This window comes from Pteropus medius, unplaced genomic scaffold (assembly GCF_902729225.1).
Source record: "Pteropus medius unplaced genomic scaffold, Ma_sr-lr_union100, whole genome shotgun sequence".
In the NCBI taxonomy this organism is placed as follows: domain Eukaryota; kingdom Metazoa; phylum Chordata; class Mammalia; order Chiroptera; family Pteropodidae; genus Pteropus; species Pteropus medius.
The window spans coordinates 20,801,453-20,873,541 of NW_024351073.1; the positions used below are offsets into that span (position 1 = coordinate 20,801,453).

At 46.2% G+C, this 72,089-nt stretch overlaps 1 long non-coding RNA gene across 1 annotated transcript; it reads left to right on the forward strand.

The window, feature by feature from the left end:
* Positions 1 to 32,348: 32,348 nt before the first annotated feature.
* Positions 32,349 to 52,602, forward strand: LOC120586282 (uncharacterized). Its single transcript, XR_005648677.1, has 8 exons — positions 32,349 to 32,432; positions 33,612 to 33,770; positions 40,661 to 40,781; positions 40,974 to 41,139; positions 42,278 to 42,422; positions 48,091 to 48,233; positions 51,136 to 51,303; positions 51,722 to 52,602. It is a non-coding gene; the product is annotated as an uncharacterized LOC120586282 (long non-coding RNA).
* The last annotated feature ends 19,487 nt before the right edge of the window (positions 52,603 to 72,089 follow it).

Genomic DNA, 72,089 nt, shown 5'->3' on the forward strand with positions numbered 1-72,089 from the left:
CTTCCTTTATCCCATTGCCGCCCTGAAAGCAGCAAGGTATGGGGAGAAACGGAAAATATTTAGCAGCAGAAAGAGCAGTGCTGTCAAGGACTTATTTTATTTTGAACCGAAAGCAAGCATTTTAGTCCTCCTTTTGGTTCCTCCTTTTCATCAATCTATATAGGGTCCAAGTCACCTCAGAAATTCAGGGTGTTTACTATTTGAATCACGGATATGAAGAAAGATATGGTGATGACGGCTTATGAACTCACGGGAGGGCCCTTAGGCGCCCAGGCAGCTGCGCCCCCTGCTCTTTCTTGCCCGAGAGATGCCTCACTTCAAAGCCTGAGCTCGGGGTTGGCTTCAGACCCTTTCCCAGCACAGCACTGTGGGGAGTCTCCCTCAAAGGCAATTTGCAGTCGGGTGGGACCAACTTGCCTCCAGCTTCGAGTGTGCGAGGGGTCCCACATTTTAGTGGGCTTCAGAAGCACCTGGAGAGCTTCTTCCGACCCAGGAGCTGGGCCCTGGGGCCTGAGAATTCGCTGGGACCCACTGTGAGAGCCGCCATCTTGCATTTTAGGACAACCATCAACGGACGGTACTCAAATTTTTCACGGTAATGAGGATGAGCGCGTTTGGAGTTGCCTTACGTTTCCCTCATTTCCTTGTTCTCTGCATTTCTTCCTTTTGATTTCTTAATCACAGTGCTTTACGAACCTACGACCTGAACTCAAGAAAATGTCATAGTCCAAGATCGTTTGTTTCTTTTTTTGACATTCCAGTGACTATAGTATCTTAGCTGTTTTAGAATATGAAATCAGCAATTTCAGAATATAAGAAGAGCTTGGGGGTTGACAGACTACACCAAAGAAGAAGGTGCTGGAAATTTATGAAGTATACCAGTTTTCATACCAGGTCAAGGGTTGGTTATTATTTGCAGGAATGAGAAAGGGTGACTATTTGTTTCTGAGCTGCCGTAACAAAGTACCACAAATCAGGGGCTCTAACAACAGAAATGTGTCGTCTCACAGTTCTGGAGACCAGAAGGCTGAGATCCAGGTGTCGCCAGAGCCTGGATCTGAGGCTGTGAGGGAGACCCTGTTCCACGCTCCGCACCCCAACCCCCGCTTCCCCCCGCCCCGTCCAAACTTCTGGTGCTTTGCTTGAAATCTTTGGTGTCCTCAGCTTGTAGAACCCTCACCCCATCCTCCGCCTTAGTTTTTTATTTTTTAATTTTCAACTGTGTATTTTTTTTTTGCAGTTTTATTGGCGTATTAATTGGCAAAATTGTAAAATAATTAAAGTGTACAATGTGTTGATCTGATATACGTATACACTGCGAGAGAATTTCTCCCAGTGAGTTAATTGACACATCTGTCATCTCCATGTTTACCTTTTTTTTAAAATTTATTTTTTTATGAGGATGTTTAACTTCTTGGCAAATTTCAAGTATACAGTATTACCAAGTATGGCCACCGCGTTATACGTTAGATCCTCAGGTCTTATTGGTCTTATAACTGAAGGTGTGTGCCCTTTAACCAGCCTCTCCCTGGCTCCAGGCCCCACCCTCAGGCCCAGCCTCTAGAAACCACATTTCTATTCTCTGTTTCTATGAGTTTGACTTTTTTTTTGGATTCAACACATAAGTGATACCATGAAGTATTTGTCGTCCTCTGCCTGTCTGCCCTCCTCTTCACGTGGTGCTCTCCGTGTGCGCACATCTCTGTGTCCAAGTCCCCCTATTTTATACGGGTACCAGTCGTGTTGGATTAGGGCCCACTCTAAGGATCTCTTCTTGACTATTTACATCTGCAATAACACAAATAAGATCACATTCTGAGGCATTGGGACCTCAACTTATAAATTTTTGAGAAACTCAGTTCAACCCCTAAGAGCGACTCTGAGCTTAGTTGGTGCTCAGCCGTCCGCGAGACCCGGCCACCACAAGGAGCCTGCGGGGGCCTCAGGAGAGACACCCAGGGGATCCGGCACCCACCTCTCCTCTCATCAGCTCTGGTGACCAGCCAAAGATGCCACAGAGAGTGTCTGGGGACACGTCCACAACTCTAAGTAGCCCACTGCATGGGAAATCTACTTTGCTCTGTTCTAGCTCTGTATTTCGAACTATTGAACTGTGAGATTATACCATCCCAAACGAGAAGGTTGGTGACGGAGCCTGAAGAAGACATTGCTTTTGAAAAGGTGACCTCGCACTAACTGATAGTGCAATTAAGGGATCCTATTAACTCTCGACTCCAAGACGAAAGCTTGAATCTTCTGAGACGAGACGTCTGCCAAGTGTCTGCTAGGGACAATAAAAACAGTAAATATGTCAGTGCCGGCGAGGTGTCTGGAGGGGCCACGGGCACCCGAAGGGCCCGCCTGCCAAGGCCACTTACATGGCTCGTGTTTTGATCTGAGGGCTTTCTCGGCTTCGCATGATGAATCTTCGCTGTGTCTGTCAAGAGTATTACCTTGTTCATTAATGTGTCACTAAAATTTAAAATGCCACCTTTCTGCTTCTCAGGTAATGATTGCAGACAGGGTTGAGGCCTGTCGTGACAAGCAGGCTTCTTGGCAGAACCGGGTCCCACAGAATATTGGCAGGACGCGTGCCTGGCTTTCTTTTATAAAATTTTCCTTGTGTCGTTTGGAAGCGTGTTGGAAAAGTACTCTTGTTTCGATCGTAAGATCTACCGTGGAAATAGTGCTTTCCAAACTGACTCATAAAGCGTCCAGGTGCAGGATGTATTCGGACCCAAGGCGGTCTCCAGACAAAGTGACAGAAAAGAGCCTCGACACTAGACTCCTATGACTAGGTAGTCCAGCGGCACGTCACCTCACCTACACCTGCCTTGCTCTACTCTCTTGCTTATTTTTGTAAGAATTCTTTTTTAGAAATGTCCATAAGAGTGTGGAAATAGATGAAAACAATCCAAATGGAAACAAGCACAGGCTATTTTCTCTTTACTTGCGGTGGCCATTGTCATAGGAAAGCTTTCAAGTGAAAAAAGAGATGATTTCAGGGGTGCCTGACTAGCGGCTGTTGGCCTGGGGAAACTGGAAGGGTCAACTAGAAGTCGGGGGGCCTGGGTGACTGGTTAGGGGAGCCCATTTGGCTTTCTCAGGTTGGTCTTAAGTTGGAAGTGGGGGAAGAATCAGGGAAGCTGCCAGTTATTACTCAAGTCCTGTCCTTTTGGGGCCAGTTACAGAGGTTTTTGCTTAGCTTCCTGCACTGCCACTAGGGGCGGTGCTCTGCCTTCCCACACGTCCGACTTGCGGAGAGCAGGCCGGCTGACTGGGCTGGTCACGGAGAGAGTGGGTGAGGGTCCTGGGCTGGTGGCTGCAGGCTGTGGGTCAGAGTTCTGCCTTTCTATGTGGTCAGGACATTGTCTGTCTATATGTTCGGTCTCTCAAAAGCAACCGTTAGCACTAGTTATGTCAATTAACTATTCAAATACAGTCGAGCCTATTATCCGAGCTTTGATCATCACACCATTGTCGACACATCTTCAGCAAAATATGACACACACAAGTTCACACACAGTACATATGCTGGTTACTCTTTAACAGTAAAATTTGTCCTGTCCGTGGAATTCATAATGTTAAAGGAATATATATCAGTTTAAAGTGTAATTATCGTTCTTAGAAATGGATTCTCTTTAAGGGAAAGTAGCTTAGTTACTAATATACAGATAATTTTGGAATGACAGTTCAGTCTTAAATGAATTTCAACACCCCTTTTACTCTTAGGTATTAATTTAAATGCCGCTTAATTAGTGTTCTCGACATAAATGAATAAACAAAACAGAAACAGACTCACAGATACAGAAAACAAACTAAGGCTTGCCAGATGGGAAGGGGCTTGGGAGGGCTGGGTGAAGGAGGGATTAAGAAGTACAAATTGACAGTTGCAAAATAGTCACGGGAATGTAAAATACGACATAGAAAATGTAGTCAATGATATTGTAATAATTATGTAGAGTGTCAGATGGGTACTAGGCTAATCAGGAGGATTACTTCGTTAATTACATAAATGTCTAACCGCTACGCCATACACCTAAAACTAATATAAAATAATATTGAACGTTAACTGTAATTGAAAAATAAAAAAATAAAAATTAATATTCTCCTCAGGCCCTTTGGTTTTAGGAAGAGCAACCTACCCATGTCACTTTAAATATTTAGAGTTTTCTTGCAGGATGCGCACACACGGGTCTAGGAAAGGCAACCTGAACCCTGACAGTACGCATGCTCTTCCTCCTTCCCTCTCTCTTCTGCTCATTAGGCCCTTGTCACTCTCTCTGGGGGGTTATTCAGTATTCGACCTTCGAAATCTCTCCTGATAGCTCCCGTGCATCTTCACGGGCCCAGAAAATCTTGTCAAACATTACATTCTGTAGTGAGTATTATAAAAACAGCAGGTGTTACTTTTTGAGCCACACATTTCCAACTGTAAATTGCATCTTCCTATCCTTTTCCGAACCATACATGCTTCCCAAGTCCTCTGTCACTGACAAGTCCCCTGTCTCAGGTCACTTGCCAGCCTGCTGATTGGCTGTCTTTGAGCCAGGTGTTCGCCGGCCTGATGGATTTATTCACAGTGGAGAAGAGCGGGAGAGTACTTTCAAGGTAATTTCCTGCCTAACTTTTTTTCTCCAAAGGAGATAAATAGATCGAGAGACTTCTGCTAGAATCTGCAACTCACAAGGGGTGGGCACTGTGCCATCCCGAAGAACGCGTGCTCCAGGAAGAAGAGAAGTAAGGATGTGTTTCAGTTGCAGGATATAAGCAGTGAAGATTCAGGCTCTGTGCTTGACAAGAGCTGGAAGCTGGCGAAGGAAGGAAAGCTAATGTCCTTCTGTGCCATCGTTCCCATTCTCTGTAAGGTCATCAAAGGAAACGAGACAGGGAGAGAATTCTGGATTCTTACAAACAGGACAGAAGCGCACATGGGCATATGCATGAAATAGTAAAGAACTTTTAAAAGGGAGATTGCCAGCCTTTTATTGTAAATTAAGGGGCATTGGGAACAATTTTTTTTTTCCATTTACACAAAGCGTTTATTAGATAAATAAGTAGATGTTACCAAGGAGAACAAAAACTGTATGTGGATCTAGAAAACTGGATAAAATGAAGGGGTTTATATCATAAGTCAAACCTCAAATGAAACAGTTAATATTCAAAATGCCATTTTCTACCACCTTCTCCCTGCCCCTATTTTTTAAATTTATTTTTTAAAATAATTTCAATATTTTGATTATAGTCGAGATACAATATTATATTAGTTTTAGATATACAACATCGTGATTAGACATTTATGTAACTTACAAAGTGATTATTACCCCATCTAATACCCATCCGACACTAGACATAGTTATTATAATATTATTGACTCAATTCCTTAGGCTATACTGTACATCTCCACGACTGTTTTGTAACTATCAATTTGTACTTTTTAATCTCGTCCTCTTTTTTACCCAACCCTCTAACCGCCTTCCCATCTGGTGACCATCAAAATGTTCTCTATTTGTATGAGTTTGTTTCTGTTTTGTTCGTTCATTTATTTTGTTCTCTAGATTTCACATAAAAGTGAAATCATATAGTATTTGTCTTTCTCTGTCTGACTTACTCCATTTTATTTAGTTCTTTTTTTCTGGAACTTTATTAAGTTATTTCATTTGGAGCACATTTCTTTGTCTCATTTTGGCTGACTCTTTGTTTTTGTTTCTAAATATTAGGTTGAGCTGATATGTCTCTCAGTCTTGGTTGAGTAGCTTTATGTAGTAGGTGTCCTGTGGGGCCCAGTGGTGCTCCAGATGTGTCCCTTGTATGGGTTGTGTGTGCACTCCTGTTGTAGTTGAGCCTTGGTTGCTCTTGGCACATTAATGGTAGGGATTGACCCTCAGGACTGGCCATGACTATAGTGGAGGAGCTGTTGTGCGGGGGCTGACTCTATGGAGCAGGTTCACTTTGGTGGGGTTCTGGTACCTGCCCAGTCTGTCCTTTGGGTGTGTTATTTGTGGAGGTGGTTGGGTGGTACTCTGGTGTGTTCTGAGGCTGGTTACCAGGTGTGTTGGTCTGAGGCCTGTTGGCACTCGGTATGTTCTACAAAGTGATCTGCAGATGGTTGCCACTTGTGCTGGGTTTGGCGGTGCCCGGGAGAGGCTAAGCTGTGAACTGAGGCTGGCTGCTGCTAGTGCTGGGCTTTGGGCTGCTCGGCAAGAGGTATTGGGCACACCGAGGCCAAGTGCTGCTTGTTTGGGGTTTGCTAACCTTTGAGAGATTTTAGGAAAGTCTGCAGCATGAGCCGAGATAAGCCATTTGTATGGAAAAGCCACTGGAAATGGCTTGGGTGGGCCCACAAGTTGGGTGGGGTAGGGGCTCAGGTAATCACCAGGGCTGGGTGGAAGGTGTTAGCGAGGTTGATGGAGATTCAGATATAGGGCCCACCTGTGCATGCAGACTGGGTGAGGGGAAAGTTTAACAAAGAAACAATGGATTCTGCTAGCACTTCTGTCTGAGAGAAAGCTGTCCCTCCGGCCCTTGCCCTGAAGCCAGACCACTCAGTTTATCCCTGTTTATCCCTGGTGCCTCTCAAGTTGCTGTCTCAGCACTGGAATTCAGAACGAGTTAGTTGTATGCGGGCCTTTTAAGAGGAAGGGCAGGACTCTGGCCACTCTGTCTCACTCAGTCCCAATCTCTGCTGATTTTCAGAGCCAGAAGTTGTGGAACGTCTCTTCTTGGCACTAAAACACTGGCTGGGGAGCCTGGTGTGTGGCTGGGACCCCTCACTTCTAAGGGGCAACTACCCAGTGGAGATAAGCCTCCCGATTTTTAACTGCCACACATGGGTGTGGGACCATCCCGTTTTGTCTTTGCCCCTCCTACCAGTCTCCACATGGCTTCTTCTGTATGTCCTCAGTTATGGGACTTCTGTTCAGCTAGACATCGGGCAATTCTCAATGACGGTTGTTTTGTAGTTTGGTTGTAATTTTGATGTGGTCATGTAGCGTTTACCTCTTCTGCCATCTTGACTGGAAGCCAGGGCATTTGGAACTTTAAGGAATGGAAATTAGAGTTGAGTGGCATTTCTCCATTTTTATGGATGATGACAGACCTTAGACTTGGGTTTGCTGGGTTCTATATAGAAGCCTTGTTTATGGAGAATTATTTTTACATTCATATCTGGTTTGTTCTTTAAACCATTCCATCAGGGCAGAGCTTGTCCAGGTTTCAAAGGATATGATACCTTGTCATACTTCAGTTCTAGTTCATTTGTGGCACCCTGTCATGGTTGAGATACTGCAAAAGAATAGCGACACCTATGTTTTTCAGACAACTCATTTATATTTAAATCCCTTGGCATAAGCCTCTCTTTGGTCATCGTAATACACAATTTAAATTTAAATCCTAATGTTTTTAACTGTTCAGCCTCCTCTAACATCTGTAGGATAACTGGTTGCAGGCTATCTCCTCCTTACTTTTGGCAAATTAAGAGAATACCTTAGAACCAGCCGTAGGTGAGCACAGACATTCTCAGACAGAGTTAATAAGCTGTTCTCATCATGTGTGTTCTTCCTCCCCTATTTGAATTGTGCTGCTGGTGGCACCGGTGTTGGCAGAAAGAAATATGATGTTCAGCTAATGGCTTGAGAAGGGGAGGGAAGGACTCGGGGTCACCTGTGGCACATCTTATTTTGAGCTGAGCCAAAGGAGATTAATGCTGTCACTTGCTTGATTAGCATTGCCACTTGCCTGGCTCTCGACTTCGAAAGACTACAGCTAGCATTGGAGTTGTCTTGTCCACGTTTGCAACTCACCTTGTAAAATCTCATAGCAGCGGGTCGACTGGAAGAGGGGGCTGAGATGCTGCAAACCCTTGCTTGTTTTTTTGTTTGCTTTCCTGACAAGGGTTTTCAAAATAATGCTAAATTGCTTAAGCTTGAGATTGCAAAGTAATTGGTGTTTCGTGTCTCAAGTTAAAGCTCTTTTTAGAAAAGAGTTCTAGAGTGAGCATCCTCAAATCTATTCAGATGTCTACATGCATTTATTCATGTGAGTGTCAGGAAATTCTTGTTAAGATAACCTTCCTAAGTACATCATTGTGATGAGAATCAGTAATATGTTCCTACAGTTGGAAGTCATTTGTGCTTGGGTTTTTAAATGCTCAGTGTACTGCCTCACCTGGCTGGGAATTATCTGGGTTCAGGTGTTCTGCAGTAAAAGCATCATTTTCACTATTTACAGAGAAAAGATTTTTCATCTCGTTTGCCCATAGACTGAAAGTTCCACATCTGAAGTCTCTATTTCTAGTTCTGTGGACCCACTTTCTTTCTTGCGAGAGGTTGAGAACCTGATAGGTCTCTGATCTCCGGAGCTGAGAGACCCGAGTTCTAATCCCAGCTCTGGCACTTATCAGGAGCAATTATCTTTTATGTACAGAACGCTTGTGGAAGAATTGGAGTAAATTGTAAGTGCTGTCATTGAGTAATAAAATAGGAATTTTAAAAACCTTTGGATATATAATACCAACTTTAGAAAGTTTATGCCAATTTTACATTCCTACCATACTTGTTATGAAATTCATTGGATATTATCATTTAGATAATCTTACCCAGCATATGGGCAAATTGTTTTGTTATTATTCTAAAGTGTGTTTCTCTGATGACTTGTGAGGTTAAACATATTTTTTCATATGCTCATCGGTTTTTTACTCTTTCTTTTTTGAACTGCCTAATCATGTATATTGCAAGTTCTCTTGTTCACTCTGTCTTCCCCAATGTAATAAATAATAATATAAATGATAAAAAAAATCATACTTCCTTTGGAAGATATATCAATATCGCCATAACTTTTTTTTTCTTTAATGCTAGGTCCAAAATATATTGTACGAGCTTGATCTCTGTGAGCCCCACAGTAGTCAAACCTGTTCTTTTACACACAGGTTTTTGTTCTCTGATCTCATTATTTTTCTCTTTCTCTGTCACTGATGTTTTCATGGGTGATTCCCTTTTCCCCTTTCTTCTTATTTGGCTGCCTCGTCAAACTCTTCAGTGTTTCCCCTTAAAACCACTCTTTCTTGGCCTTTGAGTGGATTAGGATGGTCAAGGCAACAGCTCTCTTTCCTGTATTAAGATCTGGCACCACGCCTCTCAGGCGGTCCCCACCACCAGGGTCAGGCTCTGCGCTGGCATCGTGGCACTGATGGGGGTTTGTTCCTTTGGGTCTGAGCAGGAGGTCATGTGTGTTGAGACACGTTCACTCCTTCAACCGTTCGGTACATATTAATTGAGGGACTGCCATGCTCAGCCCCTGCAAAGTGCTGTGAATGTGGCAGTGAACAAAGCAGATAAAATTCTCCTTTCTTCTTAACTGTCAATACCCAGTGTGGGGAGTGACCCAGCAAACTCATTCTGATATTGAGGAGATTAATATCGAGGCCACACGTGGGAAGCTTGACCATAGGGCCCCAAATGTACAGCTGTTTCAAAGGCGTCTGAAATTCAGCATCCAAAGCCCATTTCCTCATCTTTCTGCCGAAATCTACTTTTCCCACTGATTTCCCATCTCAGTAAGTGGCGACTCCATTCTCCCAGCTTATCGACCTGGAAGTCAGACTGAACCTTGATTTATCTCATTTCCTCTCATCTTGTTATGGACTGAATTGTCTCTCTCCAAAAAACGTATGTTGAATTACTAACCCCACTCAGAATGTGATCTTACTTAGGGATTGGGTCACAGCAGATGTCATTGGTTCAATTCACACGAAGTCATGCTGGGGTGGGGTGGGCTCCAAATCTGATAAGACTGACATGCTTATACTTGGGAGAAACTTGGACACAGACGGGTGTGCAGGGAGAGGGCCAGGTGAAGATGAAGGCAGAGGCACCCACGATTGTCAGCACGTGAGACGCCAACAGAGAGGCATGGAACAATGCTGTCTCACAGCCCTCAGAAGGAACTAACCCCGCCAGCACTTGACTTTGCACTTTTAGCCTCCAGAACTGTGAGACAATACATTAAGATACCCAGTCTGTGGTACTTTACTGCGGCCACCCCAGCAAACCAATACACGTGCCTCATTCTATCCAACAGCAAACCCCCTGGGCACCACCAGGCAGAGTCTGACTGCTGCCCCCAAGGCATGGCTTTCCCTGGCTATCAGGTTGCATGGGCCTCCCATCTCCCCGCCACCCCCCTGGATTAGTCAGCAGCCTCCTAACTGGTCTCCCTGCTCCCACCATTCCATTCCTCTTCCCCCAAACCCACTCTCAGCAGAGCAGTCCAAGTCATCCCTTTAAAAAACAAGCAAAATCATGTCATCGTTTCTGCTCATCCTCCATTGATGTCCCATCTCACCCAAAGCAAAGGCCAAAGGCCATCCAATGGCCGGCAAGGCCTCCATGATCTGGCTCCCCGATATTGCGTAAAGCTCACAGGCTTTCACTCTCATCGCTCACTCCTTTGTCTTCCTTGGCTGTCCCCTGTCCCCTGTGTGCGCTCCACTCAGAGTTTTGGCACCTGTTGCTCCCTCTTCCTTGAACATTCTTTCCCCAGATACCTACATGGCTGCCTCCCTCATCTCCTTCAAGGCCCCTCTTCCCATGGGCCCTTCCCTGACCGTTCCATGCAAAGCCACACACTCCTCCCCACCCTGACACCGTTGCCCGGCCTTCTTCATGGCACAAGTCTTCTCCTACATCCACTCATTCTGAGTTTGAAGATATCAGTACTGAGGCCACAGTTCACCCCATAACAGGATGTGAGGACATAAGACGAATCGAGGTTCAGTCTAAGACTTCCAAGTCGATTAGCTGGGAGAACGGAGTAGCCACTTGCCGAGATGGGAAATCAGTGGGAAAAAGCAGGTTTCGGCAGGAAGATGAAGAAACGAGCTTTGGATGTCGAGTTTGAGACGCTTTTGAAACAGCTGTACGTTGGGGCCCCATGGTCAAGCTTCTCACTGTGTGGCCTGGACACTGATCTCCTCAGGACCGGGCTGGTCCAGGTGGCCAGCAGCCTCCCGCCGCGTGCCGAGAAAGAATAATTATCCTCGGTGTACTGCGTTGGAAAGCACTGCCTCAAGACTAACTCCTCCCCTGCTTTTGCTCATGAGCTAAGTAGCTCAGATAAGGCCAGAAGCAAACAGACTTTCCAGCCTTAATTATCCACCCAGTAACTTGCAGTCTAGTTCTAGCAACGAGCCGCACGGGTACAGCTGCACTCGAAATCACTTCGAAATTCACTGTCCCTTTCCATTCCCTTTGCCGTCACCTCATCGCCCCTTCTCTGATGCTCATCTTCCTTTTCTTCAATGTTCTCCCATAAAGTCTTTTAACAATTGCCTGGGATTCTGATCTCCGTTTTCACCAGGAGATGAAACTGCTGTAGGCAAGCGAGGTCTCTGAGTTCACTGTTCGCCCTACAGTCTTGGATAAATCAACAGAGACAGACCTAAAACCCGCACCGTGTCCAGGGTGACGACGCACAGGACCCCGAGATCACTTCCGCACTCAGACGGCGTGGTGGAGCCCTCTCATGCCTGCCAGTTACGTTCACACTCGCCTTTCCTGGGCCCTAGAACATCTCCCCCCAAAAGGCAGAGAGAACTTCATACCTTATCAAACGTAAAATTACCGCAGAGCAGTTCCTCAGCTTTTATCAATAAGTTCCATTGTAGTTTGGCGAAATTCCCCCGTTAGCATGGTGTAGACGTGCAATGTCCACGTGCCCGACTGTGTTTTCTGGTGCTAGTACTTAAAGCTCGATCCTGAGGATGTAAAATACAAAAGAAATCTAAATTTAGTGATTTTTTTTTTTTTTTTTTTTTTTTTTTTGCCTATCTTAATAAAGACCCAACTCACAAGGGTGTTTTTAAAATCCAGCTGTCCGGAGTACTTTATCTCGCTAGACTGTGGGAAGGAACATTTTGGCTTAGGAATAGCACAAGGGCTGAACCAGAAAACCCTGTGAATTGTTTCAGAACAAATGATTTCCCACATTCCAAAGCAGAACAGATCCAGTCAAGTCCAAATTAACCCCTTATGCACAGATGCAGACATTAATTTTGTCACTGGACAATCGGTGGCAAATCACTCATATTTGTCTGTTAGGATCCTTCTGCCAGGCACATTATTTTGCTATAACCAAATTTATTGTATTGGATTGTAAATTTGCTATAACCAAATTTATTGTAACTCCATGATTATACAGATAAAACATTTTTTCTTATCTCTGTTGCTTTCTAATAGTTGAATAGTGGTCCATATAGTCCAGATCCTTTAACATATGTTCAAATTTGCTTCGCAGCCCAATATTTTGTCGGTTTGTAAGTGCTTCGTGTATGCTTGAGAAGAATTTGTATTTCCATTTTTGGGGTGTGGTATTCTTTATAGGTACCTTAATAAATCTTATTGATTATAGTTTTCAAATCTGTTACAGCCTTAGTTACATATCCACTTGGTCTATCAGTTGCTAAAAGGGACGATGATTGCTAATTTGAGTCTTTCTTCTGTAGTTCTGTCATTTTGGTTTTGTCTATTTTGAGTCTATCTTATGAGTTGTATACGAGTTTCAAATTATTATATCTTTCTGGTAAATTAAAGCTATTTTAATTCCATGTTTAGAAATGCTTTTTGCCTTAAGGCTTACATATCCAATGTATAAATTCATGTGTGTGTGTGTGTGTGTGCGTGTGTGTGTGTGTCTGTCTGTCTGTCCGTGTCTGTGTGTATTTACCTACCTGTGCATCATTCTATCTAACCATCTATCTACCCATCCATCCATTTATCCATCCATTTATCTATCTAAGCATGTATTAATCTGCCTAAGCTATAAAATGCATCCTAGAATGACACAAGCTTTCTTTTTATTAATATTTTCCCGATCTATCTTCTCTCCTTTTCCTTCGAACCTTCCTGTATCCTCTCATTATATAGGAGCTTTTTGTAAACTGTACACAATTGAACGTTTCAATCCAATTTGATCATCTTTGTCTTTAAACTGGAAAATGTAGCCATTCACATATTGTCAGAACATATATTTGGGTTAATATCTACCATATACTTTGTATTTGTTTCTCCTCCCCGTCCTCATTCCATTTTCCCTCAGTATTAGTTCAGAAGATGTACACTCTTTTTAAAAATTCTTTTAGTGTCTACTTTTGGAATTTTAACACACACAGTTAAATTAATTCTCTGGCTCCCTCTCTTCCTGTTTTCTTTGGCTTTGGAGAAGTCTTTTTTTTTTTTTTTTTTTTTGGTTTTTTTGCTATTTCATTAATATAGTTAAAGATGTTTTTATTTTTATCCAGCATTTTCCGTTGTGTCAATGGGACAGCTGGCCAGGGTATCTAGTCTTTCATACCAGCCAAAATGGAAGTCCCGAATGGATTTTATTTTCTATTTTAAAATATAATTGTTATGATCTCAAATGCGGTAAAGGAACATCCTAGGAAGTTAGAAAATACAGATAAATAAGAATAAGAAAATAAAAATGCATTATTCCTATCATTCAGAGATGATCACTTTTAACATCTTAGAGTATATTGCTTTATTTGTGTACATGTGTATGTGTGTGTGATATATGATATATATCTATATGTGCTTTTTAAAGCCAAAGCGTCATCATGCTACCCATGCTGGGTAGTCAGGTGCTATTTTTCTGTTAGCAATTGCCACCTTTACATATTCATACATTTTTATTTTCTGTTGTACGCGGTCCCTATTCGGATTTCTCCAGCAGTCTCCCAAATGTTCAGTGTAGTTGGTTTGTTCAAACTAAGCCCCAACTCAGGACCACACACCGCATCTGGTTGTTGGATCCCTGTTCCTTCTTTGTTTTCATGGCCTTGACTTGCTGAGCTGGCCAGGCCAGCTTTCCTGCAAGACGTCCACTTTCTGGATTTGTCAGATTTGTCTCTCACGGTGTCATTTAACTCGATCCTCCCTCCCTTCTATTTCCTATAAAGTACAAGTTAGTTTTATAGGGTTAATGGATCTAATTCACACATTTGTTTACAATTAGAAGTCGTCATAACGGATGTCGAGTACCGCACATTGCATCGGGGCACAGAATATCTTATACCACCACAGGTGGATTTGGCTCCTAGTTATGAAGATAAGAGCTTTGATGTTCCTTCATGATAAAATTATTGCCCTTGATATCAGCAAATAATTTGTGTGGTGCTACTTTGGCATTATATGAATACCTAATTTCCATCAATCATATGCCCAGTGGTTTTAATATCATTTGAACATCCTCGCTTGGACCAATGATCTCATAAGGGTTTTCAGAATGCTGACTTCCCAATCCCATTATTCCTCCTCAGTATTATCTAGCATTTCTTCTGTACAGCAGAGCCTTCCTTTATTAACCAGATGATTGATTTCTCTGAAATACCATTTTCTATTGGCAAGGTTTGATAAAGGCTTAATTTTTAAAATTTTAATTGCCAATTTTCAAAGTAAGTTGCAGCAGCTTGTGACATAAGGAATTTTTGTTGATCTCATTTTTAGTATCATTATGAAGTCATCTATTTTCATTGATTCATTGTGTTTCAATCCGTTAGAATCAATATCCTTTCTTGTTGCTCAAATTGTCACAAATTTGGGTAGTGGGGGCTTCTGGGCCATGTCAGTGCTCAAGACTAGAAAGTATATTCTACATTTTATTAAAACTAAGACACTCATTCATTGGATGATGCATCATTATTTTATGTTCCATTGGAAAAATAGATCACTACCAATTTACATATGAATTGTCATTAATTATTAGACAGATCCTGTTTCAGAGATGTTAAAACGTAACAAAAAGATGACTCTTAGATTCAGTGCAACACCTTATTTTAAAAACCCGTGAGTTCACAGTGACAGTTTCAATCTAATTTAGTAACAGTGTGTACACTTAGTTCCCTTGAGTTTATACTCACACATCTTCCCTGCTGCCCTGGAAATACAGATCCCCAACATCATTGTCTAAGTTTCCGGTGGCTGCCGTAACAAATCACCGCAAGCTGGTAGGTAACTTAAAACAACAGAAATGTCTTCTTTCACAAGTTCTGGAAGTCAGAGGCCTGAAATCAGCATCCCTGGACCAAAATCAAGGTTATCTTTGGGGGGCCACAACTTAACCCATGGAACCTGTGAATGTTGCCTTAAATGAAAAAAAAAAATTACTTTGCCGAGGTGATCAATGAAGGATCTTGAGATATGAGGTTGGCCTGTGTTCTCCACATGGACCCTACGCACTCACGTGTGTCCTTACGAGAGTGAAGCAGAGGAAGATCTGACACAGACACACAGAGAAGGCGAAGTGACCACGGAGACGGAGAGTGGACTGATCCAGCCACTATTCAGTATATGACATTCATTACCGTAATTACTCATGTTAGCAAAACAAAACCTGAAAAAATTACTTGATCATATAAGGACAGCCTTAAGATAATTATATGCATATTATTATAAACTGTAAAAATGCTAAGTGAAATTTAACGTTAATACGTCATTCATTTTTTTTGTTCTTAAAATTAAATCTTTAAGGATGTGGCTTCAAAGTGCTGTGTTGCAAACTTGGTTGAGATAAATCCTTTCTCTGTGTATTGGTTCTGTCTCAGTTTGCTTTCAATTACAGGGATTAAAAAAAAAATGTTATTTTTAAATTAGGTAACATATTCATGGTTCCAAGTGTCCTCCATTGGTTGATTAACTAGGGGGCAAAGTCATATTTAAGGCACTGGGCCTATGATATAAGACAGAGTCCTCCCCTCCTGGACTCGGGGTGCTCCACCTCTGCACAGCTGTGAGGATTTCTTCTTTGACCACCACGATGCTGAACACTGTGTGTTATCTCCCCTTTACTTCTTTTCCATGACTTTCCATTTCTTCGAAACCTCGCTCTCCATTCTCCAGAATGTGTTTTTCCCCAGTGTCTCTTCCAGCTTCTGTTACACTGTTACACTGTTACTGCCTTTAAATACGAATTGTTTCCTGACAGAATGAGCTAAAGAATTAAAGCAATTCTAAAGCACGTGGAGGGGAAACTAAGTTCTCAAGAAAAGAAAATTGCTGGAAGGGCAAATACCCAGTTCGACAGCCTGCACACATGACACTGTTATCAATGCTTCAGACTTTGTAGCGTGCACTCATGACATTGTTATCAATGCTTCAGACTTTGTAGCATCAAACTGTAGGATATGTTTTGACAGAGTGTAGTAGTTTCAAAGACATGACAAATGATTAATGTAGTACTTACTGGGATAGTTTCTAAGAAATGAATTCGATTGCTTGGATCTGGAAGTGGTTGAAGCTGTGTATGAGCTGTTTTGGTTCACTAGGGTAGCATTTGTTACATCGAAGCCGTCATGAGGTAAGAGTCATTCTAGTGAGTTTAGAGAATGAAAATTCTAAGATCAGTTTATCTGATTGGGATTCAGTTAAACAGATTATTAGATATGTGTGATAGAAACATTGGGACAGCTGTGCAACTTACAGTACCGTTTCAGTGGTTATTTCTAAGCCACCCCTCTTTTACTTTTTTGCATTTTAATGATCATTTCCCTTGTTTAACTATAACAGAAATTTCTGCTTTTGACAGATTATAAATATATGTGTTCTATAGTAGAAAAAATTAAAATTCAGGGTAAGATAAAGAAGTAAATGGAAGTTACCCAGCATCCTACCATCCGGAGATAACTACTGTTTAACATTTTCTCTTATTTTTCTTCAGTTTTTCTTCTTTCCTTTTTTAAAAAAGATATTTATTAAAATACAGTTAACATACACAATTGTATTAGTTTCAGGTGTATACCCTACTTATTCAACATTATATATCTAGAGAAGTGATCACCCTGAGTCCCACAACCGTCTGACACCAAACAACGCTATTACAATGTTATTGACAAAATTCGCTATGCTGTGTTCCACAGCCCCATGCCTTATTTGTTTTATACCTGGAAATGTGAACTTATTTCCTTTACCTATCCTGCCCCATCCATTTTTTATTTTTCAATTACAGTTGACAGTCAATATTATTTTATATTAGTTTCAGGTGTACAGTGTAGTGGTTAGATATTTATGTAATTTATGAAGTGATCCCCCTGACTAGTCTAGTACCCACCGGGCATGACACATGGTTATTACCATGTTGTTGACTATATTCCTATGCTGTACTTTACATCCCCATGACTGTTTCATAACTAATCAATTTGTACTTCCTAATCCCTTCCCCCTTTGCACCCCGCCCCAACCCCCTCCCATCTGGCAGCCATCAGCTTGTTCCCTGCATCTGTGAGTCTGTTTCTGTTTGGTTTATTTTGTTCTTTAGATTTCACATATAGCGAGATCATAGGGTATTTTTCTTTCTCGTCTGTTATTTCATTTAGCATAATATCTTCCAGGTCCATCCATGTTTTCGCAAATGGTAGGATTTTATTCTTTTTGATGGCCGAGTAATATTCCATTGTATATATGTAGCTCATCTTTATCTAATCGTGTATTAATGGGTACTTAGGTCGCTTCTATATCTTGGCTATTGTAAATAATGTTGCAATAAGCATATGGGTGCATATATCTTTTCAAATTAGTGTTTTTGTTTTCTTCAAATAAATATCCAGAAGTGGAATTGCTGGGTCATATGGTAGTTCTATTTTTAATCTTTTGAGGAAACGCTGTACTGTTTTCCATAGTGGTTGCACCAGCTCGAGGTTTCACCAGCAGTGCACGAAGATTCCCTTCTCTCTGCATCCTCGCCAACACTCGTTTATCGATTCGATGATGGCCATTCTGACAGGTTTGAGGTGATACCTGATCGTGGTTTTAATTTGCATTTCTCTGATGACTAGTGACATTGAGCATCTTTTCATATGTCTATTAGTCATGTGTATGTCCTCTTTGAAGAAATGTCTATTCGGGTCCTCTTCCCATTTTTTAATTGGATTGGATTGTTAGATATTTTGGAGTTAAGTTGCATGAGTTCTTATACATTTTGGATATTAACCTCTTATTGGATGCATCATTGGCAAATATCTTCCCCCACTCAGTAATTTGTCTTTCCATTTTGTTGATGGTTTCCTTCGCTGTGAGGTCCCATTTGTTTTTTTCCTTTTGTTTTCCTTGCAAGCAAAAGGAGATATATCAGAAATAAAACATTACTAAGAGCAATGTCAGAGAGTTAACTGCCTATGTTTTCTTCTAGGAGTTTTATGGTTTCAGGTTTTACATTTAAGTCTTTAATTCATCTGGAGTTGATTTTTGTTTATGGTGTAAGAAGGTGACCTAGTTTCACTTTTTTTTGCATGTATCTGTCCAGTTTTCCCAACATCATTTATTGAATAGACTGTCTTTACACTATTGTATATTCTTTCCTCCTTTGACATAGATTAATGACTCTATAGGTGTGAGTTTATTTCTGGGCTCTCTTTTCTGTTCCACTGATCTGTGTGTCTGTTTTTATGCCAGTACCATTGTGTTTTGATTACTATAGCCTTGTAGTATAGTTTGATATCAGATATTGTGATACTTCCAACTTTGTTCTTCTTAAGATTGCTGTGGTTATTTGGGGTCCTTGGTGGCTCCATATAAATTTTAGAATTAAAATTTCTAGATCTCTGAAAAATGTGTTTGATATTTCAATAGGGATTGCATTGAATCTATAGATTGCTTTGGGCAGTATGGACATTTTAATGATGTTAATTATTCCTATCCATGAGCATGGCATATGCTTCCATTAATTTTTATCTTCTTAAATTTCTTTCTTCAGTGTCTTTTAGTTTTCTGAGTACAAGCCTTTTACTTGGTTAAATGTATCCTAGGTATTTTATTTTATTTTTTTGATGCAATTGTAAATAGGATGGTTTTTTAAATTTCTCTTTCTGATAATTCATTATTGGTGTGTAGAAATGCAACAAATTTCTGAATATTAATTTTGTATTCTGCTACTTTACTGAGTTCATTTATCAGTTCTAATAGTTTTTTGGTGGAATCTTGAGAGTTCTCTATTTATAGTATCATGTCATATCATAAAACTTCTTCCTTTCTAATCTGGATGCATTTTATTTATTTTTCTTCTCTGATTGCTGTGGCTTGGACTTCCAATACATATTGAATAGAAGTAGTGAAAGTGGACATTTTTGTCTTGTTCCTTATTATAAGAAAAATGCTTTTAGCTTTTCACCGTTGAGTATGATGTTAGCTGTGGGTTTGTCATATATGGCCTTTATCATTGAAGTATGTTCCTTCTATTCCCACTTTGCTGAGAGTTTTTATCATAAACCAATGCTGGATTTTGTCACATGCTTTTTCTGCATCTATCGATATAATCATATGATTTTTATCCTTCATTTTGTTTATGTGGTGTATCATGTTAATTGATTTCAGGCTATTGAACCAGCCTTCCATCCCAGGAATAAATCTCACTTGGTCATGGTATATGATCTTTTTACTATGTTGATGAATTTGGTATGCTAATATTTTGCTGAAGAGTTTTGAATCTATATTCATTACGGATATCAGCGTATAATTTTTTTCATAATGTCTTTGTCTCGCTTTGAAATCAGGCTAATAGTGTGAGCCATTTTTTCTTGATGGAAGCCAGTCTTTCCCTTCATCCCACCATCAGGTCTGCACGGGTCCTGTGTGGGTCCCAGCTTCCTGGCACAGTGATTCATTAAAGGGTAGGCACTTGAGTTAGATTAGAGTGTTAGTAACTCACCTCACTAGCTATAATAACTGGTCTGAAGGTGGCGTTTAACTAGGGTTATACCTGTCCTGGTTTGTGTGGACTTTTCCAGGTTCAAAATTGAAAGTCTCACTCCCGGGAACCTCCTCAGGTCCAGGCAAACTGGGACAACTGGTCATTCAACATTTAACCTCAGCTGGCTAATCGAAGTTCTTCCCTGGGAGGTTTGGACTAGAAATGGAGTCTTTCTTTTTCTGGCCACAATACTGTGAAGAAGTCAGTCCACTGCAGCTGGCAGCTCTGCTTTCGGCCTCAGGACTCAGCTCCTCTGAGGTAGAAAAGTCCACTTGTGGGACAAGACAGAAGAGAGTCCCCAAACCACCTGAACCCCTGGTTCCATCCCTCCCCACCTTTGGCAAGGACAATGTGCTTAATGTGAGCCAATGCGCCTCTGCCTTTGCCCAGACTTCTCTAACTGGGTTTCTGTCAATTGCAACCAAAGAATCCTAATATGATATGTTTGCCGCTACACAAGGTCAGGTCAGGAGTTTCTAACTTTTAATCTTTTTGTTCTAATTTTTCCCAGTTTTATAGAACTTACCAAATAAGAAGTAGAAACATTTTTAGTAGTATTTAAAGTTCAGGCTGAAAAGGATCTTAGAGGGCTTGAAGGCTAATCTTGCGGATGGTGCAGAATGTCTTTGTACAAAACGTCTTGAACAGATTGGTTTATAGCGGGCCCTCGAAGAATGTCGTTGTTGTTTTGTGCAATGTCATTTTGTTATAACATTGAGAAAGAAAATTAGATCCTGGGCGGGGGCTATTGCCTGTGTGGAGCTTGTACATTCTCCCTGTGTCTGCATTCTCGGGGGACCCTGGTTTCCTCCCACATCCCAAAGATGCGCACGTGGGGCTAGTGGTGTGTCTGCATCATCTCAGTCTGCGTGAGTGGGTGTGTGTGAGTCGCCCTGCAATGGGAAGGTGTCCTGTACAGGGTGAGTCCTGCCTCGTGCCCTGAGCTGGAGGGGTGGATTCCAGCCACCTGCGACCCTGAACTGAAATGAATAGGTTGGAAAATCATGATCTTGTTTTTATTATCTTTCTTAAATGTGTTTATAGCTTACATTTATTTCAGCGTTCAATATTAGAAGTGTTTGAGTCTCTATTTAGAAGTTTGATGATTTTTTTTTTTTTGGTGACCAGAAATACGCCGTAGGAACGTAACTCTAGTTTATATCAATCAGCCTGTGAGAAAATTGGTTTTGTGATACATCGTTTCGCTTAAAGTCACAGTTTCTAAGAACTGATGGATGACATTAAGTGAGGACTTGTGGCATTTCTCTCTTCTGCTTTTGTTACTGAGCCCAGTTTCATCGTAGCTTATACGGCATCTAATGTCCGGTACGTGGATCTAGGGCCCGTGAGCGCTGGGTTGGTGGGGCGCTGCCCCCATTGATTGACTTCCCATTGAATGGATGCATGTTTAACTGAGCTTAACCCAATCATAATGATTCCTTCATCTTCATTTCATACTTGGGTTTTGGAAGAGAATCTTAGAAAATTATAGAATCAGATGATTAAGGGTCAGGGGAGCATTTTCTAACCACGTTGTAGCATACATGTTGTGCTATATATTTTGGCCACTTATATTTTATAATTTCTCTTTTAGATATTTAATAAAATAGCTGTAGTTCAACATATGTAGGGTATATGGCAATCATGTCCGCATTGCTCTTTGGAAAAAAATTCTGTCTGGAGGTGGCAGGGGCTGGGCCCCTAGGAAAAGGGAGCGGGAAAGAGAGAGGACCCTGGTGGGAGGACAGCTGGGGATCGGTGTTTACAAGAAGTAAAGTGAACTAGGGAGGCCTGGGCCACGTCACACAGCACCTTGAAGGTCGGGTGAAGGGCGTTCGGACAAGGTGGGAGGCACCGAGTCACATCAGCCTTACCGCAGTCACTCGCCTGAAAAGTTTTAGCCCAAATTCCCGGGAGCTGAATCTGTTGGCTTAAATTAACCGGGGTCCCAAGCACACTCTGAGGAGGCGTGTGCATCTTGCTTTGTCCCTGTGACGGTTGGGGATGAATCTGATACTGCCCAGGCCCTACGGGGCAGTCATTCCACAGGGGCGGGTCTTCCATCAGGACTCACCTGGGGGTGCTGCGGGCCCCCCGCTATCTGGGCCCTGACCTTTCTCCATCAGCCAGGGTTAGCGGCGACCGATTTCTTGAAATTAATGCCGGGGTGTGACCTGCTTCCACCCCCTCTTTCTCTTACCTGGTGATGGCACAAGATGGCAGAAAGAGAAGTTTCCTCTCACGCTCTCGGCAGCCACCAAACGCCTGCCCGGCTCTCAGGCCGCCCTGCGCTGGCCACTCTTTTGTTGGGTGGGGCTACCTCGGTGCCACGCGACTTTCCCCCGGAGCAGTAATGTGAAGATCGTATTCCATTTTAGACGTAACCAGGGCTATACCTTTTAAGCAGACTCAAAATCATTTCGTAGTAATAATTCTTGCATGACAAGCAACGTGTGATCTTGAGGCTTTCCAAAATGAAAGACTTGACCTGTAAAATTGGCTATCGATAACCAGCCCCGCAAGGCTGGCAGGGGGTGTTTGAACGGGGTCTTACCGCTCTAGTTTTCATGAACTAGTCACCATGGCAGGAGTTTATTAAAGAGCAAATCGGAAACTCTTGATTAAAAAGGCTGGCTGTGATCCAATTGATATATTCATTTTTAATAGTGGGGCCCCAGGCTAAGAAAAGGCACTAAGTCAGAAATGCGTGTGTGAATGCTGTCTGGGTCCTAGCTACCTCTTTTCGAAGTTAACCTGGACCCGTGTTGACCGGGCTTGGCCGGTGCCCTTGGGCTCAACTTCTCAGGGGAGGCAGGGAAGGCAGCATGGGATTTGCCCTTTTCCTGGCCCTGAGGATCTCCACCATCCCCAGGGGGGAGTGTTCCTTGCCAGCTGACCTTCTGATCAGCCAGGGGAGATCGAAAGTGTAGGGTGTATCGATTGTCTTTGACTTTTGAGAAGTAAGACAAAGGTGCTTTCTGCTGTTGGCTAAAACTAATTAGAACACGGTAGCTGGGCTTTCAATATCTCAGACAAAGCAATGACCTCAGGTCCCTGAGGACTTTAGATAGAATCTAAGAGCAAAGAGAGAATCTAGGTGGGGGGAGCTACTTTTATGCCCCATGCTTATTTGACTTCTCCAAGTGAGGATTCTGATGTGAAGGCTGGCGTCTTCCTTATTTTTGTCTTTCTTGGTGACACAGGACCTTGGGGCAACTGCGTTCTTGCCTAAGCCCACCTTGAAGCAGGATGTGGTGTTTGTAAGCATCCCCTCACAGATCTGACTTGAGCATACACTCCCGAGAAAGGCATTTTTGGCTTCTGATTTTAATGGGGGGACAGCAAAGATCATTCATCGCACTGCGCAGCAGAGGTGGGATCCAGCTCCCGTTGGACAGCTGTGATCCCTGTCCACTTTCCACTCCCAACACGCCCTCTAAAGCTTCCCTCTATTTCCTGGACCCGCGTGGCTTTGGCTGGCAGCCTGCAGGCTCACTGGGCAACCCCGGAGCAGGCAGCTGAGCGGCCGCCATTTGCTCGTGGCTCCTCTACGCGCCCCCTGGGTCCAGGCTCGCCTCCTCGTCCGGCTCAGTCTGCGTCCCGAATCGCACTCCCTCTCCTGTCCACCCCAACAGTGGTCTGCCTTTTGGGGTACGGGGCTTATAAGCAGAATGCTCTGGCTCTTTCCTGCAAACCCTCGCCTTACCACTTTAGGATGTGAGCTGCCTTGCTATAAAGTCAGGGGGACTTGAGGAGCCCCCTAAACTGGTGAAATTTTCAGACGACGCCACATTCCATCAGCCTTCTCGGCAGTGCTGCTCTGATCCTGTCTAGAGACCGGAAATGCCCTTGTACTTTGCTCTCGGGGCCAAGTTCCCACTTACACCCCAGTCTCACCCCCCAGACTGCTGTTCTGTTCCCACACCTCCAGTTTCGCTGGGCTAAAGCGCTCGTTTGCCTGGCTCCCAAGCCTGCTTTGCTCTCGGAAGGCGATTCTAGTTTCTTAAACGTCCCCCTGGTATTTGGAGTCCTGCTACGATGCGCCCTCCCTGACTCTGAGGCATCCCCCCGCTCGGTCTCTAACTGCTGCCTTCTCTAGGTCACGTGCGGTGGGCAGAACACTGCCCCTCGCCCCCAGGATTCCCAGTCCTAATATCCAGCCGCTGTAAACATGTCAGGCTACATAAAAATGAGGAATTGCAGTTGCAGACGGCGTTGAGGTTGGGCAGAGGATAAGGATTATCTCTGAATCTGGGGTGATCTCATCTTGAGGTCCTTAACTTAGTTGCATCTGCCAAGACGCTTATTCCAAATAAGCTCTCGTTCTGATGCTCTAGATGGACATATATTTGGGGGATACGCTTCAACCCACTGCATCGTCTGAACAAAGTAGAGGGCCCCAATGAGGGAGGAGTTTGGGGGAGTGACGAGCTCGGCGCGGGCATGTAACAGCGCTTATGGAATATCCGGCGGAGAGATGCAGGAGGTATATGAGTTGGGAGCTCAGGGGAGGCGTTTGGGTGTCATTGTCCGCGTTCGGTAGATGAGGGCGGAGAAGACTGTTCAAGAAGAACATGTACGAGAAGAAAAGCAGTGGGCTGAGAGTGGACCCTCGAGGGATGCCAGCAGTGAAGAGGAGGCAAGGAATGGGCGTCCACTCAGGAGACCAAGGGGTGGTCACGGGGGTAGGATGGGAACCATAGCCAGTTTCTGGGACCAGGGAATAGAGAGTTTCAAGGAGAGTCCCCAGGGTCAAGTATAGCAGCATGACTAAGACAACCGCTGGTTTCTAAGGTGTCCGGGCCATCGTGTTTGTGTGGACTTGAGTTACAGGGAGCCTGCCATTTCTCCCGCCTTTCCCGATGACGTAGCGTGTTTGTTTCTGTAATGACAACTATTAGTCATGGGCAACACAATGGCCACGACAAGGTGTGGCTTGGCTGGGAGCAGGATGCTCCAGATTCTGGCTGTGGCATTTGAATTTCAAGAAAATTACCTTAACTGATTAGGGCAATACCCTGGACGGATCTCATTTCCCCTTACGAACTTCTGTTTGCTCTAATGCTCCTAACGATCACAGTTATAGGTCGTTTGAGGGTAAAAAGTGACAGGAAACAAAACTGTAGGACATTAGGTGACAGTAATGTGCAGTTGAAGGCAGAAAAGTGGGGGCACAGTTTTGAGTCATTGTCTAAGACAAATTAGTGGGCCGCGTGGACCACGAGTCTGTGATGATGTATCTCACGAAGGTTCAAGGAAGCGGTCTCGTGCACTCTGGGTCGATTAGTCATTCTTTGTGGCTCCGGTCCCAAATTAATTGGCGGAGTCTCAAGTGCTTTTGTACGTTTGACTCTCTTTGAATTGAGTTTCGATAATCTTAAAGTTCATGCTACTGTCTCTTTCCTACTTCCAAAAGATCCAGAAATCCTGTTAATTCTGAGGGTGGTTCTATATATTAAAAGCCCTCCGCAGACCTTCTTTTGTTGGCTTTCGGTCTGAGTCTGACGCACCTGGAACTTCACTGAGAATTAGGATAGGCTGGTTTCTGCTGCAGTAAGAAACAACCCCAGCATCTAAGTGGCTTAACACCAGCATTTATTGTCACTCATACCTCGTATCCGACATTCTGGGTAGAGGCTGTGCCCACACGGTCACCAGGGGCCCAAGATGATAGAGGCTACACTATTTTCTGGTTGTGCCATCTGAAATATATGGACCTCTAGGTGTCCTCGGCAGGGGAAGAGAGACTGGGGCTCTTTGCTATCACTGGCCAGAAGCTGGTCTCACGGTCCCTCAGCCCCCAAGTGCAAGGGCATGAGGTGTGCAGTCTTCCCTTGGCCAGAGTGGGAGGAGAATTGGGTGTTGGTGACGGCTGGGGGTGTCCCCAAGAGACCGATGTGGAGAGTGTTGGCTAGTGTTTCGTGAGCCCCCCCTGACTGGAGTCTAGACTGGCCGTCCGCAACGTCATGGGTTTGCTGGAGAATCCCGCCCGGAAAACAACCTGGTTTTGGAAAAATGTTTGCTGGGTACATTCGGAGCGTGAAATGGGCCTGTGCTCCTTCTCTGGAAACTCACCTCCACGGAAGTTGTGCCCAGGTTCCTTCCGGTGACCCTGTACCCCTGGATATCACTGACTGGGCCAAGGAGAGGTGACCCATTGGCCAACGAGTGAGCAATCAGATTCTTTTTCTCACGATTGTAACTGGATGGCGCTGTCACTGAGCTGTGGGTCTGGGCACCGCTGGGCAGATCCTGGATTCTGATTTTCAACGCCGCCGCACGTCAGGGAGCCTAAGCGCTTCCACGAGACTGAGCCTCCTGTTGGTCCCACTCCTTGTGCGTGTCCTGGAAGGGGGCTCCGGCAGCCTGGCCACCAACAGGCTGGCCATGCTCGATGGCTCGCGCTTGCTATATCTGGCAACACCCGAACGATGCCGTAGAGTTGCTTCCCTCCTTCCTCGGGGTCAGGGTTGGGGAGGTCATGGGGCAGAGGTGCAGAGCCCGCTGTGGCTCCTTGGAGGGGGGGCCAAGGCTGAGGCGAGGGAGGGAACCCAGAGCTGCCATCTGTCCTCTGGACGGCGGCGTGGGGCAGATGCTGTGTGTCCCACTCAGCTCACGCCACTGTGACAAAATACTACAGACTGGGTGGCTTAAACAAGGGAAATTTATTTCTCACGGTTCTGGGTCCTGAGCAGTGTGAGGCCAGGGTGCCAGTATGGTCAGGTTCTCTCAGCGCTTTCTTCCTGGCTTGCAGATGGCTGTCCTCACATGGCAGAGAAAGAAGGATCTTTAGTAGATTTCTCACCTTACGAGGCCACTAATTTCATCACGGGGGATCCACCCTCATGACCTCATTTACACCTAATTACTTCCGAGGCACCACCTCCAAATGCATCATGTTTTGGGGCTCCGGCTTCACCCCATGAATTAGTGGAGGGGGACATAAACATTAGTCTGTAGCACCATGCAGAAGGTTCGAACTGATTCTCCGTTGCCAGGTGGGCCAGAGGAAGTTTTCACCATCGCCCGAACCGACCTCTGCAGCCTTGCACGCTGGATTTTAAGGTTGGTGGCCTTGGGGCATCTTCATCCTTTTCATCAGAGCTTTCAAGTAACAGAACTGAAGGTCGAGTGGAACTGGGCTCGAGAGGGAGAGAGAGAGGAGCCGGAGAATGGAGCCTGCGCAGGGATGAAGGAGGAGGAAGGGAGGGAGGGAAAGCTCTTATGGTCCAAGCTGTGTTTCTGAAAAATCTTGCTGAACTTTCTAGCTGTAAACACCCTGAATGAGCTAGTTTAGGTGTCTATTCCTTTCCTGGGAAAAAGGAGGAGGGAGAGTTGGTGCATCTTCATTCTTGCAACCGGAATTGTTACTGCTCCCTGTCGTGTTTCCTGGTGTCTCAGGGTACAGCGTCGCTTGCTGTACCCCGGGAATAAAATGGGAAGCAGGACACAACCCTTGCCGTCGTTAGGGGCACCTGCCGTAGTCTGGCGGGGCGTGCACAGAGCAAACGGCGGTGCAGTCCAGCGTGAGGAGCGGGCGTAGGGCAGCAGGCGTGCAGTCTCGGCAGGCTTCCCAGAGGGCAGGACGGAAATAGAAGGACACCAGCCGGGGCCAGGTCGGGCAGGGGGCAGGAGGGTGAGTGTTCCAGGCAGACGGGCGGCGCCTCAGAGACACAGGGCCGTGGGCTGACAGCGCCGGTGGCGGGAATTTCTTGCTCGATTACCTACAATTCATGCTACTATAACGAGGGTCAGCTTTGACCCCGATGTCTGGCATTGTGGACAGTTCATTGTCCTTAGTAATACAAACCATCCTTAATTAAATAGGTTCCCTGGATGAAACCCGATAGTCACACTAATTAGGAATTTTAAAAACATCAGTAGTGAATGGCTAAAGATTTCTTTCGGAGAGGCTGGGTTTTAGAAGGACTCAGTGAGGAACACACATTGAAGCTATTTTCCCGTGTTAAAATATCAGCCACCAAAACGCGGGCCGTTTCCTTTGCTCTGTGTGTACTGGAAGCAAGTGCTAGGATATTGTCACATGCTCATGGTCCATTATATGACTGATCAGATTTCTTCATTAAAATATACTCGTTCCCTAAGTTCTATTCTGTTCCTTAAGGCAACACACTCAGATTCCTTCCAGGGAAGGTTTGACTTGTCTCAGTCTCGGCCAGTCAAGGACTTTCAGGATGCTGGTCCCACACAGACGCATTGGCAATTATAAACAGCCAAATTGCTGAGGTCAGTTGGCAATATCTGAGCAAGGTCCACTGTAGAATGTTCTGGAACAGGGTGCAGAACCCAGTTCTTCGTGCTTCCTCTTTGGTTCTCTCTCTCTCTTTTTTTTTCTTTTTTCCTATTATTGCTCTGTTGATATTCTAGTTAATGGAAAAGGCCTGATTTTTTTCACAAAACTATTTTTTTTTTTTGGAAACAAAGAATCTATTAGCGCGATCTATGATTGTGCTAATTGAGATGCTGATTTATTGAAATGTGTTGATTTTCTTAAAAAGCATTGACTTTCAGACCTCAAAGGGCCCCTGCGGGTGAGCACACCCACACCAGCCACGGCGACTTATGCGGAACTTTCTTCAGTGACCGACGTGACGTGGAGCATGTTATGTGATAGCGCCAAGTTTTCAGTTTTCCCAAGAGTGAAATTTGGAGATTAGACTTGATTATCTAAGAGGTTCCAAATTTCTTATTTCTACACTTTTATGATCCTTTACAATGTGAGTGGGGTTGGGGGAGAGAAGACAGAAACAGAGACAGACAGACAGACAGACAGACATACAGACAGTCAGATTGGAGAGTTTGCCTCAGACTTACATGTCTGCTGAAAAACAGGCTTTCAGCCTCAGATCTGTAAGTCTAGTATGCTTTCAACATTCTAAGGTGTTAAATATTTTAAGAGTGAACTCCTGTCTGAGGCATTAATTTCATTGTTATTCAAAACACAGCTCAAATCAATATTTGTCAGATACAAAGGGCAACATGAGAAAAATAATTTTCTAAAAGGTCCCTGGACTATCAGTACAAGTCCCGAAGAAGGCTATATTCACAATACTCATGGGCTCCATTTGCCACGATGACATCTCTCTCTCTCTCTTTTTTGTGGTGACCTTCATATTTATCACAGATATATTTCCAATATTTTTATCTCAGTAGCACGACAATAGAGATTAACCCACTTGTTCCCAGAGAAGGTGCTGAGGTTTCATCATGGGGAGAGAGTAAGCGCCCAGCTCCTCCAAAACATTTGGGGGAGTCTGATGACAGTGGAGCTGGTGGGCAGGGCTGCGGGGAGTCTGGAGGCTGCTGGCTGGGGCGGTCGGAAGGAATTGGAGCAGGCCATTGGGGGATATGAATTTGACTCCAGAAAATTTCACATTGTCTATATAGTTGGCTATAATAATTTTGAATTCGTGAGTGTATGTTGAGAGAAAGATGGAGTTGAGTTTTATTTAAGTTGATACTTGAGAGCACAGACTCAAAGGGTAAGCAAGATTTCAGGGTCGATGTTCAACCTGTGCCCAGAGGGCCCCTGTTAGGAGCCCCCTCCAGGCATTTTCCTCCTCACCAGGTGGAGGGTCTGCGGTCAAAAAGGTCGCGGTCACCTTTAGCCCTTACCCCACTTTCTAGATCTCATGCTGGGTGTCGAGGCCCTGGGATTCCTTGTCCAAACAGCCCTGATTCCACTTTCCAGGGCTGCTGGTGTCTTCCTCAAGTTCGTCTTGTGGGTAGGCAAGTTTACCCATCCCACTGGCGCATCTGTCCCCAGACCCCAAGGGTGGCTGAGGTTTGACTGGTTACAGGAATAAGTGGTGACTGGAGCTGAGAGGTGAGGGCAGGGGCGTCCACACACAAACACATGAGCAACTTTGAGAACGTAAAGAAATTTTAAACTTGAACTTGGCCTTCCGGGTCATTGGAAGGTATATTTGACAAGCCAGTAGAATAAATAGAAGATCATTGATCTAAAAGTTTGTTGCTTTGATGACTAACTTGTGCGTATTTAGACATTAAGTACTCTTGCCTTGGGCCCTGAGAAAGATAGGAGTGGGCCCGATATTCAAAATACTTAACAAGGCGAAGGACCTTTAAGTGACCTGTTGCGTTCTTCCTGTTCCTGTTTGCATGTAAATAATTGAAGGTTTCATCCCATGTTATCAGCCAGTCGATAATTTGATTCTTAAAGACCTCTCCATCAGGGCAGGTGCATCGGCCTGTGTAGTTTCTGTTCAAACTCGAAAGTGCAATAAGCCCAAATAAAATGGGCCGGATCCCCTTGGGCAGCCTCTTTTCTCATCCCGCCCCTTTGGCAGGATATGCAGAACTCAGTAATACATGCACGAGGCGACTCCTCTACCAGCTCCCCATTCTCCCTTTCCACACCCCCAAAAGCCAGCATCGTTACATGTCTGAGTCCTGGGAATTTTCCTAAAATTTTACCGTGGGAGAAGAGCCGTAAGGATAACAGCTGCACTGACGATGGACCAGGCCTTGTTCTAAACACTTAATGTATTGACGAACCCCGCAGAAATTGTGCGGCCCAGATTAAAACGAAAATACTGAGCTCCTTGCTCAAAAACGATTAGGCATTTCAAGGTGATGATAACAGAGCCCTAAACCGGGTGTGGGACATTCTAAGCACAGGGGACCCTTGTGACTCCCCAGGTTCCAAAGCCCATGAAGTCTCCCCATTGAGGATGAACTCTTTAATGCTCACGACGACATTCTGAGGTGTTACTACCTCAGCATTACGGATGGGGATGCTGGCGCCTGGAAGGGTAAGTGTGATCAGTCTAAGGCTACAGTGTTAAAACAGGGCACAGCTGAGACTGAGATACAGGAATTCTTGGTTCCAATGTGGTCCCTTAACCCACGCCCACGCTGCCTCTCTGGGGAAGAGACTGCTGTCCCCTCACCCACAGCAAACCTTGGTAAATCTCATCCGTCAGGTGGCTGGACTCCAAGGCTTTGATCTGGTGTTGCTAGCTGGCTGCCTGCACCCCTAGCCCCTAGCATCATGGCCTCTATTAGGAAAACAAATCCCCAAAAGCAAGAATAAACTGACCCTCACTCTGAGAACTTATATTCTATTGTAATTTAAACATTCTCTCTGGGGAGGCTCCTCCCACCACATGTGCACAAATCGAGAGGCTTACTAAGGTTTTAAGCCCACAAAAATCAATCTCGTCTGTCCCAGAAGAGTGTACTGCTATGAAAATCAGATTTTCTCCATATCGTTATAGTAACAGAATTACATTTCCTTTAAAATATTCCACTTATTTTTGTCCATTTATTCGCTTTTATAGCTCTTTTCTTCTATTAGCCTAAATGTGTGAGTTTTTAGCCTCGATTGCTCCAGATTCCAAGCAATCGTGATAAGCGAGAGTTTGTTTTAATATATTTTGATCTGCTTGAGGTTTTGATACACTCAACCTGCAATGGGAGGGTCACCGTGCAGAAAGGCCCTTGCCTGCTCTGTGAGAACGCACTTCCTCTCCAGGGAGCATCACCAAGAAGTTAATTTTAACGCCAAGAAATCCTGTCGAGCGACTGAAAAAATATGCTATCAGGGAGGGTGCCCGGGCCCCACGCCCCTCGGGTACCGAAAGCCAAGCCAGACTATTACTGGAATGAAGAATTGATTCATTCTGCAGCTTCTATATCAGAAAACGTCTATCTTAAATGTATCTTATGTCTGATGAACTTGGAAATTTGGTTCAGTGACTCCTTAGAATGATGACAATTATCTGGGGCTAGTTACAGGACGATAAGAGTGTGCCTTGTATGTCCCCACCTCCCTTCCTCCCCGTTCCCGTGCTAAAGGCTGTCGATAAATCTGAAAGTTGAGGGGATGGAAGAAGGAGCAAAGACAGAAGGGGCAAGAGAAGCTCCTCGGGAAAGTTTGAAATAAAGTAAGTAGATCTGAATAGTAAGAGAAGACAGCTACATTTCAAGATGTCAAATGTTTTGTACAAATCATTTTGTGTTGATTAAACAGGACACTGTCATTTCTTTTCTAAATTGAATGGGCTGCAGTGAAAAAGGCATTTGGCCCGCCCTAAACACCAGCTTCTCTCTGAAGACCTTTATTGCGAATTGAGAGTTTTAAATTAGATGAAGAAATAACAGTGCATGATGTTGCTTAGCAACCATTATATGTTAGTAATAGACACGCCACATGGATAAGTTTGGGGCCATTTTCAGGGAACAAATAAACTAATTACCCGGGGCAAGATTTAATGAATTTCCAAAAGTCGAACCTGTGCCAATATCATTTTATTCATGTCCTTGTGCCAAGGAGAGAGACTTTCATGATTATAATGCTCCGTGACTTGGGTTGTGGCTCTTGCCTCATACCCTCTGGGTGACTAGGAGAAGCGGCTTTGATTTGGGAGGGCGATGATGGTGAGGGCGGTCAGGAGCTGGACGAGTGCCCAGCCGCGGAGGGTCAGCGGGTGTTCACAACTGTTTGCTGCTCTGTGTAGATATACGTTGCCTCTTAAGAGCAGAGGTGGGCGAAGGTTCTCGATCCCCCCTTCACAACCTCATCACCAAGTATCGACAATAAAAGCAAGTCTCGGAGTGAATTCAGCCATCAAACAAGCTTTGCTTCGCAAGGAGCGCAGAACCTGGCCTTGGAAGTGCAGAGAAGGCACTGCTGTCTATCCACAGGCTCCGTGGCGGTGAGGCCACACACAGAATCTTTAGCAGTGTTGGAATCCGAGACAGGGGGATCGTGGGCGTGGAGTCAGACTGCTGGCCAGACTCTCGTACCCTGTTTGTGCCTGGGCAGGAGTGCCTGGGGAATATTTCTAGCCAACTCACAGACCTTGAAACCATTTGTGTCACCAGCAAAAAATTATTTCTAACACCCTTTGTGCTAATTACCAAACCCTCGGAGAGAGTCTGAGTGTGACCAGTCCAAGGCTCTACTTTAAGGGTTTCTGTAAAGTGTCTTTCAAATGCAAAGGGATTGCCCTAGGATGCAGATCCTGATTCAGGTATTTGAAATGTTGGTAAACCACTCCCAGGTTGTAAGTTAAAACTCTTCACACGTACCTGTGTATTTTTTGGACTCTAAGATGCCATCACTTGAAAGACATACCACTATTTTACATATCGTTAACAAAGGAAAAAAAAAACCTTCCAATAAAACTGATACAATGCTTCCTGTCACTTAAAATTTTACTTTATAATGATCAAAATGGCCTTTTTAGATTAGACGTAGATTTCCACCATATGTCGGGCATGTTCATAGATTAAGAAGAAGAATTGCTCGTAGTTTTTCTTAAAAAAATACAAAATTTGACCTTTTTCAATTACTATCTTAACTAAAAATGCCTTTTTTCCCCCTTTAACTCTATGCTCTTCTTTGTCATGTCAAGGACAGTGATGATGTACCTTTTCTTAGAATAACTAAAAGCCACTGGTGCTGGGTCTTACCTGGCTCTGTCATCACGTAGATCCAGCAGGGGTAGATTTAGGTAATTGTGGAGCCTAACATTTGAAAACTTCATAGAGCGAGGCTTTCCAAAAAAAAAAAAAAGAACAAAATTACAAATACAAAATTAGGTACGATCACGATGATTTGAAACGAGGAAAACAAATATTACAAATCATTACAAATTCCTGAAGTCGTATTTTTACAAGCAAAAGCTGTCAAATATCACAAACATTACAAAATATCGAAACACGCACACACACACACGCACGCACGCACGCGCTTCCACTGAATGGCACGTGGCCCGCCTCCAGCCTTTACAACACTCTTTTCCCTGCATTTTCGGGCTGCGCACTTAGTGATTACTACTTTGGCCTGAGCTACGCCATGGTCACCAGACCGACTCCTTGTTGTTCTGTAGGAGAAGCGGTTTTGTCGTTGGAACCGTGCTCTCCAGGCCACTGCACCGCTTTGGTTTGCTTTGGCATGCATTTCGTCGGAGGCCGCCAGAGCGCATCAGGACACGATGCTCTAGCTACACTTTCGCAAAGGAACGTGTGGAAGCTCCACCCACCGGGAGGTATGCAGTGTTTGCATTTTAAGGCGCCCTTACACGTTTGTCATCTTAAAACAGAGGAATTCTAATTAACCGTGCGATCGCCATTCTGGTTCGTTTCTAGTCGTAAACATTCCATTTTTCAATTTCTCTACAGAAGAGCTCTTTTGTTTGGACTTGGACCGATGTCACTGAATACCCTGCTGTAGTTTTACATCTTTGATGAAGTGGAAGAAATTTGCAGAAATTAGCTCTTGGTTCTGTACATTTCCAACCTTGCTCTTCCTCCGTCGCCCCGTGTTGGAGGTGTTGGAGCTGTTGGAGCTGTGTTAGGCTGCTCCAGCTGCCATAACAAAGTGCCACAGACAGGGAGGCTGAGACAACAGAATTTATTTTGCCCAGTCCCGGAGACCAGAAGTTCAAGATCAAGGTGTCGGCAGCGTGGGCTTCCCCCGAGCCTCCCTCCTTGGCTGGCAGACCTCTGCCTTCTTGCTTCGTCCTCACATGGCCTATGCTCTGTGCACACGTATCTTTGGTGTCTCTTCTTCTTGTTATAGGGACACCGGTCCTACTGGATGAGGGCCCCACCCTATGACCTCGTTCGACCTCAGTTACCATCCTTACAGGCTCCATCTCCAAGTCTAGTTACACTGGGGGCTAGGGCTTCAACCTGGGGTGGAGGGCGGAGTGGGGACACAGTTCGGTCCATAACAGGGGTCATAGATCATGTTTGGGTTGGTATATGACCTTTGGCCAGGATGCTGAGTTGACACAGTGGATGGTGGCGAAAACCTGGAAGCAATCCTCTAATGAGATGATTTAGTTAAACTTTGAAGTAAAGTGACCGTGAGCCATGGAAAGCTCATCAAACCTCAACTCCCGACCAAACGACCTGTTTCTTTGTTCAACTTCCCCTGATTTCCCCTGGGATGCCCTCAGCCACTGCACCACTACTGGACATGAGGAGAAGCGAGATGGGGACAGCTCAGAGTAGGAGGTAACTATCATCCCCCATGCTGGCTAAATGTTTCACCTTTGCAAATTTTACTCATGCAAGCATACTGTAGGGATGCATCTCAGGGCCTTGGTAGGATCCCGTCCAAGTGAGAGGTCCCAAAGCTTAAATTTTATTGGTTTCATGGTAAATCCATCTCTGAGAACTATCTTACTTTTGATACCAGCTATGAGAAAATTCCAAAACATCTGATTCACCGTCCTCCAATCCCCACTCTCCTCCGCCCCTCCGTCCCACCCCAAACATTTGGCTCCCAGGGGTTGAAAAGCATTCTACTTTATCTGCAGGATTTTCTTTTAAATCGCTAACATCCAACTTGAAATGAAAACAGTTTTTAAAAAATTTTTTCAAATTAAACGTTTTATTTGGAGAACGACACATTCACCTGCAGTTGTAGGGAATGATACAGAAAGGCCCACGCGGGCTTCCCTCAGTTTCCCCGACAGTAACGTCTTGCAAAATGACACAATATCGCAACCAGGATACAGACATTGATGCAGGTAAGACAGAATTTCCACATTCCCCTGCCACCCGCCTCCTCTCCTGAATCCCTGCCCACCACTAATCTGGTCCCTGTTTCTAAAATTTTATCACTTTGAGAGAATGTTTTATAAATGAATCCATCACTCGGTCTGTAACTTCTTGAGGTGGGATTTTTCACTGAGCATAATTCTCTGGAGATTCATACAGTTTGTCTGCCTTCTCTCCACCATTCAAAGTCTTCTTATACTTGCTTTAAAAATAATGTCCAGGGTTTTTCACCGTACTTAGTGGAAGGAATTGGAAAAAGTACACCTGGTCCTTTCTTGGAAGCAGAAGTCCATCCTGTAGATTTTTTTTTTTTAAATATAAAATATTTTTCAAAGTAACAAAATAAGAAAAGATCCACACATTAACTAAATCAAGAATGTACATGATTTCTGCATAGAAAAATTTAAAGCTTTAATAAAGATTTTTCGAATAGACATTTCATGCTCTTAAATGATCTGTCTTGACATTATAAAAGTATCGATTTTTTGCTCCACTGATCTAAAATTCAGTGAAACTCAGTCATAATAATAGTTGAAAAAATTTAAGAAGAGGTTAAGTTAAATCCCTTTAATTTAAAATAATTATCAAGCCATATGGAATTTATAAAGCAAAATAAACCTGTATAAACACAAATCAATTTAAAAAAAGAGACATCCTACAGTTTTTGATGCTGGTAATTTCAATGTTTGCTCATATACAGGCAATGACAATGACATAAGGACAGCCGCCTGGCTGGGAGCAAAGTCAGAGTCGGTAACATGTGAAAAAAAAAGGTCTTAGCATGAAATACAGTATGTTCTCCAGCCTCTGATGACGTATGTACACCAGGTAATCACCCAGTTATCTGCACTCTGGCTCACCAAGATTCTGGTCTCTTCACTTCTGTTTCTCAATCTGAAGGTATTAAAATCATAAGGATTTCAAACTTGGCTAGTGTTTAACAAAGCAGCAGTGTCACGGCTTGGGTTTCCCAGAAGCAGACTCTCCGAAGGAGCTGAACCTGCAGGACATTTATTTGGGAGCGTCCTGGGCATTGACCCCTGTGGGAGGAAGCAGGATGGGGCAGACGGACAGGTAAAGCTGTGATACAGACCCAGTGCCGGCCTTGGCTCACCTGCGCGGAGCTCGGGCATGAGGATGACCCCTTAGAGTTGTCCAGAGCTGGGCCCAGCTGGCCAGGCTTTATACATCTTATTGGAGAGGTCTCTGGATGGGGGCTGTTCTGAGGAGGGGTGGGAAGTCAGCCGGGTTTGTCAATAAATACGCATGGATTAAAGATACATTCTCAAGAGTGTTTTACTCTTAGGGGTGCATAATCAAAAAGTTGGGCAACAGCACTTCTAGAAAGCTGATTCCTCTGTGGGAAAATAGTGCCAATATCTCTAACAACGGGTCCTAAGTTTTGATTTGTTGATGTGAGCTTTTTGGTGTTTAAGGTGGCTTTTCTGTCCCTCCCCCACTAAAAAGGATGACTTACATTTATTTAGGGTTTTAGCTTCATATTTAATTTATTCTAATAAAAAATGTAAAAGTCTTGTCCCACTTATAAATCTTACTGTTCTTTTTATAAATCCAGTGAATTTTAACAATCCTATTCATGGATGCTTTTATTAGTGTCCCGGCTGAAGAAACAAAACTACCTTAAATAATCAGCCCCATTTACAACTCGGTTAATTAAATTTCTTTAAATATTTTTACTGCATTTATAAATGTAATATATTTGATTTCTCCTCTGTAGTTAATGTAATAAATTAAACTTATGGATATAATAAATCTCAAGTTCTCTTAAGCACCCCGACGCTGTTTACAAAACCTAGCCAAATTCTCTTAAACCCTTTAAGCTTCAAATCTCAAGTCTAAAGTAAATTGCACATTTTAATGAAATCGCAAAGCTCATTCTGAAAGACCAAAGTACCCAAAAACATTTGAAATACCAAACACACACATGTTATTCCTCAGTGTGACATAGGGGCATCGATATTCTAAACTTCTGTTGAGAAATGGCCTCCCAAGTGTCAGAAACTCAGGTTGTTGCAGGTGGACGGTGGTGGCCCAGGTGGATGGCAGAAGCAGGAAAACTCTGCCTTCTCCAGGGATGTTTATTAAACAAATTCCTATCATCAAGTCAGTGAGCTCAGTGACGTCCTAGTTCTCTGTCTGTGGATGTTGTGACCGATGGCACGGAAGGTCCCCTGAGGCGGGTATAAACTATCCACGGGCCAGACTTCTCCCAGCTCGGTGTCTGGATGCAGGAGTCTCAAGACACCAAACGTTGGTGGCATTATTTACTGGGTTCCTCTTCTATCCCGTTTGTGAAGTACGGGGGCCGTTAGTAACACATTTTATTCAACTACATAGCTTAAATACCACCAACTTCACCAACCTAAACCTTCTTCTGACCCTCTCTATATTAATTAGAAAATCCTTGGGTGTTGGTGGAGATTTGGGGGGCCGAAGTGCTTGCTGGAGCCCCCTTAATGTGTGGATTTGCTGGTGAGAATGCTGATCACAGGCCAAAGTTCTCCGTGAGGCCACTGACTATGGCGCGACATTCAGCTTCTTGCCTCGCTCATTCCATCCCACCCACAAACCCCACCAACCTGCCCCAGAAATATCTCCTTCGATTCCAAATATGACTGAAGCGCTGAATTTAATTCACTCTCAAAATTAGCACCAGACGACCTAAGAAAATCTGCCTCGACGCTGGAAAGTTGGAAAGGTTGAAAAAGACATTCGAACAATATCCAAGGATTTTTCAAACAATACAGTGACGTGAGACCAGCCAGGGAAGAAACTGCTCTGGCCCACAGCAGCCGGATGCGACGGGAAACACACATGGAAACAGGCGAGAAGAGGGCGTGACAGCTGAGCTCCACCAGCCGCCCCCGGCTGGGAGAACACACGAAACAGGTGTTTGGTTTGCTTATTTCGCTCCCTCCTTTGAAGGAACTGTGCTCCCCCATTGACTACAGATTTGAGCAGGTGACCAAGCTTGTCAAACAGACTTTCCCTCCTGGCAATTCAGTCTTGATGGAGATGTGCAGGAGAGACCTGTGGTTGAATCATCAGACTGACAGCCACACCCCAGGCAGTCCAGGAGCCCTTGTTTCTAAGACCTCCAGAACTGAACCGTGTCCTGTCCTCCTGAGGCCCAGTGGCTCTAGCTTCCTTGAAGATGTTTCAGTATCCTGGGTGTTCATTGTATACTATGCTTCATCACATATACATATGTTACATGTGTCCTTCTACATGGACCAGTATTTCACAATCGAGGTTAAAGAATTAAACACCAAAACCAAGAGAATTCCTAAAAGCTTCAAAAGTTGGCTTCAAGGCAGTGGTGTGGGACTCATTGCAGACTTCGATGAGAAGAAAGAATTATGTGCTAATTCTGTTAAGGAAAATGGAAACCATTAACATGATTGAGGAGAGCTGAAGAAATGTAAAATCTAACAAAGTAAGGGAAAAAGTCAGTGCATCCTCTGTGAGGTTGAGGGCTTTCTTTGCTTGACTCACAGTTCATTTAACAATTGGTGAGAGCTCATTTGAACCCCTAGACATGGGCTGCAAGACCATCTTACTGGGAAGGTGTGGTCTGTAGGAGTCCGTGTAGTCCCCTAATGGGTGACTGTGAAAAAGGCTCTGCACGTCCACCTGATGCACAGGAAGACCTGGGCATCCAGGGCACGCATCCCAGACAAAATTCTCCTAAAGACAAGCAACACCTTTCTGCTTAGGACGAGAGTGGTGCACTACTCAGCTCAGGCAGCCGTAACAGAATCCCATGGATTAGGTGGCTGAACGACAGACATCTACTTCTCACAGTTCAGAGGGACGGAAGTCCAAGGTCACGGTGGCAACATGGTCAGGTTCTGGCGAAGACTCTTCCTGGCTTGCAGACAGTGCCGTCTCAGTGTATCCTCATATGACAGAGAGGGAGAGGGGGAGGGGGAGAGAGAGGACAGGGAGAGGGAGGAAGCTCTCTGTTGCTTCCTCTTACAAGGCCACTAATCCGGTTATGGGGCCCACCCTCATGACTTCATCTAAACCTAATCACCTCCTAAAGGCCCCACCCCCTAATACTGTCAGTCTGGGGATTGGAGCTTCGACATACGAATTGGTGGCAGGGGGACAATACAATCCATTAGCAAACAGTGACACTACCTTTTCAGGGTATCGTTTAACCCTCGGAGGGTGTTAAGATGTGTGTAACCTATCTGAAAACATGTTCTCAGGGGCAGTGCAATGCCGTGATACGTTGTTTAAGTTACATCTTCGCGACATTCCGATTTCCAGCGATTTCCAGCAAGGAAGGGACTCCATGAGCAGGGACAGGTGGGGGTAGGGGACGGGGAGAGGGGAAGACTGGCAATAGGTAGAGTTTTAAACCGTATCGGGTTCAGTGTGTCTAGGATGTCACTGCAAGTGTCTGTCGATTGCTTGGCCTCTATGCCACTTGGACTGTGGTTTTCTGCTCATTCCCTGACTCCCAAAAGTCTGGTTTTCACCTTTTGCTTCATCTCTGTCCACAATCTTCTGTGTCTTCCTTCATAAAACTAATAGCGAAAATGAGAATAACTACCATTTTTAGGAATTTATACGCGGAATGCACTTAGCGCTTGATGTGTACGTGTCATGTACTTTTTGGACCAGCCCCGAGACGTAGGTCTTTTCTATCTGTGTTTGACAAGATGAGGAAACTGAGGCCTTGTGAGATCCCTCTATTCAGTTTGGTGGGGGCGTTTCTCATAGGCTTCCACGCTGCCGGGTGGGAGCTGGCTAGAGAGGCAGGATGGCCGAAGGGACTCAGGACGCCGCTACCTGGTTTGAATCTTGGCTTCGTCATTTACTAGTTGTGTTACCTAGTATAAGTCCCTTAACCACTCTCAGCCTTAGTTTTCCCATCTGTAAAATGAGGGTAGTCAGAACTTACCTAATAAGATCAATGTGATAATTAAAGTAATTAACTTATGGAAAGCCCTTAAAACAGTGCCTGGTACTTCCGTAAGCACCACCTAAATGTTAGCTCTCATTATTTGCCGTGTGTAGCATATTGAAGAGAACCATGGACCGTTTCTCCAAGTAACATTTTTAACGCATAACATAAAATACATAGGGTTATAAAGGAAACCAATTTCGTTAAAAAGCAATTACCAAATGTGTGTGTGTGTGTGTGTGTGTGTGTGTGTGTACCTCCAATTGGTGATTTAATGATATGCAGGCTTCTTTATTTCCATATTAAAAGCAAGTTCAAGCTCTCATGGCCGGTCTAACAGCTATGCGAATTTTAAAATAGTGATGAGAATAGATATTTTGAGATATCTGCACAACCTTAATGTGATATAAACATATCTGTGATTTCTCTCAGCCATGAGACTGCTGTGGTTTGTTGCCTGCACTCACATTCGAAGGAAATGCTCTATTTCCATGAGAGGTCAGTGAAAATAAAGATGTCGGCTGGAGAAGAAGACCTGCTAACACAAGCCCAGGTACGCCTTACCTGTCAGCGGGAAGGTCTGCTGGAGTGTGCAAGTTAGAAAATCCCTCTCAAGGCCAAAGCGTTCATGGTAGAGGCAACTTTCGTGATAGAAGGACTGGGAAGCAGCGCGACATCGTGTCCCGGTGCCCACGAACGAGGCGAGGGTCGCTGTGGCTCCTCTTCACCTGGATTTCTTTCACAGATTCTTGTAGACAGACGGGTGTGGATTTCCCATCAAAGGGCAGGGGCTTAAATGTGTAAAAGTCCTGGCTTGTCGCCCACAATGCAATGGGCCGGTGGAATGATTTAATGCAGCTCTCAGTGGCGCAGTTAAGATTTACGTGGAAAACCGCCCCACGGCGGGGATGGTAGGTTATCACATTTCTTATCTGCCTATAGAAAGGTCCTTCGTGAATTCCGAGCATTCTCACAATTCCACCCTATGCGTGAGAGGCGGTGAACGGTCTTTAGATTTAATTAGAGAATAGAAACGTAAATTTAGAGGGTGTAAAACATCCATCGTAGACTACATATTAAGAATACAAGAAAAAATGGGAGACTTTTTTTTCCGATTTAGGCAAATCTACTGTAGATGCAGTGATTGCTGAAGTCTTACTGTGAGCAGCAAGTGTGTTCTAGGATGTTTGCGTAGGGCCTGTCACTTCTAGGGAATTCTGTGGCCTCATAACACAGGATCAGCGGAAGCCAGCTGGCGGGACAGACTCCTGAGGGACTGTAGAATGAATGAATGCAAAGGACTGCGAGTCTCTCTCCACATATATTCTGCATTTTCCTGTCATCTAGGGGTTGTCACTAAATTTCTTGGTATTCGAAAAGGATCTTTGAAAAAGGTAGGAACCATTGCTCTAGAGGATAGGCAATTATTTCCATGGAAATGCAATTTCAAACTTATTCTCAGCAAATTTCAAGAGACGCTAGTGTGTTCAACTACTTAACACATTTCGGAAGTATGGTCTGTATGAAACGGTACCCACAGTTTCACGTTCAAAACTTTGTTTCCAAAAAACAAAACAAAACAAAACTTTATTTCCTTGTCTTTTTTATTTCTTTACCAATAAGTTCTTATTATAAAAACACTAGAATCTCAGTTTCTAAGTTCTTCTTTAATATGATTTTAAAACTTACATTCATAGACAAGCTCGAGTTTGCAGCTAGAAAGTGTCAGTCTTTAATGGCCTAAGGAAACCACTACATTTAAATTTGAGGTTAAATTCAATAAAACAAGAGAAAAAAATAATGAAGGCTTTTTGATGATCTTTGAAAAATATAATATGATGGGGAAATTTATCAGAGAAAAATAGTCAGTCTGTGTCATCTTTTTTGTAAAGTGATTCATTTCCATGGTGATATATATGTATTTTTTTTCTTGTTTGAACGGATGGCATTTGCGGGTCTGATGGAATTCTGAAACCTCCCTAAGGAGCAAATGAATTGTTTCCTTGTTTTGTTTAGTTGTTTAATTAGTTGTTTTGTCTACCACGGCAGTGGCCTACTTGTGACTGTAACGGAGAAAAGCATCCAGTGGCCAGAAGCGGGAGAGCCAGTTTCCAAAAGGGCTTTGAACACATGGAACCATCTCAAAGTCCCCCAGGTTCTTCTGAAACTTAGCAGCTGACTTAGGAGGCTCAAGGTAAGAATTCGGAATGTTCGAAAGGAGTTTTCTCTTTGACCTTAGAGATCAACGTGATCTCATGCGAGAGGCCAGCTGGATAAACCGTGTTAGATCAACGAAGCATGAGGGAAGGTCAAATGGTTAATCTTTAAGATAATTTTCCCCAGCTAGTTGCTTACAATATGGAATCACAGGCATTTGAAATTTGAGAGCCATACTATTAAAACCCACTTGCAGAAGAAGATATATCTATGCTTGCAGCCCAAAGTCTCCCTGCCCTACACACTCCTGCTATTCTACTGATAAGGGTTTTTGTAAGAATTCTCTGAGAGGACTGGTTTGGTGATGGCCACACATAGGAAGCTATGAAGTACGAGCATTAGGACAGCCTGTGAGAGCTCAGGTCTCCTGGGGAAGGGATGGGTTGGCTGTGGGGAGTGCTCAGCAGGCAGGCAGGCACACGTGGGATAAGAAATAGACTTTCAGAATTGGGTTTCTTGAAAAATCATTCAGCAGGCCCGCCGATGTATTGGCCTCTGCAACTTCTAAACAGAACAAGTAGATTTAGCAGGCTCTGGCATGGTGGCTGGGTGGCTGAGGTTGGCTGTGAGGGCTGGCTGCTGCTCAAGGGTCTCTATGGACCCGGGTTTCTCAGGAGAACGTCCGTACAACACCTTGTGAAGCTGCCCTAATATTTTTAAGAACTAGCCAGGAAAAGGGTCTTGGTCCTTCTCATAGAGCCTCTTCCATCTCTGAGGCCAGGCTCCTCTCTCTGGTTCTCTGGACAACCCTTTGTCCTCAAGAGCCATCTTGCTCAAGACCCAGTTCTCAGGGGCCCACGTGCAGACTTGACTTTCTCGATGTTGAAGGTCTTGAGAACGAAGGACGTATGGAGCCATCAGGCCAGTCGCTCGTTACCTGCCTATTCGTCGTGTACTGGAGCAGAAGGACTCATTAGCGGTGCTCTTAGCAGAGGTGTTTTCAATGAAGAACAAACGTAGGTTAATTAAAAGCACATCTTGCTAAGCAAAGATAATTGTTTCTTTGATTGTAATCACTGATTTTGTGGGGAGAGCGAAATGAGAGAAGAGACCTCAATTTAGGTAGCAGCTTGACATTATGCTGCTTGATTATGGTCCTTAAAAACAATGAATTCAGAAGTACAAACAAGATTAAGTCCCCCAAAAGGTGAGTTCATCCTTGAAGAACAACAAACAGCAACTGCATCTCCGTGAGCCACAGCATGGACTGCATCTCAGTGAGCAGATGCCCTGAGGAGCCTTATGCTTATTCTACTCAGGAAAATGATTTCTGGCTGCATTATGGAGACCGGACCGTGGAGGGACAGGAGTGAGCGAGGGAGGCCACTGCAGCAGTGGAGGCCACAGATGGTGGAGGCGAATGAATTCCGGTTAAGTTTCAGAGGTGGAACCTGTAGGGTTTGATGGATTGGATGTGGTCATAAGGGAAATGAAGACATCGAAGGGGATTCCCAGGCCTTGGACTTGAGATACTGAGTAAGGGCAAGAATAACTGCAAGATGGGAGTGACTTGGGAAGGAGCAGGTCTAGGGGGAAAAGTTAGATACTCCTATTCACATGCAAGTGGAGATGTCAGAGACTCAGTTAAATACACCAATCAAGAGTTTAGTGCAGAGGTCAAGGATGGGGATGAAAATTTAGAAACCTGATTGCAGCCAAGGACATGAGGGAGACCACCCTCCTATACTACTTGCTTTAAGAACCACTCATGGCAAATTTGGCATATTATACCTTTAGCATCACCTAGCTTCCCTGGATAACTTGTGTATGTGCCAGAATAGATGATAAATTCCTAGGGGTAGGGGCCAGATCTCTCGCTTTTTTGTGTCTTCCCATGTAGTTGCTCAGTGACGTGTGAGAGCCCTGTCATGTCGTGCTGTCGTTCAGAGAGAAACATGATTTCTTTTTCTTACTGTGAAACCTGGGAAGGTTCTTTGCTGTGGCTCCGTGTGAGGTTCAGGCTTCCTTCCCACCTCCGAGGGGCTCCCTTCAGCCTCCCTCTGCCTGGAGCATCGTCGGAGCGGGGCTTGGTGTGTCCTGTGCCTCTCCTCTTAACCACACGTCCTATCTTTTCCTCCCCTGAAGCAAAACCAAACCAAGTCAAACCCAAAAAGGCAAAGGAGGCTCAAAACCTCTTTAGAAGACAGGCATGGAGAGCGTAATTCTCCGCTTTCCTTTATTTCTCACATTCAAGGGGCTAACTTTCTGTTTTCCTTTGTTGGAAGCGAAATGAATATTTTCCGCTCTTTCTTTGCTTTGTGAAATTTGCTTCCCAACTTCCTCGCAGTGGTAGGAAATGGCAGCCGGTCTCAGTTGAGACATCCTCAGAACTGTTTTCATCAAGGATGTAGGTGTGGTCTTTTATTAAAAAGAGCTGGGAGGCTGGCAGCCACTTAGGAATGAGAAAGTGCTTTTACTACAAAAGACTCCTAGTCGATAATATTGTAATAACCATATGTGTGTCAGAGGGGCACTGGATCGATTGGGTGATCGCTTCGTGAATTATATAGATGTCTAAGTACTACATTGTACACCTGACACTAATATAATATTGTATGCCAGGTATAATTGAAAAATAAAAAATATTATTTAAAAAAAAGACTCCTAAAGATACACGTGGGCCTTCATCACAAAGGGCACACATTCTAACCAGAATATCTTGGGAATGTTCTAAATGAATATTTAGCAGACATGATGGCGTGCACTATTCTTAATCATTTTGGGTCAGGCTTCCGGAGAAGGTATAGTGCTCAGTTGATACTTCATAAAAACCCGTAACTGGAGTCATGCGCTATGTCCGACGGGCAACGTTTTAGCTTTTTTTTTGATTAGGAGCCAAAAAGAGAAGACAAAGTCTGATGTCTAATATTGTCTTATGAGGTTCTATCCTCTGAGGGTGACTAGTTTGACAGGCTACCCGTTGGGTTTCCCCCATTGCCAGCTTCCCATACGTTTTGTAGCACCAGCAATTTGACAAAGTGACCTCCTCAGTTTCGTCACCCCAGAGACGAGGAATCAGTGCTAGCCAAAGGTGTAATGGAGGAGGGCCTAACACACAGAACCACGGAGCTCAAAAGCTTATTTATCCTTATCGGACCCAAGCATCTGAGATACTGACAAAATTTTCTGAACGAGGAGAAAGAATGCTGCCCGGAAGTGGAGAAGGGCCCCATTCTGCAGCGGTGAGTGGGAGCAGCTGGAATACCCGCTGGCTCTGCTTCTAGGGGCTGCCATAACCGTGCCCCATCCACCACGCAGCTCTCAGAATTGGAGGGGGGACTGGACCACAGGTAGCTCTTGACTACTGCTCCATCCCACAGCATTCTGCCAAAGATAGCTTGTGGGATGGAGTTTATTTTACATACGTGATTTTAGTGGATGCAGACAAATTTCTGTTATACTTACTCTCCCCTTTATACTGTTAGTACAATTTCTATTGTAAGTTTTGAAAATTCATTTAAAAATACAGTGTTTAATTCTGAAAAAAAAACAAGCATCCTTAAAAATAAAAATGGATTTGACTTACTTTGAAAATATCTTTGAATACACATGAAACTAATCTGATAAAAATAATTAGTGGGCATGAGAAGCTATAAGACTTGGTTAAAACACACGCACACACACACACACACACACACACACACACACACACACACACACGATGAGGCATCATTCAATAGAATAGCATACAAATGATTCCCTTAAAGAAAATTTCTAAAATTTGTCAAGAATAATGGAATCTTCATGGTTTTAAAATAAATCAAGGCTCTTGGCATATAGGCTGACATGCATACGTGGGTACCGCTCCCCCTAAATGCTAACTCCAAGAAAGAAAGTTGACTTTATTAATGGTTAAAACAAATATATTGTATATTTTATATTTGCTGTATCCTTTCTTAAATATTTGGTTTTGAAATAATCCATTTAGTACTGCCTCACCGTAGGAATGACAAGACCGTAGTTGAAGGCTATAGGTCATCGCCGGGGGGGCCTCACAGTGACTGAAGCTGCTTGCTGAGCCGTCACAGCCCTCGGTTCTCCTCCGCACACCAGCTCGCGAAGCAGGCGTGATGCATAATGCATGTATATTGATAAAGCGCTGTGTGCAAAGCCTGCAAGACAGACATTAATAAACATGACACACTTGAACTTGCTTCTCAGCAGAATCCTGCAAATAAAGATGTACTTCAACTGAGTGCAAATCCAGCCCGGGAGCCCGTGGTCTCTCTTCAGATAACGACTGCCAGGTCCTCTTATGACTCCTGCCAGTGCATCCAGTCAAAGACACCTACAGCCCAGAGGAGCGAAGGTTGCAATAAGGGGTTGTCCATCTCAGGAGAGAAGGGCCCTGGTGTAGGAGAAGCCGCTACAGACTGGGAATCGGGAGGCTGGGTTTTGACTAGGTCACCAAGAATTAGCTCTGTGATCTCGGGCAAGCCACTTAATTTCTTTGGGTCTCATTTTCTCGAACTAAACCGAGAGATTTAGACTAAGTACTCTCTAAGTATGAACTCTAAATAATTCTGCCACCCTTTCCTCAGAACTCTACCCTTTACCCTACCTCCTGCCCCACTCCCTACTCTGCCGTTCCCTGAGGGAAAGTTAGAGCTTTGAAGAAGGGCCCTAAGCAAGTCAGTGGGTGCAGAGAGGAAGACAAGAGGGCACTAAACCGGGGCTGCAGCCCGATGCTCGTCTGCGGAGCAGCGCGTGCCCTATAAAGCCCTGCCCGGCGAGGCGCTGTCCTTGGTAGCCAGATGTGCCGGCCACCTGCAGGCCTGGTGTGTCTCCTCTTTTCTAGTTTCTTTAAGATGAAAAGTGAGACCTCTGGCCCTCAGCATTAGGGGAGACTTTCTGCATTCTCTCTGACGACACATATATTTATAGAAAATTTGTGCAATTACTTCGTCATGTGATATATTTAAAGCTATGTCAGGATCAAGATATCATTTACCTGATTAAGAATTGCCATATTTAAGAACATATATGAACATATATGTCCCTCTATAGGGCTTATGGATTGGAATTCACTCTGGTTTTGTAGACACTGGGTTAGAAATTTGGAAACTGCTATTTATTTAGCAGGTCTCCAAATGAAGTCCATCTTTAAGAAAAAAAAAAAAGGGAAAAAACTCTCCTCTATTATAATTGAATTTTCTCTAAGGTTTTTAACCATCATTAGGTGAGATTGAGGGCTATAAAAACTTCTACATTTTAGATATGCTGCAGTTAAACCAATAGACTAAAACCTAGTTTGAATTATAGCTATGAAACTGCATTATTCTAGAAATAATTCCAGTACAAATGCCATAAAATGATTTTTTTTTTTTGATTTAGGCTTTTCCCCCCAATTTCCTCTCAGATGGTCTTATGACGTCTTATGGCAGTTCAAAACAGAATTACAGCTGTTACATGCATTAGTCAAACATTTATTCATATGCCCCAATCGGTATTGATTGAAAATGTTTTAAATTTCTTATCTCTTTTGTCAATAGTTTTAGGTTTCTTCTTGGCATGGGCTTCTTGCTTTATTCCTGTTTATCAGCTTAATTGATCAATCAAGTATTAGTTCCAGTTGATTGCCATTCATTAAGACTTCCTTTAAAATTTCTCAGAGAAAATGAACTCCTATCTGCTATGTATTTTAGATAATTGATAGGAATTCCATGAGACCCAGGAAGGAAGCTTAATTAACCAAAGGAAGAAGACTGGGTCTGAAACGTGATGTGAAGGAACCCAGAAAGAAAAGCACACCTGCTAACTTGAAAAATGATCAAACGCATCACGTCAGGTAAGTCACACATCAGGTCGTTTAATTACAGGCACACTGTCAACATTTCTTGTCCTCGTGATAGCGTTTTATTAAATGTCGTACGCAAATGCTGTTGCATGTCCTACTAAGCTGAGCAGAGACCCTGCCCGATGGGTGCTTACAGTAAAACTCCAAGATCCATCTTCTTTATACTGACTGTAGCTGAAATTAAGTGCAGGCCTAGAGAAACATAATTCTTGAGAAGAAAGCCCAATCCATCCATCCAGAGATCACCAAATGAAGGACATAAAAAGGATCATCTCTTGACAATTAAGTAGAGCTACATCAAACGATGCCTCCTTGCAGCTCCCTCTCAGATCGGGGGTGGCCCAGGGAAGGAGACTGGAAGTGTTTGGGGGTGGATTTACATTATCACAGGTACCGCTTGTCACACCACGAAGAGCAGGGCCTGCTGTTCTGCAAATCGGGACTAAGATCGAGCCTCAGCGGTAGAGCCTTCTCATAGCCTTTGTTAATGGTACTTTTTAATGTGAAACTCTGCAGGGTACAGGTGACATGTGTTTGTGCTGATGGTGTTTGTAAGGGGAACCGTTTCCCTTGTTGGGTTTCTAGAGAGGCCTCTGTTCACCCCCTGCCCCCACACACAAAAGGTGGGTGTTTGAGGGGCTAACTTGGACTCTTTCTCCCTGCTGATGGGCTCCGGGCCGGGGAGGGCTGGATAACCACTGTCCACGCCTGTGGCATTGGGTGGGGCTGAGGTTCCGGGGCTCTGCTTCTATCTGGAAAGTTCCCTGCCTCTGGTGCAGTGGCTGCTACTATCAGCTCTGTACTTCTTGTTTGCAGTCACTGAACCTGCTTCTCGGGGCTCCCAGGCCCTAGCACTCTCCTAGGCAGTGATGGGGGTGGGGGTGGGCCCGCGGTGCAGCCTCCTCTGGGCGAGTCTCAAGGTCTAGAATGGAAGGGGGAAGCTCCATTGCAGCCACATCTCATACAGTGCCTTCCCATCCTGTTTTCTGGGGCAGCCCTGGCCCAAGTGACGAGCTGATGCCCTGATTCTCATTTTGGCCATCAGCCCCTTGTGTCAACTTCCCACTCTTATAATCTACAGGTGAGAAGGAGTGAGTCTTAGGACCCCCACCTTGTCCCAGGCTAAAGACTATCAGTTTATTTGCTGGTGATCCCATGAGGACCAGCATCTGCTCTTGGTTATTCTGAGTGAGCCCATCTCCAGGTAGGACACCGGGCAGCGCGTCTTTTTCAGACAATGCTGCAGGGGGAGCTAAGTGAGTGTCGATACCGAGGGGGTTTTCAAACAGGGTCAGACCAAAGAGAAGCCGGATCCACATTTGTCGAATCGACATAACCCACTACACTTGATTCCTCTTAGTTTATTTTTTGCTGCCCTGAAAAAAAATCCCAAATCCCCTGCAAAACTAAATTTCTCAAAACAAAAAAGAAAGAGTTGCTGTATTTTCTAATGAGATTTCACGGAGAGTTGCCATAAATAAATGATTCATGCCAGAGGGGAAAATATAGCAATTATTTTATGAATCGCGGGGCCGTGAGAAATGGCCTCCAGGTGACCCATGGGCCAAAGTTCACCTGTCGGGAGCTGCTGTTCTGCCAGGGAGGCATCTTCCTGCTCGGGGCGGGTCACGTTCTGATGACGAGCCAACACCTTGGTGGTTCTCGGTAGATTCCAGGCCTTCGGGAGATAACAGCAGAGAAGGCGGTCGTGTGGCCAGAGACAGGTGTCCAGCCACGGAGCACACGGTCCCAGAATCAGCGCCACCGCCGGGAACCTTGGCTTCCTTAACATCTGCTTGAAAAATGCCTCTAAGACAATTTATGTCCAGTCATTCCCTGTTCTGGTGTAGCTTCGCATTCCAGAATGCCAATAAAACAAGGCAGAAACAATAATAAAAACAAAAAAATGAAAAAAATAAAATCTTTGTGTTACTTACTACCTGCATTAAAGTTTAGCTGACAACCTAAGCTTTACAAGGCATCATCTCTAAAAATAAAACAAGGTTTGCCTGTGTGATGTTGTGGCATGATAAGAAATATATTGTCGTTCCTGGCACAGAGCTTCTACAAACACTTGCAGTATCTCAAAGGGGTGAGAGGAACATTTTCTGTTATTTATAAAAAAGCCCTTTAATCGACACCAGATTTTATGCTAATGAGGTGACCCTGGAGGGTGGGGCTGGTTGCCAGGGGAGCCAACCATGTGATTAGAGGTGCGGGGACTTTCCCCCCCACTCCCCTATCTCCAGGGAGTACAGAGGGGCTGAACGTCGATCTAATGATCAGCAGTTACTGACTTAATCGACCGTGCCCGTATAACTGAACCTCCGCAAAACCCCTAGATGACGGAGACTGGAAAGCTCCCAGGGCGGGTGAGCACACGGAGGTGCAGGCCAGGCGTCTGGGGAGGGCGACATGTCTCCCTCTCGGCCTCCCTCTTACACCTGCCCCTGTGCGTCTCTTGCCTTTGGCTGTTCCTGATTCGTATTCTTTATAATCAACCCAATAACAGCAAGCGAACAGCCCTCCTGAGTTCCGTGATCTGTTCTACCCAAGAAGGGGGTCACGAGTCCCCTTCCTTCACAGTCAGTGGGTCAGGAGTACCAGGAGCCCAGACCTGTGACTGGCATCCGAAGTGGCGACAGTCTCGTGGGACTGAGCCTTTCACCTGTGGGTTCTGTGCTGACTCCAGGTAGTTAGTATAGGAATTGCTTGGTGTGTAAACCCCACTCATTTTGTGTCAGAGTTTTGTGAGTAGAAGAAACAAGAGTTTTCTTTTAGCCAAGGTATGTACGGGTCATGCTTTTCTCCTCTGTGCCTGTATTAGGATATTTTTGTCTACGAGTGACAGAAACGCAACTCAAAATAATTTAACATATGTTTCCTATACCAGGGCGATCCAGGAGTGCCTGGGTTTGAGGGGCAGAGGCGGCGACATCAAGATGCTTTCTCCTTACCTTTCGAATCTGCTGGCCCTTGAGTTGCATCCTTCCCAGACAGGTGCTCCATGTGGTGGCACAGATGGACGCCATCTTCCTGGTGACGAAGCTAGCCACCCCTGGTAAGTGCAAAGTCCCTGTGAGGAAGGTGGGGGCTGCCTTCCCTGGCTCGGATGGACGTCTGTCCCCCAAGTAATTACTGTGGCCCATGGCTTGTGTTTCTCAGATGAACAAAGCCCAGTCACGTTCACGCCCCTAGGGCAGGGAAAGAGGTTGGCCTCAAATACGTCTATAGGGAAGAGCTTCCCATGAGGGGTTCTGTTACTGGAAGAAATGGGGGGATAAAAACTATAATTACAACTGTCCACCTCCAGCAACCTTCCAGAATGAAATGAGAGACAGCCTCAGGGAACCAGATCGTTGGCTCGCTTTACTTAAGCCGCGAGACTCACTGGTTTTATGCCTTTCAGTATTTTCTCTGATGAAAAATGTGATCAAGAAGGTGCCCCTCATCGGCATCTCTCACACTTCTGTCCTCAGGAGATGTTTTTAATGATGTAGCGGATGCTCAGTATCGACACTGTTCGTGCTTGCCGTCAGTCAAACCCATATGGAAATTCCAACGCACTAGATCAGCAAGGTCTGCCCGGGGCTCAGGTCAGGGCTGATGGCTGATGTGTAGACGTGGCCCCCGCTGGAGAGGCCCCCGCAGGAGAGTGACCACCGCGGGGTTTGTGGTGGCACTGCCTGGTAAGGGAACGCTGTTTTATGTTCGAGCCATACTGTTATTAAGAAACAGACACTCTTCAGTCGAATTGTGAGAAGAAAAATGGATCGTCAACAAATGTGTGGCTTAGATATTCTTACTCAGAATAAATTGCAAGGGGAAAATGGCCTTTATGAGGGTGTTGATAGATTTTTAATAGAAATTCTCCATCCCTGATAGAGTAGATTACGAACGTTTCCGAAGGAATGTGGTACAGGAGGTTTATCATCTAAACGCTTTCTGCTGGTTTTAGTAAATTGAGTTTCTTCAGCCAAGAAACTCTGATGGCGTTTACTAAGCAAGAGACACAAACACCCTCTCTGTCACCGAGATTCTAGGCCATGTACATACCGTGCCATCATTTTTAATTACTCGGGAAAATTATGTGCAAGAAAAACAACTATTAGAAATCAGTTGTAGAGATGGAGAGGCTAAAGCCATTCTCTTGAAATTTCCAAGTGTTTAATTCGTAGCGTGTCGACCCGGACGGGAAGGAGTTCGTACCAGTCAGCACAGTGGTCTGTGATCTCGTGTCCCCCTGTTCACCGGAGCTCGGTTTAGACCCGCGGCAGAGCTGCGGCGGGGGCTTACGGAGTCCGGCTCTGCGGACCGGAGGCCAGCGGGAGGCAGTCGGATGTCCCTGGGCGAACGCAAGTGGCAGTCTGTTAGCTCCGATTAGTCCCGCGGTGGCACCTGGTCATTCCGTGAGTGTCATGGCGCCTGGAGGTAAGGGGTCGGGAAGAGAAGTCGTACTGGGGCAGTGAGGGGGCATCGCTGTCTCATCACCCCCATTCTGGAGTGAGATGGATATGGACAGATGGACACTGATGTGAATGGACAAATAATTTATGACATAGCATGATACAACATGTACAACATATTAGTCCATATGTAACACATGCATATATGCAATATGTATTTTGGCATTACATATATAATATAGCAATATGTTACACTATATAATACACAGAATACATAACATCTAGCATCAGTAACACATCTTCATCAGCTATACTACATAATGTATGATATATTTGATTGCACGTGTATTTGTATTTTGAGACACACAGACGATACAGTGGTGTATGCTGCACAGTTTTTCCCTTCCTAGGCAGTGAGCTCATGTCACCTGTGGCTCGGGAGGACCTCCTCTTCCCGCCCAGTCTAGACCAGGGGGCTCCCTTCAGCTCCTGTTGCCCTTCCTCTGTGTCCCATGCCACCTGGACTGCAATTCAGCCCCTTTGTTTTTAGGGCCCTAATGACAGTCTCTGCTTAGGTGACTTGTCTCTAAGAATAGTCTTTAGTAATAGATTCTCCCAGAAACTCTGCTTCTCCTTCCTGCGTCTGCAAAGTGTCTAGAGGGGACACTGGACCCACACCCAGAAATGCTGGTTCTTCCTCTTGGTTATTTAAACTCAGGTCTGCGTCATTTTTGTGTTGAATTCGGGGCTGCCCTTGACTCTACCCTGGAGACAAGTTCGCTTTTCCAGAACAAGCCCTGTGATTAACACGGGACCTGCCCTGTCCTGCACGTCATGTTCTTGGGTGGACGCTGAGATCCAAGTAGCCTGACTGGTCAGCGTGGGAAGTGCTGAAGGGCTTGGGCTGCCTCCAGGAGGGTGACACGGTGGCACATGGCTTCGGTGCAGGCAGATGGTTCAGTGCCTGCCCTTGGCCTCTGAGCTCTTGTGGTCACCACCAAGAAGAGCCTGGGGGTGAGGACACTCGGCGGCCACCTCTGGGGACTCTGAAGACCCTCCGGACCCACCCTCCCCAGTCACTGTGGCTGCTACCCCCCTCCTGTCTGTGTTTAGTCCCATGGGCGGCTGGCGCTGCTCTGGAATTCCAGCTTTATTGGACCTCGTCTCACCCTTGGGAGCGGGCCATGTGCTTTGTGCTTTGGGGACACTGGGGCCTCAGCTGTGACTCAGCCAGTGGTAGCATCTCTTGTCACGTCCCTGTAGCGTTGTGTCAATGTCTTGCTTGTATATCGAATGTTAAGGACATAATTTAAGTAATTTATTAATAAGTGAAATCACTCTGTGGAGCACATTTTTCTTAATTATTTAAAAAATGTTTTACAAATTTTCTACATAGGGTACTATTATTTCCTTTAAAGCACGTGAATTTGGGAGTGAGACAAAGTACAAGGATGGCTGATGTTAATTCGAGATGTATCCATCTCTGGGAAAGATGAGGAGAATGGCCCTGGCTTTCAGTTAATGTAGGACTTACTCAGTCTCTAGCCATGGACTCTCCCTGCGTGAGTTTCCTCGGCCTGCCGCAGCGGATGACCACAAATGCGGACCCTTAAAGCAGCAGAAGTTTACTGTCTCGCACGCAGTTTTGGCCAGAAGTCAGGACTCTAGGCATCTGCAGGGTCATGGCCCATCCAAAGGCTCCAGGTAGGGGCGCCTTCCCCTCCTGCTCCAGCTCCGGGTGGCTCCTGGCCTGAGGCGGTACTAATCCAGTCCGCGCCCCCACCTTCACACAGCCTCTCCTCTGTGTCTGTGTCTTCTCTCTGCCTTTCACGAGGACACGTGTCATTGGATTTAAGGTCCACCTGGCTGATCCAGGATGGCCTCGCCTCAGACCCATATCTGCAAAACTCCCTTTTTCAAGTAAGGTCATAGCCTGGTTCCCAGTGGACTTGGCTTTGGAGGAGCCCACCATTCAACCCACTGCAGCCCCTCTTCCTGCAGAGGTGTTCTCCAAGGAGATGAGCTTTATCTCCTTTATAAGTGTTTTCTTTTACTCAAAAAGCAGATCTTTCCAACAACACCTCCTCAGGGCAGCGCTTCTCAAAGTGTGGTCCAGGCCCACGGCACTGGCCTCACCTGGGAGCTGGTTAGAGATGCAATTTCCAGGCCCAGGTCAGCCCCACCGAACCAGAACCTGGCCCCGGGGCCCAGCAGTCTGCGTTGGGGGACCCTCGCGCGTCCCAAGCTGGACACCCTCTGCCGTTGGAGCCAGGTGCTTTCGGAGGGACCGCTGCCCCCCGGTCTTGTGTCCTAGCACTTCGCTGTGCAGACTCGGAGAGCTCGCAGCTTGCCGGTGCCTGGGCTTCAGACCTGCCCCACTCTCATTGCAGGTGGAAAGGCCAGGGGCCCAGAGCAGCGTCTGCTCAGACGGCTCCTCCAGGAAGCGGTGCTCCCGGCGGGGCTGCTCATGGTGCACTTCGGACGTGGGCTGAAATCCGACTTCACAGGCGGACCCGTGACCTCAGACTGTGGCCTTATTGGGAGGCGAGGTCATTGCAGATATACTTGGTTAAGAGAAGTCACATGGGAGCAGGTGGGCCCCTCGCCCAGTATGACTGTCGTCCTATAAAAAGGGACATTTGGACACAGAGACAGACACACACCAAGGCGAACCCCACGTGAAGATGAAGGCAGAGATCGAACACCAAAGATCGCCAGCAAATGGCCGGAAACTAGGAGAAAGCTTGGAGCAGGTACTCCGCCGGAGACCTCAGTGGAACGAGCCCCCAACACCTTGACCTTGGACTCCCCATCTCTGGAACTGGGAGATGATGAATTCCCGAGTTTAAGCCCCCCATTTGCGGTGCTCTGTATGGTAGCCAAGGGAACCAAAGCGAGGAGCGTTTAGGGTTAATTTTCTTTGGTGAGCCCGCCTGAGTTCCAAACAATTAACTTCAAAAGAACTTTTCGAGCACAACTCATTTGTCAGTTGGGAACTGCCTTACAGCAAAGCAGAAGCTCTATGTCATGTTGACAATTACTCGGGACACGCCGTTCTCAGTCTCTAAGAGTGTTCAAGATAATATTTTTAGTGAGTTTTAAGTGAGTAAAGCATCTTAAAACAGATTGTTGAAAGAATAATGTTTTAGATTTGATAGCACTTTTGACTCTCTCCTTCTTCTTTATTTTATTTTAGAATTACCCTTTTTAAATGCTTTTCCCTTATGATTTTTTTCATCTGTTCAGAACTACAAATCAATACAGTTAGATAGAAAAGCCTTAGCCGAACATAAAAGCAAATTAATGTATATGTTGAAGGAACATTTTGTGCAACTTTTTCTCTTCCAATTAACCTAATTAGTCAGTGACATCTCGGGCTGGATTTCCAGAAATAACCGTGGCCAAAAGTCCAGTTCTCAACTTCAACGAGTCGTTCCGAGGGGGCTGGTCTTTCTGCACAAACCGGTGAGAACGTGATGTTCCGGGCAGCAATCCCCAGTGTGCAGGCTGCTCTTCCGCGCGTTCGTTTATTTTCGTCAATTGAATTTAAGGCTTTAAAAAGTAACTTTCCACAGCTTGTATGAAACTGCCAACAAAAGCTTACGGTTCTCAGACAAAGTACATTTTACCCGACCACAGCTTTCAATATAGTCGGCGAACACACACAGTTCTCACTTTAAATTAGCAAATGGACGAGATTAGGGCGAGTCAACAGATTTACGGCCTCCACTGCTGGCACTTGTCGGGTATGCGCCGCACTCCCCAGACTCCTTCGGGGGCTAAGGATGCATTTCACCCCAGGAGAACGTGGGGTGAGGACCGTGAGGCACACCCTTCCACACCCTGGTGCATGGGGCCCGCCCAAGTGAGCGGAAAAGGACGATGAGCATCTTCATACACGAGAGCTGCTTCGAAGGGGCAGCTGGGAGTCCAGCCCTCATCGGCCTGTTGGTGCATCATTCACCACGTGACATGACTTCACCCTCTCCCCTGCAGGTGCCTGCCCCCCTCAACTGGCCCTGGAGCTTTGGGGGGGTTTCTGTGGATTTGAGTTCTATGGGCTCAGCTCCATCTTGACGTTCATCTCCAGCCTCATCTTCTTGTCATTACCTCGCAGAGGGGTCACTACCCACACCCATGTGACCCCTACCGAAGTCCACGCACGACAAGGTCAAAGAGACGCCGGTTTCCCCTTTATAGCCGACAAAGGTCCATCTCCTAAGTCTGCGCATCTCGTCCGCACATCCAGCTGTTCGCAGTGGGATGGATTCTGGACGTAAGGACCCATTCCGGGGGACGCTGCCCACCTCTCACTCCTGGGGCTCCCGGGATGATCACGTCAGAAGGGAGCAGTTCACCACCCGGGTGTTCTCCAAGGCCCAGGACTGGTCCACGCAAACAGTCCCAGCGTGCGCGTCGACAGCCCAGTGCAGCTTGCGTCTTCCCAGACCGAGTCTCGTTCCCTTTGGAGCCCACGCTCCAGCATCGGGAAGAAGAGTCACGTCTTCATGACTCTCCTGAAGCTCCGGGTTTCACGCTGCTGGATCCACTGAGGCACCATGAAAGAGCGACGCATCTCCTCAATAAGCAATAGCTTTTTCTGAAATGCACATCGAACCAACAACCATCTCTTTCCCCTCCTCCCCCTCTTCCCCTTCCAACAGAAAGTCAACAAAGACACAGCTCGAACTCCATCATGTGTAGTCTGGCTTTGCATTAGGTCACCTCACAGTTTTCCTAGAGAACAGAGCTCAGGCTCTCATTTCCCCCAAACAAATGGACCGTGCCCCAGCCTCTGCCTCCTGAGACGGTTCTGTGGCTCCAGAAATCTTAGAGTCTAGTTTCAAACAGGGCACCTTCCTATACGAACACAAAGAGCTGTGTTTCACAAGCTGTGTTAGTCCCAACAAAAATCTCGTCAGATAGATAAAAGGTCAACTTTCACAGTCGCAAAGCTAAATTGAAGAAAAGGTCACCTGAAGTTGTAGTCATCAGGGCTGCAGGTTGGGAGTGTCAGGTCGTAGGTCCCGACCTTGGATGGTGCTGTTCTCCCTGAAAGCTTCTGGACATTTCGATGCTTAAAAGTCCTCAATCCTGAGATGGGCAAGTAGTGTGCTCATTTTACATGTGGATACCGATTATATGTATATGTATGTATGTGTATATATATATATAACAAAGCCATGTATTACTCCTAATTTTATGCGGGTTGTACATACTTCCTCCCCAGAGAGTTTGGCTCCCTTTAGGAGCACATGGTATGTGTACAGAGAGACTTAGGAGGCTTGAGGTGAGAGCGGATTTGACGGATTTGCCAAAGCAAACTGGATGCATTAAAAACCCTGAGCTGAGTTTGCTCTTGAAGACAGCATTGCCTACGGAGAGAGGTTACTACACTCGCCAGGAAGTCACCAAACAACCAGCCACTCTGTTCAGTCATCACATGTCTAAATAGCATTGCTAAAAGGGCTTCCATAGTAAATTGCTGGAAGGTGGGTACTTGGTGAAGTATTTCCCTACGCCCTTTCTTTTTAATGTCATATTATTTAGAAAGTCAGCACTCAGAATTTGTTTTCACAGTGGCTTTAGAGCACAAATCCACTTGTGTTGGCAACTGTATCTCTATTAGGATACTTTAGTTTAAATCAATTACATAAGCGCTTCGTAAGACATTTATTTTGCCCCATGTTTCATCAGCATCAAGGATTTTAGAAAGTGTTTGATCTTTCCTTTTCTGAAACTCCTTTCTAAGAGTGATGGGTTTATGAAACTTTACAGTGAAGCTAACCTGATTACTTTGAGCTATTTTTAAGAGGATTAGACTGTTTAAGGGAGGATGGATTCTAATCCCATGACTAATATTTTGGCCAATAGAGTACAATGCTTTCCTGATTATGTAAATTGGTTAGTAACCATTTCAGTATGCTCTATCCTTTTCTGGTCTTGACAAGCAGTACTAAAATGTGTCTGTTGGAACTTGATTGTTGATTAGCTCCAAATCCCTGAATTATGCACTGTGTAGTAGGGCAACCTGCCATGTTGCAGGACGGACCCAGGGGTGAAGTTCTTTGGCTGTTGACAGTTGTGGAGACTCATTATATCCAGTGTTTCTCATCATTTCGTGGAGGCCGAATACAGAAAATGGAGCAGGGTCGGGCGGTAATCATCATCGTCTCTGGGGGATGTAGTCTTTGCCAACATAGAGTTAAGTCTCCAGGTTGAGATCTCAATTTTTTTTTTTTTTTTGCCTAAAAGATAAGAGTTTATTTGTGTTTATTATGGTCATTGTGTTAAATTTCACAGTGTAAGCTTTAGGAAAGTGGTTTGTTAAATCACTTCTCACATGTAAGAGGAGACCCGACAGGTTTGGTAATCAGATTTTTGGACTTAAAGGCTCTTGGTCTGATAAAAGGAAACTCGGGGATATTTTTGTGCCAAAGGTGATCTGGAAGTGTGGTTTAGTTACCAAAAGAACAGATTTTCTGGGAGATGTGGAGAGTTCGTGAAGACAGAAGAATAGAATATTTGAAACTGGGATTGTGTTAGGCAAAGTAAACTCATGCTCTACCCTGATCTCTTCCCTGCCCCCTGGCCCCTAAATGAACCCTTCACCATGGTTTACTAGTTCAAAGAACCACCAGGTAGCTCAAGCCAGAAAAATAGGCATCATCCTCGACACCTTTCTGTTGCAGAATCCTTCTGTCCTATTGATTACTAATCCTATTGAGTATTGATTATATTTCCTAATAGACATCCATTTCTCTCCATTCCCACACCGCCATCTTGGGCGCAGCCACAATCTTATCTTATGTGGACTCTAGAAACAGAAATCAAAATCGCCTCCCCCCAAATTGCTCTTAGTTCTATTCAGCCCATTCTCAACATTGCAGTAGAGTTATGTTTTTAAAACATCAATTTCTAACTATGGGAGGTGAGCACACAATGCAATATAAATGCAATATAAATCCTGTTGAATTGTACACCTGAAACTTACTGGATTTCGTTAACCAATGTCACCATAAAAAACAAACGAATAAAAACATAAATTTGATCGTGTCGTCCCCTGCATAAACCCCTCCATAGAACCCCCTTCCATTGCTGACACCTGCTTATGCTTCAGCCCTCGCCACGAGGACTTCCTGCTGGGTCTGGCTCCGCGCAGCTGCCCAGTGGTGTTGCAGAGCTGCCCGTGGTTTGCAGCGACGTGCCCCTGAGCCTCGGCCCCGGGGCGGCGAGCCTGTGCAGTGCGAGAGGCGGGCGGGAGGTGACTGCAGCCGTGCGGGTCGGGTCTCCCCGCCGTTCGCTCACACAGCGCCCCGTGCTTTCCTTTCGGGGTAGCGCTGTGGCGACATCATCAGCTGTTGAGCTTTTGACATTTCTCTCACCTGCTAAACTGTAAGCTCCGCAGGTCCAGGCACCGTGTGACACAGCGACGCCGCACCATCCTCTGTGGGCACACGGTGGTGGGAGCTGGGGGCTCGGGCTGGGGAGGCTCTGAGGGAATTCCCCAGGGTGTTTGCCATGCACATTAATCACGTCTCCAGACTCAACGATCTCAAAGTAAAGATACCACTCCTGTTTACCGGGGACGAAGGACTGATGTGCTAAGGACGTCGCGTTGGGGAAAGTGGTGTCAATCCAGAATTCGAACAACTGGGGGTTTTAATTTAGAAAGAAATGCGGTATAGATACCCCTTTCTCTGCTTCTGAAATATTAAGGCCAACTCCGAAGCGAGCAGAAAGCCTGGTAAAAGGGGGCAAGAGGTAGAGACGAGAAGAAAGAGAAGGAGACGGTCATTCGCCAAATTCTAAATACGCCGGAGTCACTTCCAGTTGCCCAGGTAACAGGCCTGCGTGGCCCTGTCATGCGTCTTACCCTGGTGCTTCTACTACATTTGTTATTAATCACCTACATATAAGTGGTATTAGCTGCTGCGCATGTTTAAGTAGATAGCCATGGATACTTCCTCGAGGGACTAGTGACCACACACCAGAAAAGCCGAGGTCTACGAAAGGCCAAACATTTGGAAGGAAACCAGACTAAATCCGGATATTTAGCTTCACGTTGCAAAACATAAAGTCGCTTCGGAATACCCAAATTTGGAAATTTTCAGTTTTCTTCTGCTTATTCCGGTTATTTGAAGCAAGTATAGGAAACCACCTTTTTGCCTGTGTTTCTCCCCTGAGGCAAAGCAGGACTGGAGGAAGAGGGTCGTCATGGTGATGCATCCACGAACCCTGTTAGGGCTGCAGTAACACATCCCCCTAGCCTGGCAGTTTAAAGCAACATAAATTATTCTCTCGGAGTTCTCGAGGCCAGAGTCCAAACTCAAGGTGTCGAGGGCTGTGCCTTGCGAAGGCTCTGAGGAGGGTCCTTCCTGCCTCTGCCAGCTCCTGGCGGCTGCACGCACCCCTGGGCTTGGGGCCGCATCACTCCGAACCTTATCTCCCTCTTCACGTGGTCTTTTCCTCCTCTCCTGGTCTTCCTCCTCTGTCTCCTTTAAAGAAACTCCTGTTAAATTAAGAGCCCACCTGGACGCTCTCATCGTCAGAGCCTTCATCACACCCGCAGAGATCTTTTTTCCAGATGAGGTCGCGTCACAGGTGGACGGCACTTGCTGCAGCAAATTCGGAGTAAATAGCCCTCGCTCTTCTCATGGGCTTGGTCTTCGTCTGTTTCCACATGCCTTTGCTCTTCTTCCGGCTGTATCGGGCAAACGTTTTCAGTTGGAGGCTGTTCTGACCCTAACACCCCTTTCCACACATTTGTGTCTATCTGTCGCCAAGGAGGAGCCATAGCACAGAAGTAGAACACGGTGGCAGTGGAGGGCAGGACGTGAAAGTGGAACGAGCACAGGGTCAAGTGGCACCAGGGATGCCCGGGCATAGAAACAGTAAGACCTATGACGAGCTGTCAGGATGCACCGCAGAAGCCATTCCAAACCCCGCTCTTAAAATCTGCGCGAACTAAAAGATAATGTGTATGCAGGCTAGGCATTTTATAATTTGTCATAGTTTAGATTTATTTTTCTCTTTCTCTGGCCTTTCCTTCGTTAATAAGGAGAGCTGCATTTGGGGCGTACGAGCATGGATTGCTGCTGCCCTATAACTATGGGCGGCTCACAGGAAGGCACGTCTAGGAGTGAGAGACGTTTTCCGGCCTCCGTGCCTGTACGAAGCTCTTAACGGGAATGCCCGCAGGCGTTAACCTCTAAAGGGGCGAAACAGAGATGTGGACAGAGGAAAACGTGAAGCAGGGAGAGGAGGTGCGAGAGGCCATGCGGCTTAATGCAAACAGCACGGGGCTGAAAGTCAGGCGGCGCGAGGCGAAACAAGGCGCCGATTTACAGGGCCCTTGCAGTTCCCGCCTGCGCCATAATTCACACCCCGGTGTGGCTCTGCCGTTCGCCCAGTGCGACCATAATTCCGGGCGTCTGTTTTTTCATGCGAAAGGTCTCAGTTTTCATTTGAAACATTTGAGAGCCAACGGGGCCACTGGCTCTCCCATTCCCGAGGACAGATTAGAGCAGGGGTTTGGACCTGGCCCCATGAGCCATATTTCTGCAGAACGTGGGGGCAGCTTTGGGGGACCTGGCCGGGTGTTGAGATCTGTTCCCTGCATCCATCCAAACGGTGCCACGTTGACCAGTTTCTCATGTTGAGCTTCTTCTGTCCCCCACTTTGAAGAAATGTTCTGTTAGCGAGACGTTGCAAACTCACTGCAGCAGAGACCCCTAAGAGGTCAGTTCGGTGGCCGGTGGCTGCAGAGGTCAGTTCGGTGGCCGGTGGCTGCAGAGGTCAGTTCGGTGGCCGGTGGCTGCAGAGGTCAGTTCGGTGGCCGGTGGCTGCAGGGTCTCTCTCCTCCAGAAGAGTCTTGCTTTCCTGTCTTCCGACCCATCGCCCTGGTATGTGTCAGATCTGCTTGTTTCAGGGACTACGTACCAATGATGCTGCTCGCTCATCTGGCTCCAAGGAGCTTGAAACCCTCATTTATCAGGCTGGGCTCCAGTCTCTGGCTCATAACGGTGTGAAAATTAGCACAGACTTCATTTAATAGGTTTTACAGCATCCCTGGAGAGAAGGTATAATTAAGCCTGATCTTACAGATGAAAAGCTGGAAACACGAAGTAAAAGACACCCTACGTGACTCCGGGTGGGCTGTTAGGGCAGCCGGGGCTGGAACCAGAGCCTGTGACATCCAAGCCCAGAGTCACCAGGCTTCCAGGACGCCTTTTGAATTTCAGTCGACTGCCTCCGACTGAGGAGAGAGGAGCCAGGAACTGCTCGTTCTTGTCACCAGCAGAACTTACACTTGACTTCTTTACAGCGATGATAGGATCGCAGCATTGAAGGTCCTGTCCCAGGGGCGAGTGGAATCAAAGGCAGACAGGGTCTGCGCTTCGTCCTCCGTGCGTCCCGTCCAGGCCGGCACGTGGGCTGCCTGGGTGGCTTGAAAGGCCGGGGCTGTGAACCCGGGCGGTCCCGGGGAGTCGTAACAGGCAGGAGCTCCTCGAAGACTCCAGTGATGCCATTAAGACAGGGGGGCATGGAAGGGAGGGGCCTCTCTCTCGCTTTAAACTAGGTGGATCCCCCCGCTCCGCCCCTTTGGCTGCTGCAGTAACGTGGTGGTTTAAAGCGACACACACTGATTCTACTGCACTTCTGGGGGTTACAGAAATCTGAACTGGGTCTCCTCAGGCTAAAACAGGGCTGGTCCTTCCTAGAGGCTCCGGTGGAGAATCTGTTCCTTGGCTCTTCCGGCTTCTAAGGCTGGGACCCCTTGGCTGCTTCAGTCCGATCTGCTTACAAACTTGGGCCCATCTGAATAATCCAGGATAATCTTCCCATCTCAAGATCCTTAACCACATCAAAAGTGTTCTTGTGACATATAAAGTAATCTGTTCCCATGGTTTGCGGACTGGTACATCTTGGGGGCCACTACTCAGTTATCACAGCTGACAGCTCTCAAGCTGGGTGGGGCTCAGGCTGGATCCAGCCCTGAGACGTGACCAAGGCTGGAAGCAGCCTTGCCGCCTCTGGAGGGCAAGTGAGGCCAGCATATTTTCTGGAATCTTCTCTTCAGAGCTGGATGTAGGATGACACTCTGGGCTTGTGACGATGCAGTAGGATTCTCAGAGTGTCTGGGTTCTGGAAACCTCCCATCCTCCGGAACTGGCGTAGGGAGAAGGAGCAAAGGCCTGGGCTGGAGGATGTCTGCAGGAATCAGCTCTTTGACTGGAAAGATCCAGCGACGGAGCGGCACTGGGTGCTCTCTGCCATGTGCCCTGACCTCCGGGTTCCCCAGGACAAGACGCGTGAAGACCCTGCTTGTCCCTGACCCTCTACACGGGCACCCAAGTCCCTTGGCATCAGTTTCCTCGGCTGCGACCAAAGTGTAATTCAGAAGCACCCAACACACACAAAGGCTGTATTTAACGATTTTATTTTAATATTATTGTTCCTTCTTTTTACAAAAGTGTACTGATTATTTATTTATAACAGTAATCACGGTACATGTTCAAGGCAGAACATTTGAATAATTCGGAAATCTGTAAGCGAATCAGAATCCTGTTGCCCAGTCATCTACTATGCGAAGGCAGTGTCCCTTGTTTGCTAGGCAGGTCCACACAGGCACCTACGTACGTGACTGGGACCCGTCGTTCTGGAAGCGCATAAGGTATTTTTTTGCAGTAGTTATCCAATTGCTGTTGTGGGGAAACGTTCTGATTTATTAACCAGCGTGGTATAACTCCTAAACGCACACACTTCGGTGCTTTTCACACCCACTTTTCTGTGCTCTCAGGCGTCCGTGGAGTGGGGACGCTGACGTTTTTATCTCGCGAAAGTCATGAACAGTGAACAGGGCAGATGATGGAGAATTCACGTGTTGCTACTTGAGTTCTTAGGTGACTTTTAGAATTTATGAAGAGATGATAGTCTTGATATTTGAAGTTATCGATTTGTAAGAATTGGGCCCTTTGAAAGAGAAAAAAATGTTCGAGATTCAATGATCTGTCTTTGACTACCAAAGTCAAAGCTAACCAAGTCCCTGTGTATAAATTATATATATACACATACACACATATATATACACATATATATATACATACATACACATACATACATAAAAGGATTTTCAGGGAATGGAGAAAGAGCTAGACTAATTTATCACCTGCCGGATGAAGACTGGGTGCTTCGTGGAGGTAGAGGCTGGGGGACTGAGGATGGGGGCGGAGAGAGAGGTCCGTGGTCCAGGAAGCAAGGACCAGGTCGGGGCGACATGGCTCGGACACATGGGAGTTCTGCCCGAAGCACTGGGAGCCAGATGTTCAACGAATGACCACGCCGACTCTCCCGCCAGCATGTGCGTGACCCCACATGTGGGCCCTGCGGGGAGCCGTGATCCGCGCCCTTCTGCCGATCATCATCCCTCGAAGCCACCTGAGGTGGCGTAGGACGAGGTCGGCCTGTGCCCTGAGGTTTGCGTAGCCCTGTCCGCGTTGCCCTGTGTGCTCAGCCTCCCTTTTCCATGGCCCGTGATGCTCACGGGCTCCTCCGTCCCCCTGACGGAGGTGGAGCCCAGAGTTGGCGGCAGAGCCCCTCACATCGCCCTCAGGCAGCAACGCTTCCCGCCGGCACCTCCCTGCCACACGGCCCTTCCCAGCAATTCCAGAGGGACCCACTGCCTGTGCCTATGAGGGTCACTTTGCCCAGTCCCTCCTTCTCCCCAGGGGCTGTCAGGCGTGGACACCTGTCCAAGGCCAGCGGGATGGGAGCTCGGGGTGTGGGGACCAGAAGCGCAGGTGGAGGGCGAGGCGGCCTGCAGGGCCCTCTGTGCCAGTCCCCGACTCCCCGGTGGCCCGCGGCCCGCCCATTTCCACCTTTCACGCCTCTCGAGCCCACGGCACTGACCTCGCCCTCCTCCCCGTCTTTTCCCATGATCGTGCTCGGTGCCATCGAGGCCATCGAGAATGTGTCCTTTCCTCCCTCTCTCCCAGTTCTCTTGGCGAACCAAAGCGAAAACAAAACAAAACGACCAACAACAACGACAACAAACAGCCAACCAAAACGATACAACCCAAACCACAAATCAACAAGGCCAAGGCGAGCGAACCCACTGGAACCCTTTGCCGAGAAGAAGTGGAGAGCAGGCCAGTTGTCGCCCGGAGCTGTCGCCCGGAGCTTCTCCTGAGGTGAAACTGGGGGGAAATGAGCAGGCACGGCCTACTGCTGGGGTCCCAGGGGCGCCGAGCACCCCCCGCAGACCCTCCTCTGCCACCCGCCTCTGCCCCGCCTCCAGACAACCCAGGGGACCCGGCAACACATTCCTCTCTTCTTTGCCGGGTTGACGTTTCGTATCAGGCCTAGAACCGCATTCTTGACTATTTGCTGTTTCATTGCGAAGTTGCCGTATCTCAAAACGTTTCCAGCTGGACTCTCGAGCCGGCATCGAGGGCCGACCTGGGACCAGCCCTGTCTGTGGTGGTGGTCTCGGGGCTAGCGCAGCCCAGTGCACAGAGTCTGTTCCCAGTGGTGCTTTGGAGAAGAATCTGATTGAAAATTGGATAGTAGGAATGGATTGTAATTCCCTGCCTTTAGGAGCAATAACCTTTTAGGAAGAATTTCCAAGAGAAAATGAACCCACCGTTTTATTTAGTGCAGGAAAATATACCTGGGCATGCGGGTCCCGGAGTGGAAGGAGACATCGACACGGACGGCTTTAAAGTATTCTGGCATTTCGCTGTGCCGTGGGAGTCTGCCCTGTGACAGTTTACACACCACAGTAGAAATCCCCTCTCTTTGTCTCCCTGTCTCTGTCCTGCTGCGGGCACATCGCTGGACCCATAATCACTCTCTACCTGGGGTTTGGTTGTCATTCATTTATTTTCAGGACAATTAGGGTTAGTTGGGATGAGTCATCGAGAACGACATTCAAGGGTGAGTACGGGAAGCCGATCTTAATTCTTGAGGATTAGCTCAGGACTGGACACCTTAGAGAGCCGCCTGCCCGCTCCCTACCGACTCCGTCCTGTTAACTAACGGGAACCAGCCTGGTCTCCGATCCCCCCGTGCGGGGTGTCGCTTTCCTCATCTCTGCTCCGTGGAGGAGGCTGAGAGACATCTGTCCAGCTCTGCCTCCTCTCGGAGGAAGTGACCTGTGACTGTAGGGGTTGAACGGTGGCCTCCGAAGACTTATGTCCACGTCCTATTCCTTGGAATCTGGCGAAAGTGACCTTATTCAGAAACTAGGATCTTTGCAGATGAAGCTAAGTTAAGTATCTTGAAGTGATTTATCTGGGTACCTGGGTGGGTCCTACATCCGATGACAATGTCCTTTTAAGAGGAGACACTGAAGTGAAGATTCAGGCAGAGATTGCTTCTATAAATCAGGGAATGGCAGCATCCACTAGACACTTGAAGGAGAAGAAATAGGCTCTTTCCCAGGGCGAATGGCCCTACCAATACCTTGATTTTGGACTTCTGGCCTCCAGGGTCGTAAAGGAATAAATTTCTATTGTTTCAAGCCACCAAGTTTGTGGTAATTTATGGCAGCCTACGAAATGAATGTAGTAACCCATTCAAAATGGTGACGTCATTGAGGATTGTTAGGGCAGTGAACTATTCCGTATGATATTTTAATGGCAGGTACGTGTCATTATATGATTGTCAACCACCGTAGAATGTGTAACACCAAGAGTGGACCGTGGACTCTGGGTGAGGACGACGCGTCGATGTAGGTTTATCGATTATAACAAATGGCCCACTTTGGTGGGCATGTTGATAACGAGGGGGCTGCGTGCGTGGGGACGCAGGAAGTAAATGGGAAACCTCTGTATTTTCTGTCCTATTTTGTTGTCAGACTAAAACTGCTCTAAAAAAATAAAGCCTACTGGGAAAACGGCTGACCTGCCCCCTTTCCCTGCTCCTCCGAGAAACGTGAGTCTCTTCATATTGATGGATGCAGCGTGCCACCCCCCTGCCCTCCACGTGTCTCTTCGTGGAGGCAGGAAGGCCTTTGTCCCCTGCACTGACCATTGTGGCCATGAGTGCGGCAGCCCCCTTCAGTCATGGCAGGTACCACAGGGGTACTCGGCTGTGAGCTGTGAGCGCCACCTCTGGCCAGCGGGGAGGGCGAGTGCCTGGTCCTGACAGGGGGCCGGGTGGCTTCATCGAGGTCTGCACCTGAGCTGCCAGGTGTCGCTGTAGAATTTCAGGCATCTCGGCTGGCTCAAGTCACCGCACGCTCAGGGTTTCAGACTTAGGGAAAGCTCTCAGCACCGTGCGCCAAGCCTATTTTTTCCTGAGATGTTTACTCTCCGTTCTTTGGGATCACTCATTTGTGCCCCAGTATTTCTTCTTACGTCTCCAAGCCCCTTTCCCTCTCATCCCTTCCTCCACCAGGTCAGCAGGTAGCTGTTAGTTAGCTGAGAAAGTAGAAGGAACTAGACGGAAACCTCGTCATTTGGCACCATCGAGTCCAGACACCGGCCAGCTTCTCCCTTCTCCTTCGCCGTGCTGGTCTGGACGCCGCCACCCCGACCGCCTTCTGCTCCCCCTTCCTCTCCCACCATCGCTTTCTCTCTGCTCGATCATTTTTCATGGCATACGAACAGGCAGTGGTTTTTCTGATCCTCCCAAGTCTTCCTTGACCCCTCCTGCTCCAGTCAGTACCCCATCTTTCTGCTCTGTTTCACGGCAAGCATTCTTGGTTCTCATCGGGGTTGTCTGTGCACACTGTCTCCGCTGGTTTAAGGTCTCGGCCCCTTCTAGTCTGACTTTTACTCCCACCTTTGTTTTGAACTGCTCTCTTCAAGGTCACCAATGGCCTCCGTATTCCATTGCCTTCACCTTCTCCCTGTCACTGGGACAGACGATGACTCCGTCTGGAAGACAGTCTGCCTTCCAGAACATCACGCTGGAGGTTTTCTTTGGATCCAGCCGCTTCTTCCTCCTTTTTGCTGCTTGTCCCACCACTTCTCCCTAACGGCCAGGTATTTGAGGGCGCTGGGGCTCACTTTTCATCCCCCTTCTCCCTCTGCCCCTGAGAGATCTGATTTGTTCTCACGACTTTCGCATGTTAAGCATTTTCTGTGATCCCAAGACTCCTTCATCAGACCTTGCCCTTTACCTATCCGGGTCGCTAGTTCACAGGCATCTCGGAAGTGCCATGGGCCCCTCTCTGTTTTCTGCCTGTACTTCCCACAATTAGTGAATGACACCCCCACCCAGCAAGCCACTCACCGAGGGCAGAGCCTTGAGCATCATTCTTGGCTCCTCCCACTTCCTCACCTCCCGCCCCCATCAGTAAATCCTGCCCTTCCCAGCTCTGAGGTGCAGTTCTAACCCGCCTGCTTTTCTCTGCCGCACGGTGCTTGCTCCAACCTTCCCGACATCCCAGCAGCTTCACAGCTCGTGACCCCTTTTCATTCTCTTTTCTGTAGCAGTCATCAATGGCTCATTTCACTCAAGTCAAACCCCAGCCCTCCTGTTCCGTATGAAGATGCTCTCGGGCGCCCTGCCTCCCGCGCTGAGTCCTCTGCTCTGCCTGACCTCGCTCAGCACCAGCCGTGCTGGGGGCACTGCTCACACTCCTCGCTCTCCCCCACGTGTTCTCAGCCTCAGCGCTGTCGACATTTGGGGCCGAATGATTCTTTTTTTTGGAGGGGGAGGGGGCTGTCGTATGTATTACGGAGTATTTGGCAGTGTTCCTGGCTTCTGCCAAGAAATGCCAGGAATATCCACCCACACCAAGTTGTGACAACTGAAAATGTCTCCGGACGTTATCAAATGTCTCTCGGGTGGCAAAAGAGCCACCTGACTGAGAGCCACCGCTCTACCTGAAATACTTCTTACCACTCATGCTCCAACCCAGGGGCAACTTTAAAAAGCCTTAACAACCGGTTTGGCACCGGCTTCGACCAATCAGAGTGTGCGCTGGCTCCAAACATCCTTATCTTCCCCTGTAAAGTGAAGATAAGACTAATCCCCACCTCGTGGGGTAGGGTCCTTGTGAGGGTTAATGGGTTTAGGTGTGTGAAATGCTTATCTCAGGGCTAGCAGCCGGAGGAATGGTCTATAAGCATTCACTGTTCTCCTCAACATCCTTATTGTAATTGGCTCATTATTAGCCAAGTCCAAACACATCAAAGCAGCCCCCTTATCTCGGTTATTCTCGATTTGTTGCATTCTGGTGTTTCTGTAGAACACTCGCAAGTCGTGATTAATTTGTAATCATAGCTATCTTTGTTTATTTGCCCGTTACCTGACTTCCCTTATAAATTCCACGAAGGCTGTGTATCAGGGTGCTCCCACTGCTGTAACAAAGAACTTCCACACCCTGGTGATGTCACGCTGTAGAGGATTCCTTTCTTCCAGTGGCCATTCCATGTGACTGCTGAGCACACAAGCCTTTCAGGTCCCCATCCTGTGGCTCCTTCTTCCTCTGCTGGACCCTCTGCCTCCAGCTGGCAGAAGGTAGAGAGACAGAGACTTTCACGAGGGAGGTTTTCAATGCACCTGGCCCGGGATCACTCAGCATCACTCCTGCTCATGTTCCGTTGGCTAGTGCTCAGTCACATGGCCACGTGGTTGCAAGGCAGCCTGGGAAATGTAGTCTGGTAGTGCCCAGCAGAGGTGGGAAAGGGTGTGGTGAGCGTTTGTCCAGGCTCCTTGCAGGCAGGCCTTGCATCTGTGGGTCCAGCATGTGCAACAGGGCTGAGCACAGGATTGATGCTGAATAAATATTGTTGAATGAGCGAGTGACTATGTTTTCATCTATCTAAATCTTTCCTGAGAATTCAAATTGGAAGAGATTCACTTTTTTTCCCTGAGCATCCGAAAGCCGCGGAAGGATAATTTATGGTCGTAGAGCCCCCGTCTTAGTTCAGCCAGCGAGACCCCGCTAAACCTTGAGAAAGCCACGTCCCCCCTCAGAGCCTCAGTTCCTTCATGTGCCCAGGTGTCTCCTGGGGTGCAGAGGTGCGGTGGCCCTTCCCTTCACATGTGACCAACAGCACAGTTCTGTTTACAGGCCAGACCTGAAATAAATGTTTCTAGATTGATTTTCCGCCCAGCGTAGTTCCTTCCCTCTTTGGCTGACCCCCACCCCCCCCCCCCAGTTCTGGTCTGCTCGGAGGGGAATGCATTGCAAAGAAGGACTCGCAGCCAGGCGGATGGAAATGGCCCCGTGTGAAGTTGCAGGCCGTCTCTCCCGTCCGCCCCGGGGCTGGAGGCAGCAGCAGGATTCAGGCCTGCGGCTACCGGTTCAGACTTTGTTGGCCCGCAGTGAATGACGATCGTCCCACGAGTATCGTGGTTTGTACTGGAATCGTGGGACGATCCTCGACAAGCCCGAGACTGTTCGCACAGACGGTTGCCAAAGTTAGAAAAGAAACGCAGGATGTGTATTGCGTGGGAGGGTCCAGCTCGCCGCGAGGAATTGTCCCTGTTCATCAGAAACTGTGACGGAACTGGGCGCCCTGTGCTTTATACCTTACTCGTGTGGCCCCGCGGTCCACAGGTTGGTCTGGCCGAGATCGCTCTGTCCCCATCTATGATTAGTCCGGACCGCGGCCACACTGACCGGGGCCTTCCGATGTGGTGAGCTGTCAGAGAAGGCGCCCCCTCCTTCCTTCTCAGGTCAAGTTTGTTGCTCGGTGACTGACCGGAGCGTTCCTCCCTTAGCTCTCTGTTTCCCCATCAATGGCTCACTGGGTCACCCCACCTCTCTGTAGGTTCTGGCGAGCGGGTCATTTACTTCCCAGTCTTGAGCGGAAGGGACCGTCTTGGCCTCCCATTCATCTTGCTTCTCCCCGCAACCCCCCGACCGAAATCACTCAGCCACGTCTCTAATGATTGTATTTCCTGTTCTTTTATTAAAATTAGGGTCGACCTTAACATCTGTGAACCATGTTCAGATTTAATTAAGATACACTTGGCTTAGTCCACAACCACTTATAAATTTTAATTAAACTGGATATATATTAAACTGAATTATTTTACAAAAACTAATGCATTTGATAAGAAATGTAATTATCCGTCTTTGAAATGCTACAGTTTTATATTCTGAAGTCTTGATTTTAAAAGGGAAGTCGTTTTAGGTCAATGTTAGCCTTGAATAAGCATTGATGAATAAGGCTTAGATTTTAATTTATATTAGTCTCCCTGCGTTATTGGAAAACGTTCCTTCTTTCGACATCGAGGGTCTAGTTAGCACCAGGAGCTATGCGGGCCGCCAAGCTGGAAACCCGCTCTCGTCCTCCTTCGACCTTGCCCTTCGTCTGCACGGCCTTCGTGAGCCGAGGCGGTCTTCCCCCTGGTGTGAGTGGGTTATCACTCATCGACACGTTTAACTCTATTAGTATCCAGAAAAGTGTTTGGGTAAAGAATGCCTCAATTGTCTTTTTTTTTTTTTTGAACACTGTGTTCACTTAGGAAGGAG